Source organism: Falco punctatus (genome assembly GCF_963210335.1).
Source record: "Falco punctatus genome assembly, chromosome: 7".
NCBI lineage: Eukaryota > Metazoa > Chordata > Aves > Falconiformes > Falconidae > Falco > Falco punctatus.
In genome coordinates, this window is record NC_137587.1 from 38,608,600 (window position 1) to 38,680,688 (window position 72,089).

The window sequence follows — 72,089 nt, forward strand, 5'->3', positions numbered from 1 at the left end:
AAACCCATAAGAAACTGAGACATATTAATCCCATCACTGGTGAAACAGCTCAGACTGCCTTTCCATTTCTGTTTTTGTTTGCTTGCTTGCTTACTTGTTTGTACATTTGCTAGAACAAACAACTCACTCTAGTGGAGCACTACAAACTTCACAGATCCAGTCCAAACACAGTTCTGGCTACAAACACTCAGGAATTTGGGAGTCTTCCATCCAGTCCTACATCCAGTCCCTCCATCCCAGCTGAGACCCGTGAGGAGCAACACGGACAAGGAACAACTGTCTGAGTCTGCTCTGACTTTTGGTGTCCTTCTCTGCAGAGGGCCTAGATACAACTCAGTCCTGCTTTTCTGGTAGGTCCCACAGATCTGGTAGTGCAGCACAGATACCTGGGATATCATGTTCAGTTTTGGGCATCCCCTCAGCACATGAGGGATGTTGAGAAGCTAGGAGGGCTACCAACGTGGCTTTAGCAAGGCCTCTTCTCAGACACTGTAACAAGGGCTTGAAGTCCAAGGAGTTCAGACTCAACACTAAGAGAAATGCCTTCATTAGAAGGTTGTGCAGCACTGGGACAGGTCACTCAGGAGGTTATGGAAATCTCCATCCCTGGAGGTTTTCAAGGCTCAGTTAAAGTTATCACTGATTGGACCCCATTCCAAGCAGAATCTACGGACCTCCACAGATCCCTTCCCACCAATATTTCTGTCATCCTGGGAACATAAGTTGTTTTCTTTTTTTTTGTTGTTGTTGTTTTCTTTTTTGTCACACTTTGTCTTCAGAGAGGGGTAAATATGTTTGGCTGGACTGGCTCAGTAAAACCCCCTCCTCTATCTGCAAGTGCTCTTATTCTGTGACTGATTTTTCAGTTTATAAAATACCTATTCCTTGGATAAAGAAGACACCGGACAGCAACCTTGTGCCTGCCCTTTCTTGGCATGATAGCTGAGAATATCACTGGTTTTTGTTGTTCTTCACCCCATCTTCCTTCTGTGTTTTCACAGCTTCATTTGGAAGTGTACAGTCAGAGTTCACAGCATTCCAACTTGCAGCAATCAAGAGCTGAGTGCGTCATCCATGTTAACTCTCGAGATTAATTAGTTCAAGAGAAAAGACAGGACTGATGGAGTTCCTGCTACTTGCTCTGTCACAGGCTGGTCCTTAGCACTGAATTTAAAGTGGAGGGAAAGGGCCAAAATCATCTCTCAGCTCAAAACAGCATTTTCAGCTCATTAATCTAACTTTTCACAAACAAACTCCCATCCCATTTCTGAGGCATGAGACCATGTGTAACAGAAATCTTTATGCATAATAGCAATGAAACCTTGAAAAGTGTGAACAGACATAGACAGCATACCCAAAAGTGCCCATGAAGACTGAGTTTCCCTGTCTTTTTACTATGACACCAAAGCTATCTAGGAGCATGGAAACTGTGGATACCCCACTGAGCACATCTGTGTCCATCAGTGCCCAGTCTCGGACAGCTTGTCCCTAACTCCATTTTGGAAAAGTCACCCCACATCAACAAGTCAAGGCAATAGTACAGATGTTGCATTTTCAAGGAGCTGTCTTAGAGAGAACAGAAACAGCTAACGTAAACCCAGATTTTTGCTCATTACGTGGGCACAGAGGCCTTCAGTTCTGATGAATAATCAGTATATTTTTCTCTTTTACCTAACAAAATAAGCAAACAGCCCCAGCATCACCTGCATATACTTGTGATTTGCGAGGGAGACAGACAAAGAATTTAAAGTTAGAAAGGACTAAATATTCTTAGATTCAGAATATACATTTCATTTAAAGTCAGTTTGTGATTGCTAAAGACTCAGATTCATTAACTAGCTTGTCTGAATATGTCAAGAAAATCTAAACTTTATTGAGTGCTAAAAGCCTTAAAAAAGATGGAAACATATGAAAATAAAAGGATAAATTCCCTGCCACCATCACCACTCCAAGTGCAAAAGAGAACCAAACCATAACAATAGGCTCATTACAAATGTTCCATCATTTTGCAATAACCAAGCACTTAAAAAGTTCTTGGTAGCTGCTCTGAGGATGCCATTTTTTTTCATTATGAGTTGTATTTGGTACATAATTTATAGCTGGCACGACAGGGATAATTCTTCAGCATGAATGCCCTGCTAGACTGCTGTAATTACACCAGTGTTGTGGTTATGGGCCTTGTGGAACTGATACTTCTTCTTAATTGTGGAGATGATAAGATCAAATCCAACACTGTATCTCAGTGGAAGGTATGTGGCTGTAACCATAGCTGCCAGCTGCCTTCCTGGTCATCTGCTGTCCCTCCAGGAGCCTGTAGACAGCGGCACATTTACAGAAATGAGGACTGTTGGCTCAAAGCCTACCTGTTACGGCCATTTGTTAGAAATGCAGCCACCTGTAGGACGTGTCTCTCGATATAAAAGGACGTTGCAGGACCTGCTATGTAAGATAACTAATTTGGTGGAAGAGATGGGCTTCTGACTTGTGTATGCAATACCAGAGCCCCTCTGTGGTAGCCACCAAGTCCACCTGCCGCCCACTTACCACATCCCATGTCCATGGTCACAGAGCGTCTCCCAGGGCACAGCAGAGTGATGACACAAATCCACTTTTCTTCCAGTCCTGCATCCCCCAAACCATCAACCAGTTAGAGCTCAGCCTCGCTGGAAACAATGATACATCACGAGCAATTTAAATGAATGGGTAGATGGGATAAAACCAAGCAAAACATCCAGATGTTTGTTTTCCGTCACTTTTGGTTTTCTTCAGTAAGTCCCTGAAATACTTTGATGTGAGAATTTTATATTGCTGATGGCTTTGTATCAGCCAAGTCACCAGACAATAATCCCTTGGTGTCAATCTTAATTGGCTTTGTCATCTTCTTAGGACAAAGGAAAAAAAAGAAAAACCAAACCTAAAACTGTTCTCTACCAAAAATAACTTTAGAAAATAAATATTTTGGCCCCATCTTGCAAAAAGTCAGTGTGACATTTAAAGGGAGCTAAGAAAAGGAGTCTCTCCTGCCTTAGGAAGAAACTTAGCTTAACTTGGGTCTTGTTAACTTCGTCATACTATTACTTGGGCACTGTTTGGTATTAGTCACTAGCTGCTCCCTCTCAGCTTTATCCAATTTAATTTCAAATATAGTGCAAACAGATGCCTTTATGTTTCATTTTTAAATCATTTATTGTTCTACATGTAGCAAAGAAGCTTAAAAAAGAATTTGAAAGAATTGCCAGAAAGGTTTTTAGGGTTTTTTTAAAGATATATATATATAATTGCAGTTGTGGTTACTGTGGTTTCTTTTGGGTGGATCAGAAAAAAATCAAGTCTTCCTTCCTCGGGGATATAAGGGGAAAAAAAAAAAGATGGAGAGGAAAACTCATTCCCATGTCTAGTGCTTTTTATCAGTAATGGAATGAAGCAATCAGGTTTAAGGGCTTGTCTAGACGGAGGACTCTGGCACTGATGTAGCTCCCGCAGTGTAGTGAGGTCTGTGCAAGACCCAAATGCTGCTCACAGCAGCAAAAGAAGCCGCAGGGATGCAAAGCCACCATGCAAAGTCAGGGGGCTCCATGCCCTGCGAAATCCCAGCTTAGGCAAGGCAATGCAGCTTGTTTGTACAGGGGACAGCAAAACAAAATTTGAGAAATTGTGGGGGTTTTTGTTATTTATCATAGCGCCCCAAAGCAGCGTTACCAGCACAAGAGAGATTTTGATCAATTAAAGTATTTTAACAACTGCTTCTTTTAGAGGGGATGGGGTTGTAAAAGAAGCAGCATGAAAAACTGCTGAGCCCAGTCAATAAGTCAGTTTTTTTAAAAAAGCTTATTTTAATGAAAAACGTAACAAACAGATGAGCAGAATATTCTTTGCAAAGTTTTCTGAGATACATAATAATAGAGTGATACCTTGGGTTTACACCACTCTGTCTGTCTGTCAACAGAATTTAAAGCACATAGCAATCCGCTCCATGTCATTATTCCCATTTTATTGGCAGGGACACTGTGTGACTTCCCAAAGGCCTCATGACAATTCATGGCAGCACCACTAAGAGCAAGCACATCTCTTGAGCTCGGTCCCACATTCAGCCTGTTCGGCGGTGCAATCTGCCATTTGCATGTCCGTGACAGGTTAAGCCTGGCTGAGTTGATTCAACAGTCCATTTTCAGAACTTCATTCATGTACCTCCAGCGTGATGTCCCCTTTGGTGGCTGTGATGAGACAGCTGGGAATGTTGGCAAGTCCTGGAGAGCCCTAAATCCTACCCCATGTATATAAATAATCCATGAGATGGGTAAAGCCTGGTTTCTCCATAAACCTGACAGACCAGGGGCGAAATCCTGCTGTCAGCATCCCGTGCATGAGTCTGACAGAGCTTCCCAGACAGCAAGCAACTGAGACAGGAGCAGGTGGGCTCTCAGGGCAAAGTGCTAAGAAAGATGCAGGAACAATTGGGATGCCGGGCTCCTGCTCCTGCACCAGGTTAGGGGAGCTGCTACAAACTTCCAGCCCTCCCTTGCAAGGCTTCAGGCTTCTTCTCAGTGGGGTGGTGATTTTAAGCAGGTATGTTCATACCACAGGAACAATCTTCATCCCCATGATGGGACACTTAGGAAAGAGCTGCATCATACCAAGACCTTTCCAAAGCCCCCTGTGGGACTGTCCCCATGGGGTAATAAATTAGAGCAGGTAAAGTCCAATAGCCCCAAAACACACTAAACTCCATCAAATATTTTCAAAGTTTATCAGTCAGGCCTGGTAGAAGTCAGGGGAGAAATCAAACACAGCTCAGATCAGCTCTCTATTTATCAGGAGAAAATACATCCCTCTTCAAAAAAAAAGCCACAAAACACATAGAGTCAGAGGGGATATCACACAAGTACAGACAGCAAAATACAGGACCATAGGAGATAGCCAGCCAGCCAACACCGTCCTGGAAAGGCTAATATTTGCGTAATACTAAAAAGCTTTTTGCCTTTCAGATCCTTCCATGAGAAAAGGCTAAAATATTTGGTGTACACATTTTTCAAAATGAGAACATACCATACATAGTTAAAGTAATGACTAGTGCTCTTAATCCCAGACACAAACTTTTCACTGAAGCTTTTTTTGGGCTGTGTCATGTGATTTATTCGGTTTTCAGTATCTATATATATAAAACTACTTTTTTTTTTTTTCTTCCTGGTTCATCCTTACTCGTATTCCAAAACCTGCACACTTCATAAGCTATTTTGGTTTACCACATAGCTTGGCACTTGGTATTTTTCCTATGATGTGAAACTTCAACTTGGCTGTTGGTGGCCATTATCTCAGATGCAAATCTTCTCGCTCAATTGCCAGGGCCCTAATGAGTGGCTTAATTACCCTTTCTGGTGGCCAGGCAGCCCTATTGCTCAGAGACCTTAAATAGGGGTATCCCAAACCCCCAGAGTGGGAGTTGTTAGTCCCTAGGGACCTCCACCTCCCACATGGACAGTCCTTTGGGTTTTGGTGCCAAGAGCCTTGGTTTCAGGAAAAAAGCCTTGGGGCCAGCCAGAGCAGAGCAGCCTGAGGCCTGTAGGCTTTTTATCTGCTCTACAGGGTTGGCCCCAAAGCTTTTATTTGCTGTGAATAAAATACTAAATACATTCTCGAGCCTCACTTGCCCAGTCACACACATGACATCACCATCAATTTTAGTTGCAGGAAAATAAAACCAGGATTACCTGCATTTTTAGCACCAGGGGCAGGGTGTGGGTGTGTGTGTGTGTGTGTGTGTAAGATGGGGCCTCCTTTGGAGCTTGGTTGTTGGGTTGATTTTTGTTTTGTTTTGTTGGTTTTTTTTTTAACTCTGACCTTCCTTCATGTTTATTTACAATTAGAGACACCTCTCAAGGTGAGGGGAGACTTTGAGTGGAGGACAGAAACATCTTTCAGACGGGAGCACACTAAATGGGGGCTCTCCAAGGCACGTCATCTGTGGCTTTCTCCCATGTGCAGACATACATGTAGAACTTGGCAAAACCTTTGCCTGGCCGTGACCTCCACTGCCTATACTGAAAGCTGGGCTTAGCCCCAAAAGCACATCTGGGATTGCTCTCCGTGGGGTCTCACCTCCACTTTCCCTCCTGCCAGCTTGGGGGCCCCTCAGAAGCATCCCACAGAGTCCCCCAGCTCTGCATGGTGGGCTGAGGATGTATTTGCTGGGACACAATTTGGTGCCCTTTGGTAGGACAGCACTTTCTGCTTGGAGAAAACAGCCCCAATATCTGTCTGACTCAGTTAAAGCAGTTTCTCAGGCTCCGGAGAGGCACGTGAGCCCAGCCACCAGCTCTCAGAGCTCGCATGTACTTTCCTGAGCTCAGTGCCTGCTGCCAGCCCCATTGTTCTGCCCCCCACCAAGTCCCTATTGTTCGTGTCCCTTGCTGGTGGCATCGTGTCTGGCTCAGCCAAACTCCTCCTGAGCGGGGGCCCAGGCTGTGGGGTTTGGTTGTTGTGTTTTTTTCCAGGAACGATTCTGAATGATCATTTTTAGGGGGACAGTTATAGGCACCGCAGATGGAGTTGATTTGCAAAAAGAGGGTGTTGGGGTGGAGGGTCAGTAAACGAGGTGCTTTAGTGACATGGCAAAATGGGAGCCTGAATAACAAGAATCCAAATTGACACATTGGCTGCAAAAACTTACAGACAAAAACCTTTTTTTTTTTTCCTTTCTCACCTCTAGCAGGTGCTGCCCCACTGATTGCAAAGTGGGGAAAAGCAGTAATCAGCCCCAGGACAGACACACTGCTGCCCAGCAAACTCTTGCATTGGCAAGACGTAAAGTTCGCCTTAGGTGCTGGGCTGTGCTGGGGCCTCATTTTAGGGCAATGTCATTCCAAGAGTAGAGGGAAACGAGCTGTCGCTCAGGACTGCCATCCCACTGACAAGCATCACAGCTTGCGGTGCATCGGAACAGCATGGGAGCACACTCGTTTCCACCGGGAACCGCACTGGATCAGTGTTCAGCATCCTGTTTATGTTAAAACATTGGCATCCTTTTTTATAGGGAAGCTGGGAGAACCGTGCAGCTGGGGGTTCTATGAAGTGTCACCAATTAAGTCACTTTTCAGCAGGATGATCAGTGCTTCAGCAGACCCAGAGGTTCCCAGATGAAGTATCTCCAGTTTCCAAGCTGATCTCCTGGCTAGCAGATGTTGGCCAAAGCAGATGTTGGCCAAAGCACGGCACCTTTTCAATGATCCTGAGATACCTGCCTTCTGCTCACACACCTTTCCCATGTCCTCACTGGCATGGCCAAGAAATAGCATGCACTTTGTGCTCTTCCCCAGTGTGTTTTAGGAAGAAAAGGACAAGGCAAGGCACAGACTTTATAATTACAGCAGCAGCACTTGAAGCCCATGGTAACACGACTGTTTGTTTCCCTGCTGCATAAATGAGAAGGGCAAAATCCTGACCCTGGAAAGCTCATGGGGAGTTGTGTTGCTCAGGCCATGGGATAGGAAAGGGTCATATGGTGGGGGCTTTGCTGTAGGTCCGGAGGAGAGATTTAGTAGCCCCACATGCAAGGTCAAACGCATGCCCTTGGCATAGCCAGCTCCTGAGACCACTCCAGCACACACAGGCTGAGTCTGTGGGACAGCCTTCTGCTACTGATTCCCCTTGGGGAGTGGTTTCCACAGCCGTGGAGTTGATGTGGCTATCTCCAGCCCTGGTTTCTGCAGAAGAAGCTCTCCAGGATTACTTTGCCCACTATAAGCAAATAAAAGCAAAGAAAATTGGCTCTTACCCACCAGCATCAGCCCCAAGGTGTTTTGTTGACCTGGGACTCCGTCCTTGCTTGCAAGCAGAGCACAAAGGAGGAGCAGAGAGTGGCCCTGCTCTTGATCCCCAGGATACAGCTTAAAACACTGCTATGGGACAAAAAACAAAGAGCCACAAGGCTTATCGCTGCAGCAGCAGACTGAGGTCAGCCTCCATCCACAGGGTCTGATGGGGTCAGAATCAGTCCCTTAGATCTGGAGGTCTGAGCCAGCAGAGAGGGGTCTGGGTTTTAAGGCCACCTTTCAGAAAAGCACCTATTCTCCCATGGCTGGAGAGACGCCTTTGAAATAACAGCCCTGCTAAACGCTGCAGGCCCATCCTAGCAGAGGAGAAGTTTTACCTTTTTACTAATGTTTGCCTACAGCCACAGAGCTCCAAAACCACGGCCAGCTCAGTAATACTGGCTTGGCTCCTTAACCGTACATAAACCATTTAAATACACAACAAATAAACAGACATATTTCGTGTTCCTCCAGCAGGGCTTAGCACCTTTACAAAGGGATTTCTTTGATACTTAAGCAATAATAGATTGGCTTTCGTTTTGTTAAGACCTTACTTATATCAACATATCTGTTCAAGTACTACACTTCCTTTTATGAAATGCTGGAATTCTTTCATGTTGAAAATGCTTTTACAGCCAAGTCCTCAGTTGTGCTGGCATTTCTCGTGTCTTGAACTCCAAACTGGCTAACCGCAGTCTCAGAATTCCCAAAGGAAATAATGAAAATTCCTAAAATCCTTGGCAAGGAAACAGTTGAAATTTTAAATTGAGTTAATCGTTTTAGTGAAAATGCTTGTAATAAAATAAATATGGGGAGCTGGGGTGAGGAGGGGGAAAAATCTGCTTCAGAAATGAGCGTCAAAGGAAAAAAGAGAAAGGGAGGGAAGATCTTAAAAAATTAAGCCTTCCCTGCTCCCTCGCAGTATTTTGTGTAAGGGGTAGCTGCAAATTCCTGCTGAAAGGAGGGCTTTGCTGGGTTTCCTGGTGCTGTGGTGAAAGCAACGTGCTCAAGAGCCCACTTAATGCTTCAACATCACTCTGGTCCTAAAGGTTTGGCATGAATGATGCCAGGTGTCTTCAGTGGCCATTTATAGGTTTCTGAGGGCAGAAACCCGGTCTCTGGGATTGCATTTCTGTGACACCAGGATGATTTAATTAAAATTCTAACTCAACTGAGGTCCTTGATGGGCTATTTTTTTTTCTTATTTAATTAGAGCTTAAGGGCTCTAATTATAGCTGTTCAAATATGCAGGAGAACCTAAAACACCATGATTTTTGCCTCTTCCTTTCTTTTTAAGCAAATGTAATAAATGGCTACAAGAACACTCAGTTACCAGATCTCAGCAAATAATTTCCAGATGACAGATTGTTCGTGGAGACTCTTCACCCTATCTTTTCTCCCTACCCTTTTCAGGTGAACCAGCCCAGTGCAAATGCGAAAGAACAGCAGCAACGACAACGTCCTGGTGATACACTGGCAAGAGAAGGACACAGTGACCAAGCTCCTCTGCTCTGCACCCTGAGCAGCTCCTGTTTCACAGCTTTCCCCAGACATGAGCTGAAAGCTTAGCAAGGCACTGCTTCATTATTTGGTCTTTTGTAGCCACCAGATACCTGATCAATCCATGCTATATGGGAATAGTCTTTATTTCCGGATGCATCGTTTGCTCCTTCTCCAAGCCAGACACCCATCTCCTGGGAAATCTCCTCTGGCATCCAGCTATATTCCCTCTGTTGTGCCACATTCTGCTGTTGTTCTGATCGCCATCTCTGGCTTGGAAAACCATGACAGAGCAGCACACAGATGTCCACAATTTCCAAGGGGTTTGTCAGTCCCTACTGCACCTGTCACCATCTTCCATTTGCAGTGAGGTCTAGGAGGTCAGCAAATTATGGGATAGTCATGTCCCAGCAGAAGTGATGACCTGAGGGCAGGTTACAGCCCCTTTCTTGCCTGTGCAGTGCTGCCTTGCCCTGCCGGAGAGATCATAACAGACCATGCCGCAGGAACACAATATTGACAGCACTTGGTCCAACCAAAGGCTCATCTGGACTGCAACTGTGACTCCAGCCATGAACAGTACTAGTGATGGGGTGCAGGAAAGGACTGAAATAATTACACATGGAAATAGCAACAGAGCAACAGTTCTGGAGTTCTGCTCTGCAATGGATCTCAACACTTCTCCAGAGAAGCATCCCTGTCCTTTTCCAATAAGGCTGCTAAAACATGTTGGCACCAATTTTATTTTTTCTCTCTGGGCCATTGTGAGCAATTGGTATCACAGAAGCCTCTGAGCATTCCCAATGGTGGCAACTGCGCGCAGCTGGCTTTGGCACAGGACTTGCTGCCCTGGGCACTGAAATACAATTTGGTGTGATATTGCAGATTCCAGCTGCCCACTTCACCCATGTGTTTGCTCTCCCCATCTTGCGTAGGAGGAGAAAGCATTTCTCTACCTGCCTGAGCCATGTTCCTGCCAGCCTTTAGTACCTACCAGGCCAATAACTTAACTTCCTTCAGGCCTCCATCATCAGAGGTCAGACTCCTGAAGCAAATTGTATCTCTGTTTTTTGGCAAAATTATGGAATTCTAGGGTTTTATGTCTCCAGAACACAAAAGGTTCAAGGTATTTGTCAAGAAGATCCTGCCTAGCACATACAGAGCCTACAGAGATCAAATGGCTGCTAACCAAAAGGTGCCTGTCCCAAATGGCAGCATTAAGGATGTTTTGCCTGATGATACCAAGTTTCTGTTTCCACCAAGAACACAGAGCAAGAAGAGGACACTAGAAATGAAGGGTTCCTCACTGGCCCATCTATTTATTTCCAGTGCAAAGCAATGTATCATCTATAGGGTTCCTGAAAAAACATTCCCAAATTTCCATGTCTCTACCTCTTCTGGAGATACTAGCCTCAAAAGCTGGGGAGGCCAGAATGTCCTGACAGCAGCAGGTCCAAGCTGTGCAAGGCTGACACCTCGCTCTGGAGGGCTTCCCTCTTAGCTGCTGAAAGACTTTTTTATACTGAGTGAGATATCTTCACATGGCCATGCCAGCTTAGTGAAAACTCAGCTGGGGAAACTAGTCTCAAACCACTGACTTCCACAAAAGTGAGACTTCTGTTGGGGTGCTTGGCCCAAGTGCTGCAACGGGTGGAGCTGCCTTCTCCTGTAAGGTCTGTCTTGTATCCACCAAGAGTCACGGAGCAGGAGAGAGGCTGCTACCCTGCACTCATCGTGGGACCACATAAATAATTCTTTAGGAAAATATCTTTATTTCCCTCACAGAGGGAGCTCACCAATTGTCCGTAGGAAAGAAGTAATACCTGAAGAAAGAGTTTGGATGCTTTCAACAACAAGCAACCCTTTTTAAATTGAGAGAGAGAGAGAGAGAGAGAACTGAAAGAAATGGCTCTAAAACATGTGATGCTAAGGGGAGGTCAGGAAAACATAGCCAGCAGGGATAACAGGTCAGATAAGATCATGCCATCAGTGAAAGCACTTGCAAAAGGAAATGGATATTGTTCTAAACCTCAATTAATTTAATCTAGTGTATGAGTGAAAACAAATTATGATCTCAGATAAAACACAACTCCAGTGAAACAAAGAACAAAGCTATTGCAGTCATGATTTACAGTTCAAAGTTATTTTGTTTATTTCCTCTTCATCAGAGATCTTCGTTTCCCCTAGGGAGCATATGAATAATTAAAGGTAGTTTATTATGATGTGTTTGCTATTGCTCAGTGTTGCCAGCTCAAGGACTGATATGGGAACAATGGTGAGCTATTCGACTTGCTGGTTGCATGTTGTCTTCTGTAAATAAACCACAACAATAAATGACTTCCCTGCAGTAATAGCAATCATACTGCTTTGTTTAAGTCAGGAGTCCAAATCATGGGCATATGTGGTTAGTAAGCTTGGGCTGTGTTTGAGGAGCAAGTGATGAGGGCCAAGCTGTCAAAGCAGGTTTGACTTCTGAGGAAACACCTGTAAGGCTGGGGGGAGCCCGTCCCCTCCCACCAGAAAGGTCCAGCTCAGCTCTGTAGGCAAAGCTTGGAGAAGGGCAGCAAGGCAGATCTGTCCTGCCCCAAAAAGAAGCATAGGTCATCAGCTACTCACAAAGCCAAACCTACATGAAACAGAGATCATGCAAGCCCAGCTCCTTCATCCAGGCCACCTGGACCCAAAGGAAAGCATGGGCTTTGCAAGCCATGCAGGCATCTTCCATGAACAGTGGAAAGGGAGGAAGCAATTGTGAGACCAGCTCATCAAGCTTAAACATGCACTTAAGACTGGAATGAGTTGTACTTCAGAGGTGCCAGTCTCTCCCCTCTAACTCTAAAGGAAGGATCATTACCTTAGGCTTGATACCTGCTTTGTGGCCTTCGGTGAAGGGAGGTGAGTCCGGTTGAGGTCAGGGTACGCCTGGCAGTGCTAATAGAAGGCATGCATGGTCAAGCTACATATAAAATTTTGAGATCCCTTTGACATACAGACTATAGAGCCAGGAGTTACCTGGCCAAAAAAACACTATCCTGGAAACGACCTGCTCTGCATGGCCTGGGGAAGGGCAGATGAATACTGATGTATACTCTTTTTTCTTTTTTTTTTTTTTCCCTGTGTGAGTACAGAGGGAACAAGAGAAATTCCCAACTGCAAGTCATCCCCCTGCACAAAACAGGCTGCCTTGATGAACAGTTTAATCATAGGAATGAAGGAGAGCAAGAAGGTTGCCCCTTTATCTGTGCAAGGAGATAAAATGTGGTAACCAAGGAGGCAAACTGGATTGCCGAGGAGCGCTAGCTGGTGCTGGATACTGGCAGGGACTGTCAGGCTGACGGCATGCAGGGACTGCAGTAAACACATAGCAGAGATGAGCCAGAAGCAGCATCCCCAGGGATCAGGGAAGGAAAGTGTCTTCATTGCACCATTCTTAAGATATGCTGCGCACCTCACAAAACATGTGGTCAACATCCTGGATGCAGCAAATCCCAAGTGCTAGTGAGGTCCAGCTGAAAAGCACATGGACTGCTGCTGACAGTACAGGACAGCTGTTGCTGGAGGCCAGAGCAGGACAATGGCCTCACACTGAGCATCTCAGGGCTGCCAGTCCGCAGAGGAAGGGCCTGCCTTTGGGTTGTTGGTTTGCAGTGTGCCTGGTGTAAAAGGACCCGGCTCCTGGAATGGGGTAGCCAAGGAATGACCACAATTGAAGGGAGCATAATGAAAGCTCTGGTCTTAAGGCAAGTCACCCATTCTACCAACAAGGCTCTGTTCCAGGACCTCCAGTTTAACCCAAATTGACACCAACTTGGCGAAAGCCCCCAGCTGCACATTCCTTCCATACAGTTTTACAAGCTGCAAATGCAAAACCACAAACCAAACCAGGGGCAAAAAAACCCCAACCAACACCACTGTACCATGCAGGGTTCCCCCATCTTCTCTCCTGCCTCAGCTTCTGATCATCATACCCCTGTTGCCTACCTCCTTTCCTCAGTAGCTTCTTAGCTTTTAAAACCCCCAGCCTCTCACTAGCATTGACTTAGCTCCTTGCTGAGTGTTAATATGTCCTGTCTCTGCATCAAGGGCAGAAATAAGCTCCCAAGCTCCAGATCATTCCTGGTCAGGTCAGGCCATCTTCCTGGGGAGGGACTCAGGGTGAGAAGCTGAGATGCCTCTGAGCCTCCTGGCAATAGTCATAACTGCTTTTAAAAATCCCCCAAACTACTACTAAAATCTCAGCAACAAAGGCAAAGTTCTTCTTAGAAAACCCTTGCTCTCTACAGCTACCTGAAAGGAGGTTTAGCAAGGTGGGCTCAGTCTCTTCTCCCCAGTAACAAGCAACAGGACAAGAGGAAAAGACCTCAAGTTGCACCAGGGCAGGCTCAGAGTGAGTATTAGGAAAAATGCCTTCACTGAAAGGGTTGTCGAACACTGGAACAGGCTGCCCAGGGAGGTGGTGGAGACACCATCCCTGGAGGTATTTAAAAGATGTGTAGATGTGGCACTCAGGGACACAGTTTAGTGGTGGGCTCGGCAGTGCTGGGTTAACAGTTGGACTTGATGGTCTTAACGGTCTTTTCCAGCCTAAACAATTCTATGATGCTATGAGCACTTCCCCGGACCAGTGCCATCTGTGCATTTTTGCTCCAAGAGGCAACTCTCATGTCATCTAGTTCAACCACACTTTGGAAATGGAATGTTGAATTTCACTCAGTTCCCTCTGCACTGAACTGAGTGAAAAACAAACTTGATTAATCCTCTTCTCTCCCACTTCTCCATCCAGACTTGATCTCCATGGGAAGATCACCAGGGCTGTGTCTGTCAGCTCTACTCCTTGCTCAGCTGGGCGCTGGCTGGAGAACTGCCCACATTTACTGGCATCTCCCCGTCACAGTGAGGTGTGTGTCATACAGCCAGGGCTGTCATAATGAGGTGAGCCATACAAATAGGCACGTGCATATCTGCAGTTCCTGAACTGATCTGAGTCACTCCGTCACGTTCCCACTCAACATCCTCTGCCCTGGCTTTAAATTTAGTCCTAGGGATGAAGGTGATTCCTCCTCTCCCTTTTTAGATGAAAGTCACAAGACCAGCCGAGAAATCACAGGGAAGAGGAAGTCAGCACTGGTGTCAAGGGCTGAGAGCAGGTGGTTTTGGTTTGTTTTCATTTCCCTTCTTCTCATCCTGCTTCCAAAGTGACTTTTTTTGGTGTCTTCTGCTGTCAGTTTTATTTGGATACTGCCCCATCACACAGCAAACTCTGTAAATATCTAAGGACACTGTGGTACATTCAGCAGCAGCTAAAAGAGAGCAGAAAGTTAATGCTGTAGAAGAACTGGGCTAACCACTGCCCAGGAAAGTGGTCTGGTTTATTAATACCAGGGAGCTCACAATGGAAAGTGTTGTCCACCTACTGGGTCCTCTCATGCTACTTCTGGAAGGATTAAACCACACTAGGATAGCAACTGCTCTCTGAAGATATGTTTGCATGCGAGCAGTGCTAATGCATAGAATAAACTGGATTTTTCCAATAGCTAATGATTTTAATCTTTTCCTTCTGTTTCTGAAGTCAAAGGGTTGAGAGAAAACAGAGTTGGCTCATGGTGTTTCCTTCCCCTTTTCAGTGGATTTTATGTCACATTGATCACACACAAAGACAGAGATCACCTTCCACCTAAGGATGGCCATCATTGCACCGTGATGGATGCTGCTTCCCACAGGCTGTGACCCATTGCCACACTGAAGGAAAAATGTTCTCAGCACCTTGCTCTGCAGTTTTCTTGCATGCATCACTCTATCCCTTGGCATATTTTTCCTTCACCAGCTTTTGCTTGGGAGCTGTTCCTGGCATTTGTCAGGCTGAAACATGGGACAAACGTTGCTTTCCAGCTGCTCCACAAAGGCATGGAGCTGTCTGTCTGCCCTTTGGTAAAGCCGACCTTGAAAGCCACAGTGCAGCCCATGCACCGGGCAGCCTTTCATAATTACCTGCATTGAATGAGCTGGGGTTCATCTCTTTCTTAAAGGCCAAACCTGAAGACTTTGCAACTGAGGCAAAGCACTTGTATCGTATGAATATTTTCATTACAGGCACCTCCTGTTGGGTTGGCTGCATGTCTCTTACCGGTATGAACAGTCCTGCAACAAGGACCCTTTTACTTTTCAAGGAATGCTATTTCATCCTGAGTTTTCCCCACGGAATACATCATTTTCTCTGTCTTCAACACACAAGTGACAAACTTGGTCACCTTCGTACCATGGCAGTGAGGGAGCAGGAGGCAGGAACCCAGTACAGGTTCCCCAAAGGATGGATACAGCTCAGCCAGCCAGCCAGGACACCAGCAACGAGGTCACGGACAGATTCTTCTGAATGAAGACCACCACTTTCCCTGTCTCAGCTCATGGGAGCCTGTGCACATGCAAGCAATTACACAGCCTGGTCCAAGACGGATTCATGGGAGTAATAGGACAAAAGATGTGCAGGACCTGTTGGCTTTACTCACTGCAGCAGGTAGCCCCTGATATTTCTTCACATCCTGAACACATCTGGGTCCAGCAGCTCGAGGACACTGAGTTCACATGTGCTCAACATAAATGACTCAAATCACAAGGCTGTAGCTCAACTCACCCTTCTTTCTCTTCTTTCCTGCTCCCACCCCCACCCCCGGTCAGTTTTCAGAGCACAAATCTTCCTTTTTTTTCTTCAAAGTGAAACATTCTGTATCTTATTTATTTTGAAAACAATTTATAAGGGCAATAATAACATCCTTTGGCTTCTTGCCTCCATAGCCCCAGGCGTTATATATGGCTCATTATGGGAACAGTACACACCCTGCCATGTACTACTTATATAGGCAACTCACTCTACGCTCATTAAAATTCTGTAGGTATTGGCTGATACAAACAAAGCGGAAAGCGCACAGTACTAGCAAGTCTTCGTATTACTGCCGAGCATAGAAAATGACTGCATAATAGGTCGTGTGGTTCAGCAACACGTCTCAGTATCCTGGAGATCTGAAAACTTTTTGTGGTTCCGGCATCCCACACAACCGCGTGCCGTTTCTGGACGCAGGAGGTGGCGATATGACCGGTTACACAAGGAGGCAGTCGTTTTACATGGATCCACACTAGAACCAATGCAAAAAAAAAAATTCATCTTTTGTGGAAGGAGATAAATAACACAAAATAATCAAAGCAGCTATGACAGAAAACTTTAGAGAAAAAAAGCTGAGTCTTAGAAACCTCCAGCTCTTAGCAGAAGAGTTAATGCACCTCAAAATGGCCAAAAAGAAAAATGTGCAGAATGTCCTTGCATTGTGTAAAGAGTAATTACCCTGGAAAGGAGCTATAAAGTAAGCAAACATGACTTCCAGTTTGATCCATATTAAGATTTATTGACCCTGAAAGTCAATGTTCTCCGCATCAGGGCCAAGGTTAACATTGACTTTGAGGCCAATGGGAAAGCTGCAATGAAGTGCTGGTTAAAAGGCCCTACAGAACTATCTGGTTTTGCAGAAGGGGTTGGAAGTCTCTACACATGATCAGCTCCATCTTCCTCTACATTTCAAAGGCATCTAAATCTGTTAGGTTTTCTGCAAAACCCCAGCCACATTAATACTGTGCCAAACTGGTAAACCCTTTAGATAACTTTTCCAGCAGAAGTATATACCACCTCTGTGCTACAGTCACCCTGATGCTCTGATAGTGGTCAGGACCTGTTCATCTCAATCCAGTATAAACACAGATGGAAGAAGAACTTGACCTCAGCTGACGATAAGCTAAGAACATACATGATAATGCTGTAGAAAAAGGTGGTATTAGTGAAATTCTGTCCTTTGATAACTTTTACTTCAGGGAAGAGCAAGCATACACCATCAAACCAGAGGTCTGCAAGGTTATGTAAGTAGAAAATACTTCTTTGGAGTCAATAAAGTCGTGAGAGCTCATTTACAGGAAAAGAACCCATACTGTACTGTCACACCCTGGCCTTGCCATTGCAAGTTTACAATTTCCTTTGAAATTCACTGTGAAATATTAGGTGGACAGAGAACGGAAAATCTCTGTAGATTAAAAACAAAGTTGTTGCCCAAAGTCTGTTCTGAGGCATAACACTATATTTTCAGAATATCTGTGCCTGCAGAAACCCAGATTTCCAAGGCTGGTTTGGGCACTTGCCTAAAACCTTGCTGCACCTGCAGAAAGGCTTGTGTCCCAAACATGATCTGTTTTCCCCAGTTTTGCCAATCAGGCCAGTAAATGATACCACCTCTCCCAGAGAACCTTGACTTCCTTCATACTGATCTGCCAAAGCTTCATTAGCAAAAGGTGGGGGCCGAGCCAGAGAGAAGACCACAGTTGTTATTCTCCTGGTTACACTGCAACCTAGCACAGCTCACCATGAACTGTATGAATGTTTTTGAGGACTATACAAGACCACTATACGAGCACTGACAGGGAACATGGATTGCTTCAGAGCACAGAGGGAAAGCAGCATGGCACTTACTTCAGCCCAATTCCAGAGTCACAACTTACTTTTGAAACTACTTTGAATAAAGTTGCATTGATTTCCCCTGGACTTTGTTGGTTTTGTACACTTTTTTTTATGTCTTTCCCCAGCTGCTTGCTTTCTCCTTGTGTTCATTAAGACATTTGGGTTTGTTACAAGGTCTGGGCAAAAGAAAAATAGCTGTATGTATATATAAACAGACTATTAAAATAAAGAGCACCATGTACTGGCACAGAAGAATTGTAGTGTTATTCATATGTTTCTAGGTTCAGTGAGGCTGTTGTTATGCACAGCAAACAGCATCTCGAGCCCAGCTCTTACTAGTGTTCTCATCACAGCCTTGTTCATCAGTGCTTCATTTTTCTTTTGCCAAGAAGCACCCACTTTGGGTCAGATCCTGCAAAACACAATTGTCTTCTGTAGGAGGGAGGTTTGCTCAGCTCTCATGGATCTTGGGAAAATTGGTCCCTGATGACCCTTTTTGGCACTCTATCGTGGGCTGACAGTTAAACACCTCCCTCTGACCTTCTGTAGTTGTGCTTTGCTCTGTGGCAGCATCTTCTTTAATAACCTAAAATAGGAAGTACCTCAGCAGCCTCTACTGGGTGTGTCCAGGCTGCTTCATTATGCCAGAATTAGGCATAAAACTGGAGAGACAGACAGACAGACAGATGGGCAGCATGTCCTCAGATGAGAGCCTAACCCCTTTCCAGTAACACAAGGGTGCAAGCCACACTCCCAGACCACCGGGCAAGCAAGGTCTCAGGGAAAGGAGAAGGCTTACTGCTTGTAATTCAATGACAGCAAGACCTGCGTTGTAGCCCTTCCTCTAAACACAATCAGTAAAAACTCAGCTTTCAACCTAAACCTTTATTTAGCTGTGTTTTACAATTACTGCATAACTTGGCATCACGGGCATGGGCCTACATGGACTAGGAAAGCGCACAGCGAATGAGGAGGCAATCTGGCAATGCAATTTTCCCACACTTTCTTAGAGAATCAATTTTCTTCTCCCAAATGACAAACAGAAAAAAAGAAGAAGAAGAAGAAAGCTGTTGCCATTCACTAGCTCCAGGAGCGCATTAAAGACCACATGGCCGCAGCAACTCTGTTCTAGCAATGCGAGATACAGCCTTTTGCATTTCTTCACAAAAAAGTATTTTGTCCCTAAAATACACCACTATTTATTTTGTGCAAGGTGCTCACTCACTGCCACACGTACCTTTCATTAGGACTCAGGCATTTGAGCCCCCTAAACAGTGCAAAGAAATAAACTGTGCAAAGAGAAAATATTTTGGGGTCCATTATTGATGAATATCATAATTAGTGAATATCACCACCTTCGGGGCAGGGAAACAGCACAGGCAGCAGGAGTGAGGTTCGAGGTGAGGCTCCAGCTTTCCTCACAGAGAGTTTATACCTTTAAGAGGCACAAAACAAAAAAGAAACCCAGTCCTTGAGATGAGTCATTCTAAAATGTGCCCATTTTTCTCCTCGCAGGCCTGAGCAGCCTCACACAATGCCCCCGGGGCACAGGCTCCTCATTTGGCAGGGCTCAGCAAAGAAGCAAGAAGCCGGGGCCGGGGAATACCTTTACGCTGGAGAATTTGGCTTGTAACAAGGCTTTTCAGGAACATGGCAATTGCCCACGTGAACGCATGGCTTCCTGCATTAATATGCTAAAGAGACAAGACAAGCATCTTTAGCTACAGCTGAGGACTAATTAAGACTGCTCTTTTACAAGTATTGCATGGTTCATTCCATTCTTCCCCGATTAAGAACAAAAGAAGAAAGAAGTCATTTATTGTCATGAGTCACTTCAGATACAATGGAAGGAATTCCAACAGATGACTGAGACAAAACAAAAGCTGACATTATGAAAGCCATGTCTAAACACTAATTTAAACTGTCAACTTGCTAGTGAGGAAGGTTCATGACAGAGGGAGAATTAAAACTTAAAAGAGCACATAAATCATTGAAGAGATTAGCAGCGTGTGATGGGGCCAAAGTACGCCGTGCTGGAAGCTCACTGAATGGTAGCAAGCTCCCTCGCAGTTTGGGGGTGAATGCCGTGTTTTGCCAACAGTCGTGTACTAAAATGAGTAATTTGGGCCGCGTTCCCAGAAGTGGGAGCTGTGTGAGTCAGTGGTGTTACTCCCGTTTCCATCAGGTGAGGATCAGACCCTTCGTGTCCTGCACAGCATCTGAGCAGTAGATAAAATCTAGCCCAAGCTTTCCTCTGACTTGTCGGAAGTGTTTAATCTTGGAGAGGAGCCAAAAAATGGCTTTGGGTCACATCCGGAGCTGCTGTAAAGTGTCAGGACTGACTCCCACGATCTGGCTATGCTGCTCAGGGAACCGACTCTTCCCTTTCTATAGCACCACAGTATCTCACACTCTGATTTACAGGGGACGTCTTTGGGTAGCATCTCTTTCCACCAGCAGAAAACCAGTTCATCTCCACTGCAATGAAGAAACATGGCATGCAAAAATGCACTGTGTGCTACAGGGTTTTACCTATGGATTTTTTTTGCTACATATCCGAACTACTTCTTATAGAGAAAGATTTTCAAGTAAGCATGTACTTTTCAAACCATCTGGCTTTTCAAACTGGTACACAGCCTCCAGCCATCACTCATCAGCCCATGTGGTTTTGTACAAGTCTTGCAGAGGCCTTGAGCCACAGTTCTGCAAAGTGAATGAATACTGGGACTCTAGATCATCTAAAACCTGTGTCTTTATCTGCTTACTCCCATTGTCACTAATACTCCCAAAACAGAGAAACCATTCTAGATGGTGTGTAGACTCTGCACTGGGAAGGTCCAGGCCTTCACATCCTGGAAGTGCTGCTGGAATTAGGTCACTCTCGTCTTTGGCTCTGATTCAGGCAGAAGTTCAAAAAGTCAATTATAAAATAAATAAAAAGATGGAAAGTAAATGAGATGCAGAGCCCTTTAAAGTCGAGGGATGAAATCACTGTGAAAGCTGGGAAGAGATTTGCTGTGAGTTTAGGAGCAATCAGGATCCTTTCCAGTATCTTCGCATTTTGCTGTTTGCTGCAGATCACTAGATACTTTTTCCCCATCCTTGCCATGAAAATAAAAACAGATTTTACTATATTGCCTACTTGTGTTATGATAGTCATCGGGCCTGTTGTGTTAGGCACTGTATAAAGGCTGAAAAAGAGAACCTACCTTGTTCAGTCAAGAGGCAACAGAAGAAGACAGGTAAACAGTAGGACAATACTGGCCAGAACCACAAAGGGAGACATTTAAAGAGAATTAGAAAATAAGATTTCTAAGCTATGGAGAGCTCTTCACAAGTGGAAAAAAGAAGAGCAATTGGGTTGCACCAGGAGGCTCATTATCTCTCCATCTGACCTCCAGTGCTGAAAAGGGGTTAGACTGAAAGGGGCTGTGTTACCTCCTGGTCTTTGCTTCTTTTTGTTGCTGGGATGAAGCAAGAGGAGCTATTGGAGAGTTGCTAAGACAGGAGCCATAACCAAAACAGGGTCAAGCAAAGGGCTTGGGAGAATTACTTTTGCAGCAGTGTACCAGATGATTTTGTTGAAGCAAGGCTGCATGTGAAGACCAGAGGAAAGGTTATTGCAGAAACCAAGACAAGAAATGAGATCCTGAATGACAGGCTTAGCTGTGAGGATGGGAGAATCCCACTGTAGCTGTTTGAGATGTTCTGCAGAAAGTCTACAAGAATTGACCATGTCCTGGAAGACAGGGCACAGAGATGACCAGGATAAAGATGATGCACTTTATGGACAAGAGTAAAGGCAGTACTGGCTATGCTGTCCTTGGCATTCAACAAAGAAAGAAGCAGAAAAACATGGAAAGAAAGCTGAAGACATGCTGGTCAGCTCAAGAGTGAGATCTCTGAGCCATTCTTGGAGTAGAGAGCAAGTCTGGGAAGTCAGCAGCAGAGACCTGCCAGCTGAATTATGGTAGACTGGTAGAACTAAGTGGAAAAGGAGGAAGTCCCACGTAAAATCTGGAATCGGACAAACTGAGGGTAAACTTGCAGGATTAAGAGAACAATTAGGAGCAGAGAGAAGCATGAAATCTGAGGAAAGACAAGATTTCATGATGGAGAACATCACTTTACTCCAAAAAGGTGCCCGTCTGGTCAAGGTAGAAGAGAATGGGAGTACTGGGCTTGTTCCAAAAATGCCCCCTGCATCTATATATAAGGATCTTCTTCAGGTCCACTGAGTGCTGGGTCTGGCTAGTGCTTTCGAGGCAATGGGCTTCTCTGTCTGCTCAGACACAAGCTGGGCAAAGGTATAGCATCCACCAAGGGTCATGTTTTGGGCACTTTGGTTACTTTTACAAATGAAAAAGATGAAGCTCAAAACAAGTCCACTGACACTGGTGGAATCACGCACTGGGCTGACGTCTCATGCTGAACTGAACTTTAACGCCACTGCAACTTTCCCAAAAGCCTTAGCTTAAAATTGCTGCAGTGAAGGGGTGAATCAGGCCTTTTCACATTGACGTCAGTAAAGTTACACCCAGAGTAAAATTAGCCCCAGGACAGTTGTTCTGACACTTTCACAATAGCATTTTTGGGGGTTTTGGCTTTGTTTTGCTCTCTTCCCCACCCCCCCACTCCCCGCCCCCCCCACCCCCACCCCCCGCCCCCTCAACCCTTTATTTTAGTAATTCTCCACTAAACCTTCTAATTCTCTACTTCCACAGCATGGAGAGGGAGATAAATGTTCCTGGCTGCTTCACGTGAGAGGACCATGAGGCAAGATTCGATGTAAGCATGCTGACAAACAGATCCCACTTTGGAGATCCAAGCCTGAGCGTTACCTTATGTTTCAGCAGCTTGATTGGCTCCCACGCCTGGGACTGTCTGAATTTCCCACCAGCTCAGTGCAGCCCTTTTCCACATATTTTAGGTGTTGAATTAATTGCAAGTTCAAAGGAACATTTCCAGGCTCTTGATGAAGAGTATGTCTATCGGTTGAGAGCAAGAAAAATTGCCAAGCTTTTTGAAGGTTGCTCGCCTACATCCAAAGTGTGGGTGGGCAGCTTGGCCCTGCGGGGTTATTTCAGGACCCGCTGCTATGCACTGTGATATGAAATCAACATAAGCACCCTTATGTGTATGTGCATTGATCAAATAGAGGTTCATAAATACATGTGCAGTTGGCTGCATTTTTTGCTCAGCTCCCATCCATGTTTGTAAACACTGGAGAAAGAGACCCAAATCTGTGTCCAACACCAAGCAGTTACAGAACATACTGTAATTCTGTAATGCGAAACAGAGTGGCTCGCTAACCGTGCAGATCTGGAGAGAATTCCTGACATGATCCTTTTACGTATTTTATGTTAATCACTTCCATCTCAGGAACACACACAAACAATACCCTATTAGACGTTCCCTTTGGCACTCGGACAACAGTGCAAGCTGCCGCATGTACCAGAGCGGCGGCTGGAGCAGCCGCAGTAGGGATGGGAGGCCATCGGTGGATGCTTCAAATGGGAAGCAACCAAAGGGCAACGGGCACTGAGTAGAGCTGCGCCTGCTAACTCCTAGTTTGGTTTTCTTCACTGGCTTTGATGATTTTCCTGAGGGTTTTTCTAGGAGAAAAGTCTCCAGCTGCTCATCTAAGAGGCTGATGGATATCAGGGCACTGCCAAGATCCCAGAGATCCTAAAGATCTTCTGCATGGGGGTAGGAAGGAAATTTTCTCAGCATCACTGTCTTGAGCAGATCTCCCCTTGGGCAGAACAGAAAGGACAGGGCTTGAGATTAGCTGGCACCTCCATGGTCAGGGACATTCCCTGTCCCTTAGGCTTGCCTGTTTGCAGAGTGTTACTAGGGGCATGTGAAGATTTAACCATTTCAATAAGCCTTGAGATTGTCTGGAAAATATTTTCTCAGTAGAAAGAGGCTGGATTACCCGAGAGCAGGGGTGTGCACGGAACTACAGCAGGGCTTTGCTGCAGCTTGTGACAGAAATGTCACTTACAGAGGGGAGGTGGGACAAGTCTGAGCATTAAGAGTACAAATCTTGCTGTTGTGCCAAATAGGCAGGAGCCCATGGGGACCTCAGCACTGGTCTCAAAGAGCCTGGGGAGCAGGAGGAGAGAGAGAGAGCAGAGGAGGCAAAGAGCCTGGGGAGCAGGAGGAGAGAGAGACAGCAGAGGAGGCATCCATCACATTTGCAGAAGCAACTGGAAGACGACACGTAAAACAAGCCCACTGCCTTGACAAGGGTGATTCTTTATCATTAATAAAATACACCCCACTCCCCGTGGTGAAGGCAGAAGGCTTTGTGCCTCAGCAAGTCAGCTCACCACAGGGGCAATTACAGCAAGCACAGTGCCCCATTGCCAGCAGGGTGGGATCCACAGATCTACCCGACATGCTTCAGCAGGCAGGCATCAGCCAACATCGCCCCACACCAGGCCAGTGGGCAACCCCCAGGAAAAGCAGAAAGTAGAAGACCTTCAAATATACAGTGGTTATACAAGATTTTGAAAGGCTCTGAGACCTCAGATATAATATCTTCCTTCTACAACAGATATTTTATTACTAAAATGAAAATTTCAGGGGCTTACATCATGCAGCTTTTTGGTTGCAGTAAAGCAAGACATATTTGCACTGGTGCCACTGAGAGGCAGCGCCTGGGTCTGGACATTTCTGCTCAGGATGTACTTTTAAAGCAGTTAAAATGCAGCTCTGACTTTGAATAGTAACACTGAAACAGAATTCACTCCAACATTCACTAGCCCAAATGTCTTCACTGAAATCATGCTGTTTCCCTATTGTTATTTAACAATAAATCCTGCCCCCGGGGAAATGCGTATAAATATGAATTTAAGAGTTCCCAGATACAAAGAATCTCCCTTTTTTACCCTCCCAGGAGACAAACAGCTTAGAAATCTTTCTACAAATATGTGCTTTTCTTGATGCCTTTCCCCTTAATGCCGTAAAATGCTTCTTCATGACAGGGAGAGCATCCAGATGCTGCAAGAACTCAGCATGATGAAGAAAAGCGTCTTAATAAATAAATGAAAATAATTCCATTATTCTAGTGCTCAGGGGTTAAACACCTCCGCATGCATGCGCATTTGTGGCTCTGGAGCCCAGCTGAGTTGTTTTGTGCTAGAGCTGACCAGCAAGGGTAACGTGGATCGTTGCACCAACTGCTTCCTCTCTCAATTTTCTGGAGTCCAAGAGGCAGTTTGGGAGCTGCCTGCAGGGCTCCCGCTGGCTTCTCCATCTGGGGATGTGCTATGCAGAATCTTTTTTTAGAAGCTTCATTTTATGGCCCATGGGAGGGAAATGCCACACCTCCAAACCTGGATTTCTTGTCCTTCATGGTCCTATGGGTCTCAAAGTGGTGGCAGCCTGTGGTCTGCAGGTTGTGGGGATCAATGGACCAGAACAGTGGCTTAAGAGACAACTTGAAACAACTGAATTTGGTCCCAGCTCTGCATCACAACCAGGGAGACTTCTTGGTCCCCATTGAGTGCAGAGGGATACATGAAGAGCAGTTTCCTGTGGTTCAAAACATTTTGGTGAAGAGCTTCATGGCCATCTACTGAGTATATCTCAGCCAGATCTTACAGTCTAGCCCATTTGCGTTTGCGAGTTAAATACACTAGACTAGACTAGACTAGGAGTTGCTCAGGTGCACGTGATATCCACAAGCAGGTATGTACGGAAATGCTTCAGATGATGGAGCAAACTCACCAAACGTGGCAGAGTGCAGAATTTATCTCCTTATGTTTTGTTTAACACTTCATCTCTAATAATAATATCTTCTAAAAGAAACCCTAAAAGTGATTTATCCAGAGTGAAGTGGGGAGCAGCACGTGGCTAGTCAGCAAATAAAAAGGCACATGCACCTCGGCAAGGCGCAAGATGTGTGGTGCGATGGATGCTGAGCACAGCCAGAGCATCTGAACTCCTCGTCTGCTGGCGGAAAGACACTGCACGTTTTCCATGAAGGCTGGACACAGTCCCTGGGAGTAACTTGGTAATGCCCCAGGCACTCAGAGAAATGTTGAAAGTAATCCAGCTAAAGCTCCACCTGGAAAGCGATGGGAAATTTAAGAGCTCAGTGATTGGCATGCCAAAAAAGCAGAGGCGAGATAGCTGTAAGGAAGGATCCGTAAAAGCTGGTGCTGTACTCTGCTGCTGCACAGGAAAACACTTGCTTTTTCACCACCCAATTTCTACATGTTTGTCCATCCTAAATTTCATTCAATCCTCTATATAACCTAACAAAGAACTTCTATCCTGCACAACATCCACAGTTACTAATTTCTCCTTAGTCCTTCTTCCTCTATCAACATTTCTTTCACTCTGGCTTTGCGCTGAGGGTATTTTATCAACGCATTGAACTTTTGGGGGAGAACAGCTCAGCTTCTGTGATTTTTTTCAAGGTGCTGGCAGTACCAAGGGAGAGCTAGCCATCTTTGTGATTTGTGCTGTGAAACACTCGCTCTGCTCCCCTCCCTTCCACACAAAAAGTCAGAAATGCCACTTAAATCACTATTGTTCCCTACGATTTAATTTCATACCACTGCTTAACAGCTACAGCTATTTACAGCAATCCCCTGTTAAGTGATCATGGCTTACCCTGGATATTTAGAAATTTTTAATGGAGCAAGCTCTTTCCCACATTCAGCATCTCTCCTTGCAGCTGGGGTGTAGATAGGACACGTCTACTTAATGTGCTGGAAGCTCAAATACTTAACTTGTGCTTCCAATGACTGAGCAATCTGCACTGTGCTTGAGGGCTACATATGCATCTCGGAGACTGCAGAGGGAGAACGGGTCTGCAACTGGAGGTGCAAACGTGTTTGTCAATATGCCGGAGCCCCCCGCCACCGCTTCTCGCCTCCCATAACACAATGTTTAAGAGGGCATGAATTAATATAAACAGCCTGCTGATGTCCGTTTGACAGAATATGTGGGAAATTGAGTTTACCTTGAATTTACGAACTGGGAAGGCTATTTCTCATCCTGATTAATGGTGAGTCACGGAGCAAACCCGAGGCCATTTGCAAACCCGTGTGCTATACGTCAGGTGTCATGGGAGTGAGAACAGTGGGAGAGCAAAGAAAGGTCTCATGACAGTCTGTTAACTAATTTTCATGTGCCAAGTGAAGACGTGTCCTGGAATTTTGCAAAACTATATTTAGCAATGTCGAGCGTCTCCAAAGAGAGCTTTGTAAGAATCTGGAACAGGAAGAAAAATACACACAGGTATAAAAGCACTCTAAGAAAGCAATAACTTACACAACTTTAGCGGGATATCCGACAATACATTTACTGCCAGCTGGGGACTGAGATGAATATCCAGAAGGCTGATGAACAGCAGGCTGCCCAGCCCTGTGCTACTGCTGGAATACAAGTGCAATAACAGTCCTTGCATGGCCTTATTCTCCATGGATTTCCAGAGTTTTTACCCTGGGGAGCTGGTGCTTCTCTGCAGCATTCCCACATAGCAGATCTCCTTCCAGCATAGCTTTATCCTCATGCTGAGAAACCTCAGCAGAATCCCAGAGATGTATTTTTTTAAGTTGGTCTATATACTTTTTGGCTTAGTGGTTCGTGGTGATGGTAACACTGATATCAGAGGAAGAAGGCAACTCCTCAGCTACATACAGAGGAAGGCAGGGAAAGGCCCTGGCATGCTGCTTGATGGAGCATCAAGCTGACTCAAGACACAGTGGAGCTTGGGATGAAGCTTGACTACCTGCCAATAAATACAGCTATTCATAGCTTAAGGCCCAGGTAGGGTAGCCCACAGGTATGTTAAATCCACTGTGATCATAGGGGACAAAGCTTCAAGAAGTGTCACTGAAGGCTTTGTGCACCAAGGAATATGATATTTCCTTTAAAGGGACTTACTTTACCTGCCAGCATAAGCTTTTTGGGAGAGGACCCTTGCTTTTATGTACATGAGCGCTCTCCAGTGCCACAGGCCTGCCCTTTAGGAGCTCAACATAGGCTTCAAATTCAATTTTCAATAGTGTGGTAATACAGGAACAACGTTATTTCACCCCATGACCATCCATGGCTTGGTCCTACAGTTGAGTAGCCTGGGGAAGATTTCCTGCATCTTCATGGTGCATTTCACCATCCTGTGCTTATTTCATTTGGACACCACACAAAAGGAAGGGGAATTTCACCCCAAATGACCCTACAAAATACTCTCCTGTTGAACAGTAGTACAATAAAACGCACCATCGCCAGGCAGCATTATTATCAAATATCTGCAGGGAAAACAACCAGGAATTAACCTGCTGCAATACACACAGGTTTCTTTCATGATGGAGGGGGAAAAAAAAAAAAAAAAAAGGAGAAAGAAAGAAAAAGGAAAAATACAGAATAATGCTACAGGGTCTCCCCAGTAGCACATGGGGCACAATCTAGTACTGTATACACAGCCATGCAGCAGAGGCCCAGAGGACATGTTGTCCTACTGTAAGGGCTGCCAGCATCCTGACAGATTTAGGAAGTCCTCTCCCGCAGTTGCCCTGTAGACATGACATTACACAAAGAAAGACTTCATTAGGATCCCGAACTAAATATAGTCAAGTGAGGAGAGTGGAACATTCAACTTTCACTCTTGGCAAGCAGCACAGCTTTGCAACCTTTAGGATATTGTTTTAACTAAGCTGGAATTCTGCACAGCTGTGATTCTGACAGCTCAGCACCTACCAGGGGGAAAGAATTATGAAAATACAACCTTTACCTGAGAAAACCTTGAAAAACGTACGTGCCCTCATGGCAAAGCTCTTGCCCAGACAAAACAGCTGCTGTCACTGGGAATGAATGGCTGGAAAACTATTGGTGTCAATGAGAGTTTTGTATGAGCAAAGATCATGGATTCAGAGCCAAACAGATAACTTGCAGCTCCAGAAGTCTTAGAAGATGGTGGATAAGACAGGAAAAAGAGCACTGAGACTGTAACAAGCCTTTCTGAAGCTTTCTGAAGGCCTTGACTGTTCATCAAGGTCCGCTGGCACCTTCACTAGGGCTCATCCCTGATGCAAGAGTTCTGTCCTGCCTAATGTGCTGCTTCCCGACTGGCAGTGTCTCAGCATCCCTGCTCCCTCAGCACAGGGGTGGAATTACCTCCCTGCCGAGGCCTTTGAATGCAAACCCAGCAGCTTCAGCAGCTCAGCAAAAATACAGACATGTCAGGACCCAGATCTCTTTTGTAAAACAGTGTGGACAGTTAGGTGCTCCTGAGGGAAGTAAGAGCACCAGTGTCCAAGCTGGCATCACCTGGGGCTTGGGTCTTGCTTTGTCTTCATGGGGGAGTGCCTTGGCATCAGATGAGACATGGTTTGATGAGAGGACACATACTCGTGTCAGGCACTCCCAGACCCTTCCCTCAGCAAGAATTGGAGCACCAAGAACCCAGCTCTGCAGTCCAGCCCTAAGCATATTTTTGGGGTGCCAGAAACAGGAGCCAGATCCTGGTCCTGGCTTTCATCACTGCTCAGGTGTTTTATTCAAAGCTCTGGTGGTGTCAGATGTCTACCAGCCCCTGGAGCAGAGGCAGACCTGGGCCTATCCAGTTCATCTGCTGCTCATGGTCAGCTTCAAGCCTGGTAACCCTCTCACAAGAAAGATCCTGCTGTTCCCCAGTACGTGTAGGTACCATCGAGTCAAAGTCAGGTTTGGGATCAAGCAGCTTGGGCAATTATGGGGAAGGGAAGGGAAGGGAAGGGAAGGGAAGGGAAGGGAAGGGAAGGGAAGGGAAGGGAAGGGAAGGGAAGGGAAGGGAAGGGAAGGGAAGGGAAGGGAAGGGAAGGGAAGGGAAGGGAAGGGAAGGGAAGGGAAAAGGTCATGAGAAGACAAGCAAGGCTGAAGGCAAAGCTCATGGGGGATGAAAAGCCCTGGGCTTTAGATCAGCAGTTCTCAAAGTTAACTTGGAGGCCTTTGCCCAGGTCTTGCACAAATCCAGAGCTCATGCTGCCAGTGACCAGTCCTGACATCTTTCTAGGGCTGCCATGCTCTGTATCTGCCTGCTCTGCATAGGGGAATAGCACAAAAACCCACAAGACAGCAGAGGATTGGTCTTCCTTGCAAGAAAGCCAAAGGCATGAGGGTGTTCATTTCAAGCACATAAGCTCCCAACAACTCACACAGCATTAGGGGTTAGGCACATAAGAGGCTTTTATGAATCTATCCTTTGGACTAGTCCTTCTGTTTGTCCTGGATCCCCAATATCAACAGTTCCTAATGAAGAGTCAGAAATCACACACTCATCTGTCATCCTAATGGCATCCATTAAAGTGAATAAAACGCTCATGAATCTAGCTCATGAAGAGGGGCCAGGAAACCCCACGAACCAAAAGGACACATTAAGAGATGGAGCAGGATGCAGAAGGAAAAACATCCAACCTAAAAATGATATCTCCTGTTTCCCCCCAGCTACATCAATAGGGGTGAGGCCTTGGATGGAAATCACTCTGCTGTGGGAGCAGTGTGCGATGCAAAACCTTCCCAGGGACATCCCTCCTCACATGCTGTACATCTTGCCTGTCATGGAAAACCTGAAATAGGTTTTTGAAGACATCGCCCATTAAGTGTGCTGCCTCCAGCAGATGGTCAGGGAATGGGGGGAATGACCAAGCACAGCTGAAATGCGGGTTTCCAACCCGGCGGGAATATTCACAGATAGGAGAGGAAAAGGTGTACAACCCTGGGAGTGTTTGCAGAGGGTCAGTTAAATAAGCCAGGTGGAATAAAGGCCAGTCAGTTTATTCTGACTAACTAACTGACATGCCTCAGGCATGTCTCTGCACCACCCCAAACTTGCAGTCTCCTGGCTAAAGCCAGAGTACCAGCATGGCACGGAGCTGCCCTTCCCCTCTCCCAGCTCGGGCTGTGCTGCTGGACCTCAGCCCCGGGATCGGAGGCTCCCCGGACAGAGCAGCTGGCAGCCAAGACCAGCAAGGGCTGCAGCTTTCGAGAGACACTCCACAAACATCACTGTTTTAGGAAAAACATCAGCAAAGAGCAGTCACATGTTTCACTCCAGGAGCTGAAGGCGTGAGAAGGGCTTAAAAAAAAAAATCTATTCATTGAAGAAAAGCAATCCAGAAAAGAAACCAAAAAAGGAAGCAGCCCTGATGCAGACCCCCCCAGAGAGCTGAGGGGCATCCTGAAGAGAAGAGCAGTTTTGGACAACAGCATCAGCCTGGGCCAAGCTTCCCTGGCCCACACATGCCCTCCTGTCTGGATGGCTGCAAGGGGCTGACCTGTGCCTTGAGCCCAGGGGTTCACAGGACAGCCTTGCTGCACCTATTGCTGGCCCTGTGTTGGAGCCGTGCCCTACGCTGCCAGCTCAGGTAGCCCCACTGAAGAACCCCTGCCTTCAGCTTTTACAAACACAATTATTTCCTATGAAGTCACTGGTTTTCCTGCTGGCAGAACGGAGCTTACCTGCAACAAGTCCGATCATTTTCACCATAATGCTGCCTAAGGCAGTTCCCTGCTGTCTCTAGCTTCCTGCATTTTTATTTTTCTACCTTAAAACTGACCCTAGCCTTCCTTAGCCCTGCAAAAGGCAGCCTCCCCAGCAAGATGGTAGGTGTGGATCTGCATGGGTTCATGCTCAGAGCAAATCCAGGGACATGGAAATACTGGTCTCTGGGACCAGAGATGCCCAGCACTGGAGTGGAGGCAGCACCATGCCCCCACATCCCAGTCAGCCACGGTATTTGCCCCTCTGGTATCTGTCAGGGTGGCACAGGCTGGAGCAGAGCAGGGAGCTTCCAGGCCACCTCCGTTCCCACCTTTTGCTGCTCTGTGGCTCCTATCAGAGAGGAATGGGTGGCAGCAGGACCCTCTCCAATGGCACTCTGCTGCAAGAGTGGTACCAGAAGGGACAAAATGATGCCTGGCCTCGACATCTTCCATCTGTGCCAGCTATGCAAGCCCAGCATTTATCACCACCTTTAATTGTACGGCCCGTTGTGCTTCCCCCTGCCCCCAGACCCACTTCTCATGAGCAGAAGCCTAGGCCAAAGCCTTTACCAGTGAAGTCCTCTGGAACTGAGAAAAGAGGTAGAAGGGTCCAAAAGAAACACCAGATGTACCGAGCAGTGAAAATGAACTCTGCCACTGTGCAAGAAGGCACAGGCGTGTATAATATAATATATACTGTACATACCAAAAGAAAGAATATACTTTTCACTGTAAAGTGTTATATATGCTAACCATCAGGCATACACCAAGTCAATGGATGCTGGCACTTTACATAAATATATGATGATGCAGTGCTATATGTAATAAAAATCTGGAGCACAAAATATGGAAGCAATTCAAGAAAACAAATCTCACATTTTTGCCTTTGTTACAGTTAGATTCTGACATGCTCTGATTAAAATTCAACATCTGCATGCATTTAAAATTAAAATATATAGGTATTCATGTTTTCCTCCTTCCACAATGTTTTACTGCTGCCTTTTTCTTCTTAAATATTAAAAACATTACATTATTTTATTTCAGATGTCTCAATATATTACACATCACCCTTTCACCTCAGAGCTTTGGTTCAAATCCAGCTCTTTGCTGAGGAAATAGAAAACATCTGAAAATATTTAGTAGTCTCATCTCAGTGTCTAATCACAGTCTGCTCTGACATGACAAAACACAACAAACAAACTGGCTTGCCACAGATGAAAAATGTTTACATAAAAATACTCAGGAGTGTAAGAATGAATAAAGGCATCTCTAACTGCATTAAACCCATGTTGTTAAGTAATAAAATAGTTTGCAGATAATCTCAACTGCACCTGCCCCTCTGGAAAAAAAAACAGGTGATTTAAAGTCCTCGCAGCCTAGCAGGTCCCGGCTGCATGTTTTTCTGTTATTCTAAAGCAGAAAGATGTGTCAAGCTACAGTGCAAATACTGTCCGTGGGTATCATGGTCTGGAGAGCGTAAGTACCTCGTGATTTAGGAATCTCAGAAGAAAACTTTATTGCCAGTAAATCCGCCAGGACTAAAATATATGTACTTTAAGAAGGACGAGCATAAATAAGTCTTTGTTTTTGCTAGGGAATTCAGCCATTTGGTGGGTGGTTGGGAGAGCAGCTGTCCCAATAGACTTCATGTTGGGCATTGGTATGGGGCACAGCACGGTTCCTCCGCCAAAGCTGTGACGATTTTAACAGGCAAGAGAAAGCATAGGAGGACATCAGCCACAGGGAGGTGCAGGATCTTCCCTAAAGCTAGTGGCAGAATCAGCTGTGATAGTCCCAGGCCTGCACTCCCTGCTGCTCCACCCACCACCCCCCCCCCCCCCCGCCGCTGCCTCATTTTGCAGCAAGTGTCCAGTTTTCCCTGGCCCACAGGCAGGCATCAAGCGTGAGCAAGTAATGGCTGTGGGAAGCACCATCCTTTGCTCTTCAGCAGGCTCAGCTTGACTTCCTACCTCCGTTTTGACAGGAACAAGACTGGAGAGCACTGCAATGGGTGCAGTGCTCATGGGTTGGGTTGGAGTCATCATGGACTTGCCACCCCCTTATCCTGCTTGGGTTCAAGCCAACATCTATTGAAGTTGATGGAAGAGACCACACCAGGGCAAAACATGTTCTCCCTGACTCTGGTTGCCTGCCGCCAGGGCTGTGCCCCTCCCTCTGGGGTTTTAGCAACCCCCCACCAGCTTGGATCACACATGGCTGGAACCAGTGGGGTTCCCAAGTGGCTCATTCATCCCCAGGCTGAATCAAGCAAATTATACCTTACATTAAGGGTTATCAGAACTCCAGCATAAGAAAAAAATAATGAGCATAAAAATGAAGCAAGGCTTCCTCTGTATTTCCATCCTGTGTCTAGACAATTCCCACCTATCCTGCCTGCAGCATTTACCTCCTTCCTAGACTTGATCACAACTGGCTGTTAGCAAGTTATGCTCCACAGACCTTTGGGAGATGTGGCTCCATAAACTATTTCTAAGCCAGTTTTCTGGCCTGCAGAAGGTGACATGGGCCTACATGGGAAAAAAAGAATAAAATCCCTTGCCCTGTCCATGAGTGCCTTTACAATACCTTTTATCAGGAAGATATTGTAGTATTTCCTGCTGCAATAGCCAAATTAAATATGAATAAATTAACATGCTAACATTTCACCTTATCCCCTTTAATGCAAAAGAATATGTCTCCCTTAATTCAATGAATTAGAAAGTATATTTTTAAGGGAAAATACCAGAGTAGCTAAATCTTTGCAGATCTTGGCATGTCTACAATACGCAAAGGACAGGCCAAGGAGACATCCAAACAATGACCATGCTGCCTGTAGAAGTCAGGGCTCAGCTAATAAACCATACTGGGAGGAAGGCTTACACACCAGCACTGGGTTTCTTGCCTGAATAATAATTTCCTTTGCACATGACTTAGACAATACCCAGAGCATTTTCCATTATGGCTTTCTCCACAGCACCCCTTGATCTGGGTTTACATTTTATTGTCTGCGCTTCATTTTCATGTGCTTTCCTTCTGCTGTCATGTTTTCCTTGAGCCCCTTGATGAAAGATCTCTCTTTGCTAACCATATTTAAATTCAGCAATGACAACACAAGTTTGTTCACACAATCTTTACGTCTTCACACTTCTTTGCCCCCAGTACAAACCTACTCCAAATTAATTCCTATTTCAAGATGTGAACATTGTTCCAGTCAGCCATGTTGGCCTGCTAGGCAGTATATTAGTAAATTCTTTCTCCAGGCTCTTGATTGACATTGTTGAAAAGATACTTTTCATGCGTGTCAGTCTTTGTGGGGTGAAAATGCCTTTAACATGCTTCTAGGATTTACATGGGCTTCCCTGGTCTACTGCTGCCAAGTTCAGATGAGGTTGGAACATGTGACATTCTTTGTCCTACTCTTATTACATTTTCCTTTTTCTCCAGCCCTGCTACACATTTCATATTTTTCATATTTCTGCCCTGTGATGTAAAGAACAGCCAGCTGCTAAATGTGCCCTTGTCATGCCTGTCCACTCCAGTACAAACCTTTCAGACTGAGCCACAATCACTGTGATTTCTTCCCTTTTTTCTTTTTTGTTGGACTTTTTGTTTGGTTGGTGGGTTTTCTTTTTGTTGTTGTTGTTTCTTTTAATTATTTATCTCCTTTTCTTATACTTTAGGACTCAGACTTTGAAACAGCTGAGCAAGACGCTGCGTGTCTGCTCAGCTATGGTAAGAGACCACACGCATGCTCATCAACAGGGACAAACCCAAAGCACCATATGATTGCTTCCATCTCAGTGAGCAGAGATCAGGTCTCATTTCTGGCTCTGCATGCAGCAGTCAAGCCCCAGAGCCAGATCTGAGCTGTTTCCAAGCTTTTTTACCTTTTTTGCAGACACAGCCCTTACTGCTCAAGCTCTTCCAGAGCTCCACACCACCCAAGCCATCGCCACGCCAGCAACATCTCTGCAACCTCATTAAAGAAGCCTGTGGCTGAGGGTCGGAAGCCTCAGACCCAAGCATGGGCTGGGGGAGCAGAGAGGGAAAACATCATTTCACTTATGAGTGCATTTAGAACAGAAAATACTGGAAAAATTGCTGTTTCTCAGAAAAGCTATCGCATGCCCAAATGTTGGTGTTACGAGTCCAAACCCCAGCTGAAATCAGGTAACACACGACTGGTCCCTAACAGCTGTGTCCAGGAATGGCATTTTATGGAGGGACTGTATCATCCAGCATTTGCTGTTTATACACTTCACCTGAGAACTTTTTCCTTAAATGAAAATGTGATCTTCATACTGGATGAACATCTGTCTTTAAACCATGGCACTGCTCCTTCATTCCTAAGAAAAGGTTGACCAACAGTGCAGCACCTCAACTTCTGTGCTCAACACCCTTCCTGGTGACTGGTCTGATATGGTGTCACCTGTTTTCCTGGAGCACACCAGGAAGTTACCAATATCAATACAGACAGAGACCACGTTTAAGACCCAGAGCACTAAAAAAACCCTGCAAATCATAGACCAGGAAGGAAAGTCATCAACAGAAGTTTTAAGACACAAGCATTTGAGTTGCAGTTGATTACCATCATCACTTGCCAATGTCCAAAGAAAAATAAAAATAATCACCTGTTTCTTTGGCAAGCAGCAAATGGAGAGCTTTCTTCAATTTGTAGCAGTAGAGCCCACACTCAAATCGTTCTGCTGATGGTAATCCAGCAATCTTCTCCGTCACTATTGCGGGTAGAGAACAGGCCACCGTTGGGAACAGTTTCACAATTCTTTTATTGGAAGCATCTGTAGAAACCATAAAACAACAACTACAACAACAGCAACACAAAGCCATGTTTTCTCACTTCTTTCCGAGCAAGGAGGGTGCCAGAGCAATTCTGCACCCTACTCCCCCCCAGCATGGTGGTTTCCTTTGTTCACATTTCACTGCCTGGATCCAGCAGAGAGATTTATGGTCTGGTGCTGAGCTCGGGATCCACACAGTGCTGGCCTCCCGGGGCCTGGTCTTGACCATGCAGAATGGGGGTGTAGAAAGGCTCCTGCAGCTTCAGGGAGGAAGAAATTGGAGGGAGGAAGGTTATTCCGGGCCAGATTCCAGCGTCTTCCACTGAGTAGCAGCTCACCAAAACTCAAGCCCTGGTAGCTGATGAGACTCCTCATGGAGAAATGTTGTCACTCCATGCCTGCGGGGTATCACACCCAAGGACACAATGCCTGGATCCGGACCGATGTCCCCTACACTCCCTTCCGATCTTGGTCACCATCCCAGTAATGAGGAGTCCATTTACTTCAACGTCAGATGACTTCCCTATGACAAAGAATGCCAAGAGCACTTGCCAGCCTGGCTGAGAGCAGCATTTTAGTGCCTTGAGCTCTGCTGGGACCTGAGTTGGGATGGGCAGAGCGGAGCCTGGTGGGGAGAGGGCTCAGCATGTTGGGGGGGTGGTTGTGTAAGAGCAGGATGTGAGATCCCGGGTGGACGTCTTGGCTCAGACACACTTTCCCGGTGTGATTTTCAGTAAGTTGCTACATCAGTCCTGAGTCACCCTACCCCGGCAAAGGGGGGATGCTGTGTTTCCTGACTCTTCAGGCTTTCATAAGGAAGAAAGTCTCCTGATTTGTCAAGTGTGGGAGGAGGAGGAGATCAGGAAAACAAAGCAGAGAAGACAACGAGCCAGCAGTAGAGCCGCTTCACTCAGCAAAAGCAGCAATGTTGTGAGCACACAAGGTTGTGCCCATAAATATTCAGGGTCTGTCCAATACCCAGCTGGGCCCAAACCCTCAGTGATGGCCAAAAACGTGTAGGAACAGAGCTTCAACACTTCTGGGCAATGGGAAAATGGGGTCCTGTGTGTGCAAAACATGAGACCAATAAAACAAACCCAAGTGAAATACAGACTGGGAAAAATGTAACCTATTAAAGCCACACAGAAACTTTTTTTCCCCTATTCTTGCTCTTTTTCAGTTTGTCTAAATATACCTCCAGGCTTTTTCTCTTGGTTTAAGCATGCTCTTTCATGGATAGTTTTCAATGTATGTTAAAGTCGCTGGCTCCTGCCAGCTCAGATTTTTGCACTGCGCGTTTCGACTTTCTCTTCTATTAAGACAAAGTGCTGGCACTGCTCTTTGACCAAGTACATTGTGCATGGTACTGAGCAGCAATTTTCCATATCTGACTGTCTCTGGGTTCACCCCAGGAGGAAGGGTGAGCCTGGTTTATTAAGCTCTTGTTTCTCAGAGAGCAGCAACATCTGGAGCACGGGGTGGGCTGCTGGCACGCCTCAGCGGAAAGGAATTCGGCACGGGGTGAGGTCTGCCCAGCTCCAGAGGTGTCACTGCAATCGGTTCTGGTGACAGAGAAATAACGAAGCCGTACATAAAACAGCATGAGGAGCACATTTTGATCTATGCTGGGCTGCTTGGGGAATTTGTTTCTTCTGACAGGGAGTCAGGAGTCCTAGGAACCACATCGGTCTTCATTTCCATCATCCACAGCTACATTTTCCTCTCCTGCTATGCAAGGCTTTTCCACCAGCAAAAGCTTGTGTTTCCCTTGGTGCTTAACTCAATGGGTTAACAAAAATCAAGGCAGGTGTAGAGGGTGAACTCTGGTACTTGACTTCAGTGCCACATTTATAGCTCCCTCTGAGGCACTCCTGAAAACTCGTTCGAAATGCAGCTGTCCCCTGCAAGTACAGAAACCACCTCTGGCTGAAAATGGGTAGTGTGTGCCATGGCCAGCAAAATGGGCATTGTCTGTGCCTCTGCTGGGTATCATTTTGGTCAAGCTGAGATAAGATGTCCCGAAACAAGCTGTTCTATTGCTCTGGGACACAGACCCACAGGTTCTATACATGAGACTCCTGTATGTCACTTCTCCACATATTTTCCACAAATACCTTCCTTTTCCTCATGCTCTTACATCCTCAGCTCTCAATCCTTTCCTCAAGCTGAAACCCTTTCCCTCTCAATACTACTGGAGAGCCATGTGTAAAAGAAACGCCACTGAATGGGCCTTTCCAGCGCAATCCCAAAAGAAGGTAACTGAACACTATCCCACTACAATGTTTATGTCTTCAGTCTCCCAGTGCATTTGTAATTCCACTTGCTGGAAAGCCAGCCCACCACCATAGTGGAGATAAAAGCTATCCAGCACGCAAAGCCTAGTTTATTTTGGCTGCCAAGCCAAATGTGGAGATAGTCTTTAATTAGAAGTGTTGCCTCTGCAACCGTGCAGAGCAACAACAACAGCGGAATTTGTCTGAAGCATGCACTCCCCTCAAATGGCTATGGTGAATTAAGCAAAAATGTCAAACTCAGTCTGCAACCAGCAGACAAAGACCATCACATTAAACGTTTACACCATATGGTAGCCTGACTACAGAGCGTTGGTGAGAGCACACTTCTTGACAGGCATTGGTGATGTTCATGCTAATTTGGGTTTAGACCCACAACAGCCTGAGATGTTCCCCTCTCCACCTTTTCAGATTACTGTGATGACGATTAAGAAAAGACAGTTTGTGTTTAACGCCTGTCATCACTTGGTTTTGGGAAGATCTGTAATACATTTCATCCAGTGAACCCCAACAGCTGGAGTACACCCAGTCATGGTGTTCCTTGTTTGCTGCAACATTTATTTATTTAGAGATGACTTTTTCAGAGACATTCATCCTTACAGAAATATTTGCAAACATCAGCATACCCATGTAAAAGCCTTCTGCCAAAATAATACCTCTGCCTGATTTTATTAGAAAAGTTATAGACCTTCCTGTGATGTATACAGAAATGGTACCTATCGACAGATGTCCAGGAACTACAAAGACCGTGTGATGGAATGCATGATAGCCAGCAACACATTGTCCCATCACAAATATGCTGCATTTCTTACAGGAAGAATATTATTTTAATGATTTATGAAGTTCCTGTTGGGTCTATTATTGTACATGGATATAAGTCTCACCTGAAAGCCCTTTTTCCCAAGCTTGTTTGTTTGTTTGTTTATTCTTTGTTGGTTTATGTTTGGTTTGTGGTTGGTTGGTTGGTTGGTTGGTTTTTTGGAGGGGAAGTTGTAGCAGAAGCCTAGCATACCCCAACATCAAAAGAGTAAAAAAAATTTAAACCACAACCTTCCAGGAACTCTTTAAAAAACTTTTTCTTCTATAGTGACAAATGTGACTTTAAGGTAAAATGTTCTTAAGGCCTAACCAAACTTAGAAATAATTCCTCCATCAAATGCAGGTGTCTGGCTTGAAGGCTGGGGAACCAGACCTGCTCTCAAGAAGTGTAAAGCTATCGGTGTCCTGTGTGCCAAACACTCAGTACCCCCAGCCCCTTGCCAGAGCACATTGCTACACACCAGGCAGAAAAGAAAACTAAGAGTGAAAAAAAAAATGGTCGGACCCCTCCAGGCTGGAGCCCCACAGGGTCAACAGAGGCCAAGACACAACTGAGAGATTAATTTCACTTCACCTGCAAGAATTAGTCTGGTTATTTAAATCACACCAAAAAAAATCTCAGTGTTCACTTTTTGCAACACTTATTGCTTATACCTTTTTAAAACTAGAGCAAGCCTAGTGCCCCCCAGGTGACCATATCCAGTTGCAAACCTAGTTTATGTCAGCTTGGTAACACCTATGGAAATGTTGAAGCATGCTGTCCTTTCCAGGAATTATCCCCATAGTAGTTTGCCCTCAGCTAACTTGAATTAAAAGGTGCATCTGAAACACCTGACTGTGAACAATTCTTCCCAGTGAAATCTTGTGCAAGCAGAACAAACAATTCTCTTCCTAATAAAAGCAAGACTTTCAAGACCAACGGAGCCAACAAGTTAATCAAGTTTCCTACTAAACAGGAAGTTGTGGGACTGCGGCAGGAGGAGCAAATCTGTTTTGGCTAGAGAAAGAGAGGAGAGGAGTAATACAAATCAACCACTGGGGTTTTTTTGTTTATTTGACAGGGAAATACCCTGCAAACGTATCGGTTTGGGCAATACCCAGTTTGATAAGGCAGGCAGTAAAATGAAAGCAAGCTGCAAGAGCTTCAGAAAAGGGAGGGGTAAAGCCACCACATGGATGAGGACCATCATAATTAAACCAGAGTCCGGCTATTAATATTTCTTATGATTATGATTGCTATCACAGTAGTTGTTATTACCACTATTTACAACTGCAGCAATACTTGCACTGCAGCACTGTTTGGCTTTTCTGCCCTGGAGCAGGATCCCGCTGTGTTGCTCAAATGTGGAACAAAATAAACAGCCCTAGCCCCAAAAGAAGGTTTGTAATACAGCATGTTCTTTCGCAGGAGATTTCAGAGGAGAATTAAGTCACTGCTTGTTCCATTCTCATACGTATAAGCCAGCTTCCACTTTCAAGGACTTGCACGTTTTCCTGTCATCTGATGGGCAATTAGTCCAGTGCATCTCACAATGGTGGAGAGAGACCAGATTGAGAAGAGGAAAAAAGTACCGACAAAAATGCAATTGTGTCATTACTGCAGAACATATGACCACATTTTGCTTCTAGCTACCAAGCAGTGCTATGGGATGTGTGTATTCATGTGAAAATAAGCCCAGCCAGTCACCGAGATATATACAAAATGGATGATTCATGATAATTGTTGCAGTGGTATTACTCGACAAAGAGACAGAAGAAAGCTGTTGATTACCAGGCACCCCAAGAAAGACCACAGATATAAAGAAATTTAATAATATGGTCGCTGTGGACGTGCAAATTTCCATCTGCAGACTAACAGGCAGGCTTGTGAAAAGAAATGAAGAAAAGCATACTCATTGGATTCAAAATAACTGGAAAAAGCTATGCATCCACCAATTCAAAAAGGGTGGAAGTCACTGAGTCACACCGGCTGAGACCACTGAATAGGTCAATAACTGGCACTCAGAGGTTCTAATGGGCAATACACCCTTTATAGCCTTAATCCTTTGAAAAAGTAAAGTCCCAAAGGCAGAAGAAGCCATAGAGAAAACACATAGATCATATGCTAGTTATGGTCCTTCTGTTCCTCGGGAGTTATCTTTACTTCAAAAAAAGCAGTCTTATTGAACCCTCAGAACACTGGGTGACTCGAAACTGTAAGTATTTGTTGGATCAAAGTATGCATTACTTCAAAAGCATAAAATGCCTAGATATTGAAAGCAATAAATCTTTCTCTGTAAAATACATGCATATATAATTTATATGATAAGCTTAATACTGAGATTTTTAGCTTGCCTTCCAACACACATGAGATGTAAGCAATTACGTTCCCTAAGAGTGAGTCTGTCTGTCCCCTCTCAGTCCCAAAGAAAATAATTTTTGAGCCTGTTAGCCAATTTCAACCAATTATGGCAGAGGGATAGAGGTCTTGAGGGTATTAAGTTCCCATATGCTTTGAGGTAGTAGGTGGCCAGGTAGGAGTGGCAGACTTGCTGCTGCATGCCTTGAAGGAATGGCATCAATATAGACACAACCCTTTCTTAGACCTCAGAGAATCCAGAAAGGCCTCATGAATGCCTGAATAAGTGTGCATGAAGCAACAGATTCAGTCAAAACTCACATCTCATCAGACATCAGCAAATCAGAGCACAAGTGCTGTTGATCTCCTGCTTGCGAAACCACCATTTCTCCTTCTCTTTTGGTCCTGATGGCAGCTATGGTGCCTTCAGAGCACCTTCACGTCACAATTCTCCACTTAATGCTTTTGTTTCTTTCCATGTAATGGGAGCCCCATTGCATTTTTATGCCTTAACTCTCGGCTCATAACTGTCAGGCTATCTCCTAACATATGGAAACAATTCATTTTCTTTGTCATCGTTTGGATCTGAAACTAGGGTACTCTGAAATGTAACTATACATGAATTTCCCTGAACTAATTACATAATATTTATCCTATTTTCTTTAAAGTAATACTCACTAGCTAAGAAATGAAGAACTGCATTGCTTATAATAAACTCTGCATGCTACATTGTAATCTAAACTGTACAGTTATATATGGTGAAGAACTAGGAGGTTTGAGTTATTCCCCTTGGCAAACATTTTTTTAAGGATTGCTTAAATAAGCAGTACAGAAACCAGATGTCATTTGGTAAGAGTATCTGAATGACCAAAAATTTGCTGTCTGGGTATTTTTTTTACTTTATAAAAACATGAGAAATTCTTTGGATTTATATCATATTTAGCAGCTGTGAAACAGTGCAAACATCTGTTTGTACCTATAGGGAGCTGACCTACGGGGTCCTCATCTCTTAATCACCAAGCAACAAGCTAGTCTTATATACATAGTTTATTGTTTTCTTTTCAGCTGCCTCCTGCACTTCAAAGTTTTTATACTCTCATGTTCTATTATCACGGCAAGAGGGACAGTCCATTCATTACAAGCTGAGATCAGTGCAATAACCGATCAAAATTGCCATAAAGCACTGTGGACACAGAAGTGCCCTCAAACACATCCATGAGCAGCTTACAATATGTCATAAGAAATTGTTGCTTCTCTTTTTCCCCCAGCATTATTAGTTATTGGTTGGTTGCTGTGTTGTTTGGTTGTTGTTTTTTTTAAATTAAAGGCTGGAAGAACAGAAGATGAAAAGGAACAGAAGTCTCTTTTTATAGCCAGTCCTACTGTGGGAAGAGGCGTTGGCAAGACAGCTCCATGAGGTCTCATCTACCCTATTTTTCTAGGTTTCTGCAATTCTCAGTTATTACAGGAAAAGACTATCTCCTACATCCCTACAGCATCCCAGTGACTAGAAAAGAAGAAAATCAACCTAACTTTAGTGGATATCCCCTTCTAAAGAGGTTCTCCTGCTGTACCTATGCACAACACAAAGCCCGAGTAAGACCCCATCCTTTGTCAGGACTACAGGGCATGGAGGAGAAAAGAAATTTACTGGAGAAGCTTTTTGCCCCGGTCTTTACCCATTACCTACACACATACATGTACGCACCATCCTTTAGTGATATAGCCAGGGCAAAATTTTTCAGCCACTGTGATAATCTCTCCCCTTTTTTCCCTAATGTCATATTTACTGTGGGACCTTGATTTTTATGCAGTGAGAGAAAGGTGCAAACAGTGTGAAAGAAAAGATTTGTGGGCCTTGGACATGACAGTGGAATCAGTGCTTACAGATATACTATGAGAGCTTAAACTATACTCTGAACTAAGTCTGAAAACAAATGGGAAACACTGTATGATACCATCCCATTACAGTACAAATAAATCATTTCTGGAAATCTAAAACAAATGGCCCGAGCTCAGCTCTATGGACGATCCAAATGCAAAAAAGCTGCTAATTCTAAAAGGCAGATGCAAGTAACCAATTAAAATGCAGCAACAAAACAAGGACTGTAACTTGTTTAGCAGGAAGATGTTAAGGCCATAGAAGTGGGTCTTCCAATCACCTTTTTTGGTATTCCTGAGCAAACATTCTTTTTTGCTTACGTTAATATGGAATGTATTATGACAATGTTCTTATGGATATCCATGCCTTTTGTCTATCAGTACTTGCAGATACATTTAAAACAGCTGCAAATATTTTTTAAATTATGTAAAAGTCCCAAACACTTTGAAAAGAATATTAATATCCCTTTAAAACAGCAGTGTATTATATTAAATTAAGGATAGGAATTTAGAGAACAAAAAAAATATGTTGTTAGCATTAACATTTTCACTGCTTTCAAATGCAGTCGCCTGAGATAAGGCTTAGAATTATTTTGGTTAAATTTAAAAGCGTTACGGTGTTTTCACATTTAGACGACAAAGCAGATAATCACACATACAGATTACAAGGAACGGTTTGTGTTCACAAAGCTCAACTGATTTTTTCCCAACTATTTGATGATATATATATTTATATACATATCACCTCTTCCTACACTCTTGCCTTTTTTCTATCTGCAGATCATCATAGTGACAATACCATTTGTAGTGCAGATGGAGATGCTGTTTCTGTTACTGCTGCTTCCGCAGTCTTTGTGCAGCCATAAAAAAATCAAAAAAATTACCTTGAAGGGATTTTCAGAAGTTATCTGGCAAGGGGAGGTATCAGTGCTTGCAACGAACCTCTCAACCATCTTCCTGCGACGGCCTTTTCACATCCATAACAGGGAGGCTGGTAGCAGGCAGGGAAGCTATGGGGCATGAGTGGCTCTATCTGTCCCCTGTACCAGATTCTCAGAGGAAAGAAAAATACTAATTAGTTCTTTTCCCTGGCACATGGGAGCAATGCCATAGCAACAGGAGTATTGACACTACCAAAGGATCCCTACAAAAGTACTACAGGAAAGTGCTGAAGTGTAATGGGTCTCCAGGCCCAGGTGCAAGTGTTTGCAGGTCCTGGCCAAGAAGCAGAATGGGAAATTTCTGCAGTCATCACACCCTGCCATACCTGCCAGTATTTTCGGGGAACATCTGCTCTGCAAAAGCAGGAGGACTAATGTCTTGAGTGAGAGTCCAAAAGAAAAGAGAAGGGGACAGTGAGAAAGAATCCAGGAGAGCTGAAACACCACGCTCTGAAATGGTCGTACAAAAACATGCATATGCAAAAGTGACTGCAACTTGGAAATGCATTTCCTGGCTCTCCAGTCAACCATTGGTTTTAGTTGTAAGAGACGCCCAACATGTAACTTGGACGTAGCATAGGCCCCTTGAGCAAGTGCTTTGCTACCTTTCTTCTGGCTGTTTCTTTTGTTGTGGACTGTAATGTCATGTCTTTTGGTCAGGTGTATACAGCTCCCCTTTCTTCCTCCTAGCATGGACTAAACCCATGAAAAATAACAGGGAGGATGGGCAAAAGAGGAAAGGATAAAGCTGATTCCATGTGCTAATTCCATTGCTTGGGACTCGTGGGCTGTTACTACTTTTCATATTTTTCTAGGAATAAACAGCTAATAAATACAGACTTCATGTCCAATAAATAATATTCTGTTTGTCAGCTCAGTCAAAGAATAATCAATAGTTAGTGCATGAGAGTTTCTAGTATAACAAAATAAGCTCTGCGTTTACTTTTCCCAGAGATGCCTATGAATTCTCCACTTCATTCGTCCCTACCTAAAATACCATTTATACTGTCCCAAAAACCAACCACTTAGTGCGACTTAGTTGCAGGCAGCTGGATGCCTTCAAAACTTTTGGAAACAAGACCTAGACCTAAATAATTCCCACATATGCGAAGGCTCCCTTACCACTTGGTCAATCATGATGCAAGCCCCGGTCAGAAGCCGCCTGCAGTCCTTGGCTGTCTCCTAGTGCTAAGTCCTTGCTAGGACTTCATCTTGTTGGAGCAGCTTTTGGATATAACTGCCTTGGTGGTGTGTCAGCCCCTCCTGACACCAGCATTACTTCTCTGCCAGGCCCATGGGGTTACAAATATTGGAGGTCTGAAATCACTCCCAAAACACTGCGAGCTGCAAAATGCAGAGCCCAGTGTCCACGCGAAGGATAAAGCATTGCATCAACTCTCACTGAGAGTTGGTTTGTATCAGCCTCTGAAATTAACCTCTGATTTATCTGAGATTGGAAAAATGTTAACCTGGAAAAAAATATCATTATCAAACTATCAGATAACTCTTCAGTGTTCACAGTGACCAAATGTCACGGGCATTACTCCGTAAAAGGTTGATGAGAGGGGGTCTGTTATTGCCCAGTATCTCACCCTGAGAGGACAGAGCCTCTTCGCTATCGATCAACTGCTTCAGATCTACCTACCATCTCTGAACACCCCATTTTGGAGTGGCTCAGGGTGTCTCCATGTACTACAAGCATTTTGGCATGCCTCTCCTCACCATTTTGCTCCACCCAAAGCCTGGCAGGAACAATGCTCAGGTTGAACAGTCCCCATAAGGCCCTTTCTTGGCTCAAATCTCTCTCCTGATTGACCCACCAGTGGATCTGCCTCACCTCTGCTGCTCAGTGGTGGAAGATGGCCTGCAGACAACAGTCTTTACAGGGCTCAGCTTTCAGTCCTTACAGCAGCACCTTCACCACTGGGCAGGGAGTCTCCTATTCAGCCCTACAGACCAACTGAGGAAGATTTATTTTTATCTGTAACTTTTTAACTACTCAAGTGTTTCACTACTTCTGCTCTGCTTGTTTGGAAAGAGGCAAAGCAACATATTCAGTGCATCAATTTTTTGCTTTTCACCTCTATCTTCCACCTCATGGGTGGCACTTATCAAATCTGCTTTTGCACCTGTACCTAATTTAAAGGTTATAGTCCATCCATTAACCTGGGAAACACCACCCAAGAGGCAGAGCAGGAATATTAACATAGTTCATTAACTGTGCTCTAAAACATCAATTAAAAAAAAAAAAAACCCACAAAACTTATAAACAATGCATCTCATTACATATCTCGGCACAGGGGCACCGTTTCTGGCACCACAAACTCCTGCCCTGGGTTTCCCTTGAGCCCATCTCCTTCATGTGTGCAAAAACACCGTGATTCAGCATTAGGATGCTTTTTGTGTGACATTCCCAGAAACCCCAATAATCTCCACTCTGGCCTTCCTCATTCAACCGAATTATTTGCCCTTCTTTGGGCATCTAGTCTAGTGTTTCTCCCCTCTTTTGTCCACAGTACCCCTATGTTCTTCCCTCTCCACCCCTTGCATGCCACAAGGGCGCCTTCCCACTGCAGAGGGAAAGCTCTCCTTGCCCCTCAAGCTTCCCCCTCCAAGGCTCTGGAGCAGTAGCAGAAAGCTCTGCACAGGAGGCACCCAACTCCTTCCCAAATTCCCCCAGGTCTGAGCAGATGCTCTGTTGCCCCTCAGCTCAGTGCACAGCTCCTGGGCTCACTGTGCAATGCTGATCAGCTCTCCCTCTCTCACCCATTGCAACCAGTCTACAGGGTTTCACACCCCACAAGAAGCGGCACAGAGGAAACCACCAAATACACCCAACACATGACCCACCAGAGCAATGAGCTGGTCTCACAGGAGGAGCTGAAATTTGCTGCGTCTGCTTGTGGAAACAGCCCTGCTATCTGTACATGTGGTTACCTGGCAATTCCAATGGACAATTTTTGGATTATAATTCCATTAGCTGCTCAGCTACCAATTCTTACAACCTATCCCTGCCAAGAAAACTCCAAGAGAAATAAAATCCCCTGAAACCCCTGCTCACAATGCTCCAGCTCAGGGCTTGGCAGCTTCCTTCCAAAATTAAGTGATTAAAGCAGTGCTAATGAGACATTCATCACCTGCACCTTTTCCCTTTAAAATAAATATGCAGGGCTGTGCATTACAGGTGCATGCAAAATTGCTTAAATAGACATCTTTGAAGCACAGGAAAAAAAAATAAAGGACATTCTGGCAAAAAGTTCCCAAAATACTTGAAAATATAACTGAATAAATAACTCTTCTTTTGGACTGAAATCTGCAGACCTTAGCAGATGTGTTCAAGCTAAACCAAATATCCAGGGAACTGGATCTCCTTTCTGATGAGAAATAATGAAGAGCACTGCACTGGCAAAGAGACAGGCTGGAGGAACCTACTGGTCTTTTCCAGCTCTGACTTCCGTGATAGCTTGGAGTTATCCTTAGGCATTGGCTTGATCCATCAATGAAGTTATTTATTGCGAACCCGGGCCCCCAGGCTGCCAAGCCTACATCCATATTGAAATGGAAGCATTCAAACATTCACCGAGTGAATAGGATTATTGGGTAGTTACAGTCAAGCACGTGCCCGTGTCTTTGCAGGAGTGGAAGCACTGTAAAGATGACTGTATATAAAGGGGGGTGGGTGGTAAAAATCCTCTTAGGAAGAGGTGGTTTTGGAAAAATATGGGGGCCATTTTTTAAAACTTTTTTCTAATGTTTTAAAAATGCCACCGTGGAGGTGTTGGCTTAAATTATTAGGGAAAATACTAAGGCAAATAAAGAAATCACATTCCACAGACCTGCATGGAGGTGTAAAGGGGATATTTTCAGTGGGGCTTTTTTTTAGGCCATGCTATAACAGTACCTGCCATTGTATTTGCAGGGCAGGGTGTAAAATCTGCTTACGGGATTTTTAGCTGCACTGCTATACTTTGCAATCCTTTCTGTTGCAGGGTTCTGCTCCTCTGAAGGTGAAGTCCACGGCTAAACCCTTTTGATCAACAGCAATGGAAGCAGGAGCAGGCCCTGAGTTTGTAAATATTAACTTATTTCAAATGTCAGATTATTTACTCTCCGCTCTTATAACGACCCAGGCCAAATGGACATGTTCCAAGTTTGTTAACAATAGCTGCTGGCCGGGACAAGCCGTAGCAAAGGTTAAATCCTGTTTGCCTTACTGGAGCATGGAGCCCCATTGACTCCAGCAGCACCGGCAGCTTTGGGAGAGTGACAGGCTTTGACACCGGGACCTGCCCCCAGTTTTGTGGGATGCGGAGAGCCCCAGGAGACCCTCAGGCACCACACCAGGGTCTGAATGGTGCCTCCAGGCACAGAAGCAAGACGTGCTACGACAAACCAGCCTGGGTTTGTCACCACCAAGGACAGCATTTGCTGGCACAGCCTCGTGCAGGCAGTGGGTCCTTTGCTACGACTCCTGCAGCTGATTGCACGGGGCAAACACAGCTCCCTCCCTGCCACACCACCCGGGCACAACCACCCAAGGCTTCGCTACAGGGCTGCGTCTCCCTTGCTGGAGGCAGTGGTGGCCACAGTGGGGATCTCAGTGGGGGAGACAGAGATTTGTGTCTTCATGTGCACATCGACGGGTAATGCAATGGAGGTGATAATGCACAATATCCTTTGTAACAGCACTCTTTGTAGTCAAGATAATGCAAGTAGATGTATTTGGCGTGCACCTGAAAACTGAAAAGGTGTCCGTTACCTTGTACAGGACCTCTCTGCATGATGTCCCCTTTTGTTCTCTGGGTTGTCACATGCCTGCCTCTGCAGGCTGGAGATGGCCCACAGCATCCCCACAGAGGGTTGGTTATTACACTCACACACAAATGCACAAGGGCCCTGCCACAAGTCTAAGCATGAATAAAAAAACCACAACACACACACACATTTTATGTTACACTTCTTATTTTTATATGCATATAAATTATATATATGTAAAATATATACGTACATACCCAAGGAATCTTCTTCTGTGCTGTCATTACACAGCTCCTATCTTGCTCCATGGTACCTCCATTGCATTATACCGCTGTTGCATGGCCCTGTGAAGGCAGAAAGCCAAAGAAAGACTTGGGGACCTGTAAAGCTCTGGGAGGGATGGACCCCACTGTCCCCAAGGCACAAGACACCCCTGTCTGTGAGATCAGGTCTTCCCTCCGTATTGGTCAATCACGAAATAGCAAGCAGAGGAGATCAGTTGCCATTTGACCACAAATCTCCAAATTCACACAAGAAACAAGCACTGGGTGGCAAGGCTGTGGTGGACCACTCCAAAACACCCTTGGCGGGGAAGGGGGAGTTGCTTGCACCGGAAGAAGCGCATCTCTGCGCAGCAAAGTAGGAACAGCAGTGGTACTGACTCACCTTGCAGGCCTTCCTCAGTCTGTGCATTGTCCTCCTCTTCCTCCCCAGTCTTCTTCCTCCCTGCCGTTGCTGCTGCAACAAAACATGCTGATCTGTCAGGGCACACAGCGTGCTTTGCCCAGGGTGACCCACACAGATGGCTTGCAAAGGAAGCACTCGCAGAGGAAAGCCAAGTGGCCCACAGTGCAGTTTAGTCAGAACCACTCATGTCTAGAGACATTCCTCCCTTGATTAGGAAGGTTGAGTGGGAGCCAGGGGTGGGTCAGCGATCTCCTTCCTGCGGCTGCAGCCATTCCTGCTACAACTTGAATCACACCTCTCGGAGACACTCTCGGGTCGGGCACAGGAAGTTCACGGCTGCAAACGCGCAGGCGGGGAAGGGGGAAGAGTGTGGGGATGGAGGGAAGTTCACCAGGGTTCAGCCAGAGCTGAGTCCGGAAGAACAGAGGTCTGATAAAAAGGAGAGAGGAATTGCAATGGATGTGACCCCCTGGGACTCATCTCTTCTCCAGCCGGTGCAAGGTGCCAGGTACATTGAGAATGAAGAGACAAGCTCCAGCAAGCTCACAGCTTACAGTGGCTTGAAGAAAAAAATGGTAAAGACCCACTGTTACACCTCACCTTGATGAAAAGCGAAGTCTCCAGGTCAGAGCATGATAGTTCTCATCTCCTTTGGTACCCCCTTGCAAACCGCCCTACTGAACTTGGACAAGTTTGCTGCGATCCACATACCGTGCACTCTGCAATATAGGAAAGACTAAACAAACTTCTCCAGGCAGCCAGGGTCAAGCCATACCATTTTCATCACCAAAGCCAAGAAGGAGAAGATTGCACTTCCTAGCAGGGAGAAAAACCAAGGCAGCAGAACAAAAAAAGCACAAGGGAAGTGTTACTCAAATTATCTCCACAGCAAGTGGAGGGATCAGAGTCCAGAGAACAAAGAGATCAGATGACCAGATGGGACAGATCAAGCTGACCACAAAGCCTCTGTTCAACATTTTTTTGACAACTGCCAGAGCCATATGTTCATGAGGATTGTGGAGTAACCAGGAAGGGCATGTGGACTTGGAGAGATCCCAGCCACGCTTGGAGCTTCATAGATGCAGGGTATGAGCCAGGGCACCTTCAGGGTGTGACCCAAATCATAGCCCTGCACCCTGTGAAGGGAAAGAAGCTGGTAGATCATTTAGCTCACCTTCTTGACGGGCTCCAACCAGCCCTTCTGATTTTCCTGGTGTTTGGTCCATCACTAATGAGCCATGTTCTGGGGGGAATTCTTAGGTCATTTATTTTGCATCGTGTCTTCTAAGAGAGGTAGCAGGACTATGGTGAATTAGGAAAGCAGACAGACAGCATCAAACAAAGCCAAGGACAGAGGGACCATGTCTGTGTGCACAAAGGATGGGAGGGACTCTTTCTGCCAGCTGCCCCATGAACGTGAACATTCATGAAAGGCAGAAGTGGCACATCCCAAATAGCCAGTCTTGCCCTTTGTGCAATGTCCCTATAAAAAACACACTTTCCTCATTTATTTTGTCAGCTGCGCTCTTGATTATTTAGCACATTCCAAGGAGTGCGAGGAAATACGACGGATGACGTTCTGCAAAAGTGAAGGTGACAGCTTTCAGGAGTGACGAGTAGTAGCGGGTACCCCACTAGAGATATACACAGACACTCAGCCCTGCCCTGGAAACATGCAGTTTGTCACCCACTAATGAGTGGTCCCTTTAGGGTGTCTACTATATGTGGCAAACTCAAGACCCTCCTCAGCAGGATGCAGGACCAACCTGCCACAACTACAGGCAGTAGGTTTTGCCCCTTAACAATGGAGTGAGAGAATTTAGCCCCATAATATTGCTTAATTTTTGCCCTGACATGAGTGACCAAGGGACCATTTCACACTGTGAGTTTTCAAATTGGCCATGGGCTTTGACAGAGCCTTGGAGCCTTCCTGCAACTGAAATAGCATGTATTTCTAAAAGCATAGCTCCCTCCCATGTAGGTTTGCTTTCCCTTGCTCTCTCTCACACACACACAGAGCATGTGATGGAAAAACTCTGTTTTCCTTAAGGAAACAGTCTAAAAAGCTGTTGAAGGTCATTGCCCTGCATACCCACTGCACACGAACTGCAGACAGACACAAAAGTGTCACTCAGGGAAGCCACAACCAAAGCAGGGATTATAAAGTGCATATTCCCTTTGCAGCAGGCAGAAAACGGGGAGCAGCAAGACAACTACATGAGTGCCATCTTCTCCAAGGCCAAAGCACTGCAGCAACAGCAGTGAGGATCACAGCCTCACTGCCCCCATGTCTCTTCCCCATGAAAAACCGTTGCCACCTTCAAAAAATTTCTGTGACAGGGTCGGCATTGCCCACAGCATTGCCTGGGCATTGCCCACATCACAGCAGGACCTCTTCATACAAAGGAGCACCACACTCATGGCAATAGGATGTCCACAAGGTGTCCACTGGTACCAAGATGGGCCAGTTCCTGCCCATGTTGTTGTCTGGAAACAACTGCCTGCTGTTAAATACTCCTTGCGTCCTTGACAGCAGGGTGAGGGTCCCTCCTCTGATGTTGGGTTGTTTGACACATCAACATTGCATTGGGAACAGTAGATACATCTTCTGACAAGCGACCCTGAATGAGAGCCGCTCACACTCCTGGCCAGCACAGAGGTAGGAAGCTGCACAAGTGAAGCACAAAACATAAATTAGCAACCGCTGTCTCCTGGCAGAGTTTTCTCCCCTGGGTTCAGACCCACTATTACTTCCAGAAAAAGAAGTAAAAGCTGCCAAAAAGCACCAACTATGGACAGAGGTGTGCTCCTGTCTGCCTGCAAAACACTTGGTGGACACTCTTAGGCTGCTCCCAAGAGGTCCCTCTCACACCTCTTCTCCCACAACCACAAAGCCCCACACAAATCCCACACCAACCCCTGGCTCCCTGCATGACCCATATTTTTCTTTTACTTCAAGAGACCAGATTTCACCTCCATCAGCAGAACCAGCCTGTGTTCTGCACCTTGCTGTAACTTGTTGCAGAATGGATGAAAGAGAACGGCCACGGTACTATGGAAGGACAGAGCAGAGAACACTGCAGCTTATTTCTCGTCCTAAGCCTGTGCAGGTTTTGTGGGGTAGTGCTGCCTGAATTTACATCCCGCAGCCTGCTGTTAGCCTGTGGTGGCCCAAGAGCTCAGGGAATGCACATGGACTGAACCCCCGGTGCCACCATCACTCAAACCTCTTGTACGTGGTGCAGAAGAAAAGGGGACCCCCCCTGTGAACAGGAGTATTCTGGTTGTGAATTCACCACCCACCTGATCTGAAGGGGTCAGGGACAACAAAACAGCCACAAACCCAACAGGGAGGGTGTTCCCTATCACCACGACAGGAGCATTCCCCTTTGCCGGGGCAGCACATCCGTTCCGCACAGTGGCCACCACACCACGGGGCTGAGCAGCTGAAACGGCCCCACGTAAGAAGCCCATTCCCCTGCTCCATCCAGAAGTGGTGGGAAGGGGCTGTCTTCCCTTCCCCATCCTCCCCCACTCCTCGGAGGCAGCGATACTTCCCGGGCAGATGGAACCAGCAACCAGGTTAGCAAACGCCGTGCGAGCCCGTTCCCCGCCGGCTAATGTAAACAGGGCTGTCGGGCGCAGGCTGCACTGCCGGGCTTTGATCAAAGCCAGCTGTGAGGCCGGCCTCGCCGCACGGCCATCGTCCTGCTCCCCATGCCCCGTCCCATGGCGGGGGCCCAAAGCGGGCTCGCCCTTCTGCTGGGAGGGGAAGGAAGCTCTCACGGCTTTGCATCTCGTACCAGCAAGTTTGAGACGTGGACGGAATCGTTCAGGTTATGCCAGGAGCTGCCTACCAGTAGCTGGGGAAAAATCGCTTCCGACTTTTGCTCCTGAGACAGTTCCCAAGGGAAAAAAGGTGCCTGAGATTTAGGGACTTTTAGGCGTTTTGAGCAAAAAATGTAGCTCACTTACAGTCTTTTTCTACCAGCAAAGCTAGGGAGCTGGGGTAGCATGTTCCCGTCTGCTGAGCTGCTCACAGCAGACCCCCTACCCCCAGTGAAATGATCCAGGTTAACAAAATACTAATTAGGTGAGTGAAGAGCTTTTTACAGGTCCGGATCACCCCAGGGATGTGGTTCACAACCCAGCCGGTGATGGTTTTGCTGCCTAGCAAGGGTTGAGGGGGGACATCTCACATCTCACCTTACATCCCACCCAGCTGCTTCTCACCCGCAGGTGCAGCCACCACCAGGGACTGTGTTCCTCAGCCATCCCTCGGGATCGGCACGGGTGGGACTGATCCTGCCACAGCACCCAGCTCCTGAGATGCGAGTACTGGGGACAACTCCCACCTACATGTTAACAAAGTCTTACAAATTTTCACATCAAGTTTCCCAGGATCCCCACCTTTTCCTCCCTACTATCTTATGAAGACCTTTTTTACCCTGCTATATTTTTCTATTTATTACTTAAACTATTTGTCTTTCACCTGTTATAAGGCAACTGTAGCCTTAGGAGAGACATATTGGCTTCTTTTGGTACATTTTTATCTTTTTCTTTTCTTTTTTTTTTTTTTTTTTTATACACTATCTACACTGTGTGATTCCTGTGGGCTTGTAGGGGAAAGAGTGTCTGAGGCTGGAAAACACCAGCATTTTCTGCAGCAGCCTTTTTGAAAGTGGCAATAAGTCAATGAAGTGGTTAGGAGTTTACAAGGGCTCGGAAAAAATTACCTCCTTTTAGTAAGTGTTAATTATATGACTAATTAAATAGAGAGGAGGTTGAAACACTCTCCTAGTCATAACCTGTGTGCTCCCAGCCTGGTCCTTGCGTGACAGAGAAAACAGGGAATGAATCCTGTTTGGCCTTCATGGCAGGAAGTGGCTACTAAACCAGCTCTAACTTCTAATTTATTTATCTGGGAAGCTGTGAGGAACTGTTTTAAAATTGACTAACATTTCTGCTACTTTAAAAAAAAACAACAAAACACCAGCCATTCAGTAAAAACACATTTGGAACTGCCCAAGTTTTAAGAAAGAGATATAAAAGGCCACTTTGTTTATGTTTTTCAGCAATGGTATGTTGGCTTCTTTTTTTCTAAATGATGGCAAAGAAAAAAACCATTATGTTACATCTCTTATCTTCATGCAAAGTGGTTGCAGCTATCATAAAACACACACATTGTGTCATTTCAAAACACAAACGGGCTCGCAGTCAAACATTCTTCAGATTACCTCCTCTTTTTTTTCCCCCCTTTATAATTTTGTAAGCATTAATAAAGTTTAGCATATTCAAGTGAGGTGCTTTGTTCCCCTGGTCAGGACTTAATCACATCCTTCTGGAGAAGCACAAAGAAACCAGGGGATCGAGACTGGACTGCAATGCCTGCAAAGCCCTCCCTGTGCCCAGTGCTGCAGCACCGACCCGTCACTGCTCCCATGGACCTTTACCAGGGCAAAAACAGAGCTCAGAAGTGATTGGAACAGGGCTGCAATACAGAAATCTGCAGTTGAGAGCAAGATGCCTGGTTCAGAGCCTCTGCTTGACTGTGGGCAGCTCATTTAACCTCCCCATGCCTTGGGACAGTAAAATAAGCTAACAAGCCTCTTTCCGTGGGATATATCTTTTCCATCCAATGGGACTACATCTCAAACACTTCAGGCCTAGACCTTCAGGGTGAAACAGGTGTTTCTACAGTGCTGGGATACTCTGAGCTCACCGAGCTGCCGCAGGGGAGCTGGCGTGAAGGACAGGCACTTCCACTCACTGCCCTCTCCCTCCCCACTGCCAAAATCACACAGCTGGCCAGCTTCCATCCACCTGGGCAGGACCTGTCCTTCGAGGGCAGGGCGTAAAACCCTGAGCCAACTCCAACTAGAGAGCATTAGCCAGCCCTGACACTGGGGAAGCCCAGCCAAAAATAAGCTCTAAATATAACAAAAACACGGGAGGTGGAAAGCAAACAGTGACTGTTAAGGTGTGCTGTGCCTCAGTAGGTTGCTTGGGAGAGGTGGGAGCACAGCTGCAGGCTGTCTTGATACATTGCACATGCTGTGAGTCAAGAATAAAGTGCTGCCAGCACAGCCGAAAGGATCTTTTGGCAAAGCTCAGCACTACTGATACTTCTGGGGCCATCAGATACCTGCTGGCCATCGGACACCTGGTGCCCTATCTTCCCAGAGCATCTGTTGCCACTCCAGCACATGTCCCTCAGAGAGGTTATGTGCCCCAAACTCCCTCCCCGCGCTGCCAGAGATCTGTTTGACACAGAGGTTTCCATGATCTCCACAGGTTTTTGTTCCCACATCCTGCCCCATTGCAAGATGACACAGACAGTGATGTCTGAGTCATATTTGAAGATGTTCAACCTGAAGGATCATGCCGCAATGGCCCAAAAGTACAGGTGGCTTTTTCAGCCCTCCCTCATAGAGATTTTCACCTCCTCTCCTTTCCCTCTCCTTTTTCTTGCTTTTCAGGCGAATTCAGGTAATTTCTATTTGGCTGACGGAAGCAGCTGTAAGGTGCTCCAGCCTGTGAGGAGGTAAGGAAGAGCCTTCTCCTCCCATACAGCCACTCCTGGAGCTTCTTCACTCCACGTTGACTCTTCAGACTCTGCCATTTCCAAGCAATGCAGTTAACGATGCTTCCAAATCAGCAACAAACCAGGGAAGAAGCAGGAGGACTGACAGAAACGTAGACATGGAAGAGGCACAAGATTTCTGAAAATGAGGAACCGGGGACACAGAGGTGGTCGACTGTGTCCTGACCTCTGGTGCCTGGCCAGTGCACGTGGCCAGCCACCCGACCAGCACATGCATGGCCAGTCAAACAGTTTCTCTAGAGCACCATGGCAGAAGCAGCCTGGGGTTGTTGTGATCCCGGGCATTAAGGACCCGAATCCACTGGAAAGCAAGATATGCTTTTACAGTTTATTTGTAACACACCAGTCCCCTGCATCCTCAGGGCTTTGCTTTAATAGCTGTGGTGAGCTTGGAGGTCTGTTACTACTGCAGGGACACCTTAGAGTCAAACGAAGACTACCAAACCACAGTTTGCTTGGGGAGAGTTCCTCTTCCTGCAGCAACTGGAACTTAGAGGAGATGAACTGTGCAGGCTCCTGCCCACCAGCAGTTGATTGGGATGCTGCCAGCCCCCATCAGCAGGAACCAGGAGGGAGGTCCCAAAGACTGGTGAATGGCCATCCTCACCAGGTGGTTCTGCCCAAAATCCACAGTGGTGGGAATGCAGGACATGGCAACACCCAGGAGACACATACAGAAGTCACCATTGCTTTGCAAAAGCCATGCCCCTTCCCTCCACCCTTCCACCATGTGGCACAACACCCAACCTGCCACAAACCCTGCGAGCTTCTCACGCTGGGCCACCTACCCCAGAGAGATAGCCAGGGGGTGCAGGAGGTAAATGAACGATAGATGCTTGAATATTCAAAATACAAAAAATTAAAAGTAGCACAGATTCTAAAAACAAAGGCTTAAACTTCAAAACAGCCCGAACGCACAATTTCAGGGAAATTTCTGAAAGCATTTATTACCGCCAGTGCCATGAAGGCGATGGATTTAATGAGCTTGTACAACCGATGTGTTGAAAACAGCCTTTGCTGGAGTGAGCCGGCCATGAGTCACCCGCTCCAAGCAGGCACCAGCCCACGGCCGCCGGCAAACAAACACCCAAAGCACAACACAAACACTGATAACACTTGCGCAAGGCAACAACCAAAGGACCTTTCAGCAGCTATAACTAATCTATTTCCACTGCTACGCTGCATTACTTCAGAGACAAAGTGGGGAATTTTTTTTTTTCCTGCTAATTAACATTTGTTCGCACACAAAATGCAGAAGCTGGTGCCAACCGGACATACCTAGATAGAGCCTAATATTAGATTTCACAAAAGCATTCATCCTGTCTAAACAAACATCCTCCATACAATATTAACCTTAAAATCTTTGCCCAAACAGATGTTCACACTGCGGGCACGGCTCGGCATCATTTCCCAGGACGAAGCGAACCCTTCACATCCATGACCGTCCCCACACTCCAATTAACCCAGGCATCAACAAGAAAACATGCTGTTATTTTAGGAAACTTTACATAAAACTCAGTTTCAAAGTTAAAACCCTATCGGTCGTTATTTGTCTCTAGCAGAAGCTTTGTGTAAGGTTTCTTCCTCCAGCTTTATTGCAGTGCAAAGTTACCCACTTTTTGTTACAGCCAGAGACAAGGTCTTGCTTTTAACAGCTGAGAAAATTTGCTGGCAAATGATATACGACGTTGATTAACCAATAATATGGTTCAGGTCTGGTCAAACAGGCAAGCAGCTGAAATGGGAAAGCAAGTTTTTTAACAATTTGTTATACACAGTAGCAAGAAAAACAGGAAGTAGGTGTTTATTAGCAGTTTCCAAATATACCAGCCAAAATAAAACTCCCCATGCAATCTGAGGTATTCAAAATACAGCAACGACCAGAATTCCTCAGATTATAAGAGGGTAATTAATCACAAACAGTGTTCACAGACCAGTGATTTGGAAACTTCCTTTTTATTGAAGATCTGGATCAAGAGCAAACTTCAAAGCAAAACTAATTGATCTGAGATTCATTGCGTCTGGTCGATAAAGCAAAAAAATAAAATATTATTCTGATGAAGCCAGGTCTACGGTTTACATTCATTATGCCCTGACAGCCCATAAAGCACATTAAAAAGCCATTTTTCAACGAATGCTATAGCACTGACCTATTTCAACATAAAAGCTATTCATACACGGGAGACTGTTGCTTCCTCATAATCAGCGTATTGCACCCAAAAGCCAGCCGTGTTATTCCAGGCTTGTTTCTCAGGAATGTGAGCATATCTTGGAGACTGATTCATAAAAGGAAGAGAGCAGCCCACTTCTGCAGCCAGGCTCACATGCTTTATTCAGAAGTGAAATTTCCAAATTTTGTTTAGATTCAGCCAACCTCTTAACTCTGCTAGAGCCGAGCGAGCAACTCGCAATGAATGGCTCAGTCACTAAATGAACACCTTTTTTCTCCTCCTTCTTCTTCTGAAATTGCCTGAAAAATAGTGGACTTTACCAATCCTTTTTTGTAAAGGTTGCATACACATCCCAGCCAGCATTCATTGCAAGATCTGCAATTTAACCTATGTAATTTATCACCTAAACCATCTGGGGGTTTTTTTGGTTGGTTTTTTTTTTTTGGCTTGTCCTCCACTGGAGGATTCAACGTGCCCCAATTATACGTTCCTCGTGAAAACACAATTCACAGCCCCATTCTGAATCCATAAGTGCTTGGTTTTCGAAGGTATTTTCCCCACATCTGCTGTCCCCGCATGTTCTGTGGATGCTCCTTGGTGCAGAGTGGGACCACCCTCTGGCCAGTTCCAGGCGGGATCCTGCTATCTGATTTCAGGGTTGATACCAGGGCTGGTCGAGGCAGGGTAGGAGGCACAGCTATGGGGCAAGGAAAGCAACTGGCTTTTTGCAGGTTAATTTTCATGACAGACTGGAATGGTACGGATGGATATGGAATTTGGAAGAAGCAGAGAATTATTTTCTTTTTTGACTGTCACAAACTCCCAGGCTGAATGCAGAAAGGTCACTTGCACTGAACGAGCTTTTTAATATGTGCCTCTGCTTTGTTTTTCTGGGTAGCCTGAGGACTTCCTGACAAAAAGGTACTGGAGTGATACCTGCTTCAGCCCTAGACCCTGCTGGAGAGTTTCACATCACCAAAATGTGTGTAAACCACCCATTGCTCAGAGAAGAAACTCTCATTTCAGCCACTGCTGTGCAAGAGGTGAACCCTGGCTCTTTCCTCCCAGCAGAGCTCAGGGGGGGCGTGAAATCCAGGGAAAGGTCTCCATCCTGCTCTGAAGGCAGAAGTCCCAGCTGGACCGTGGGACGGGGAGCGCTTGGATCACACGGCAAACCCTTCCAAAGCCAAAATTTCCCACTTGAAACCCTGTCAAAACACAGACGGTGTGGACGTATCCAATTTATTCTCAATAGATTTTGCAGACTTTCATTTTGCTGTGCTGCTTTCCTGGAATCAAAGCAGAAGTCTCTAAGCTGCCAGATCACCAAAAGCTCTGATGAAGATTTGATCCTAAATGCAAGCTGTGATTATTTGGGGTTTTTTGCCTATTGTCCGCTGATGTCTTCACCTGTGTCATCCGCTCTCAGCCAGGCAGCCTATTGCTGTGAACAGGAAAGATCACCGCAAACAAAACCTTTTACAAGGGATTAAATTTCATCTAAAAGCATGTAATTCCACATAGCCAGAAGCAGTTTCTAATCTTCATATATAGGAACTTACAAGGCAAGGAATTCAAAGCCACCGGATTAAATGAAAAATGTGAATGAAAAGCTACATGCTGATACTCAGCTGACCTAGGCAAGTTACTGTACATTTTTCAAAGTTTTAAATTACCACTAATGGAAAATGTGGGGAGTAAGTCTGAAGTGTCTCTCTACATCATTACTTTAAAAAAAGAAGTCCAAAACAATGAATGAATATTTGCAGAGAAGCCCCCAATGCTTTCCAACACGGTTGGCCGCACTTTGCTCTTACTGTATAGATCAGCAGGTATCATCAGATTAGATTAAGACCAGCTGTTCATTTCCTAGTAAAGGAATTTCCCGAAGAGGTAAAATATAATTCGAGCTTAGCGACCTAGATACTTTGGAAGAATAAAACCTCTACTCATGACTGTAAAAAGCAGAGAAAAAGTCATTATAAAGTATTTAAGAGCTTTGGTTTCAATTATTTTATATTAAAGGATAGGTAAGCTTAAATTGCTCAGACTCTTTAAAAAAATAAAAGGGATTGTAAATAAAATTGGAAACAGATATACAACAACTGAGTTCCCACAGGTGCATTTTCTTACTGTGGAATACCCGTGTGAATTTCCAGTTTCCCATCATGTAAGGGGAGACAATAAATTCTGAAGTTACCCTGTTTGCCTTCGGACTTCAGCACAGAAGAAGTAACCTCTTGTCTGTTTAGACTGTCTGAGTACCCCAGTGTCCCTCTGTGTGTCTCGCACCAAAGCAAAGGTTTGTGCTGCCTGCCGGAGCTCACTGTGAGATCAAAGCTTTGGGCCACTCACAATAAAACAAGAGGGTAAAGCCCAAAGAGTCAAAGAAACAAAGGAAAGGTTTAAGAGATAAGAATCAGCCTCAGATATGATATTTCATCCAGATCAGATCTGGTGCAGAAGTTCAATTCAAAGTTCATAAGACAAAAATACAAAGAGATCAGCTTTAAGGTTTTGTTGTTCTGTATCTCTCCACGTTCTCAGCGATATTCCCATCTTCCAGGCAACAAAAATCTCTCCTGTATTATGCCAAACCATATAACTTATCTTCTCCTTCAGGCTATGCATCTACTCAAATGCGTATTTCAAGCATTTCTAATAGCCTCACCCAGCCCTAAACCAAACACCTCCAGCTGCATCTCACCAACAAGGTGTGAAGTTGTGGGGTAACCAGCAAAACCAGAAACCTGCTCCCTTCCTCAGAGAAAGGCACTTCTCCACTCACCAAAGTTCCTTATGAATACCGAGTAAAGACAAAACCCAAGCCAACATGCTGAAATGTCTGTAGTTAAATCCTTTAAAGACCAGGGGAAAAGAAAGGAGAACTATCCTGCAGGTCTAGATTTCTCAGAAGTGCCCAACCTGGTGCATGCTAGGTTAGTATTTATAGATATAATTGTCTTGGCTTTCAGGGAAGTGTTTGGAAACTAGTTGATTGAAAAAGCCTGTTTATCAAGAATTTGGGAACAGGAGGGTGATGACTGGGGCGGTATGCAGGTGTTTGGAGGTAGAGAAGGCAACTGGGAACTGAAGTGTCATTGCCCTCTAGCAAGGTGTACATCTGGCACTGCCTCCCCTGGGAACAGCTCATCTAAATGATGCACAAGTCTCAGCCGCCAGTGAGATTACAGACTGCCAAGTGCTGTGCTTTGAAAAATCCTATAGCCCCTTTTCACACTTATAAAAATACATCAAACACAGCATATTCCTCACGATGTTACTGACCTTTATCTCTTTCCAGCTCTGCTTTTGCTTCATCCAGGTCCTTATTACAGTGGCAGATTCACCAAACTGCAACCAGAACCACCTTATGTTCCATAGATGGATGGATGCGTGGATGGATGGGTGGGTGGATGGATGGATGGATGGATGGATGGATGGATGGATGGGTGGATGGATGGATGGATGGATGCTTCAGGGGTGCAACTCCTACCAGCAGATCCCCAGGGCAGACCCAGCTGCTGCCCGACCCACACAAACCTGTGCAGCCCTTTGGGATGAGCAGGTCACAATGCACCTAACAAAGGCTGGACAACAGTCATCCACAACCACGCAGGAGAACGGCAATGAGCGATGGAGAGATGCTTCATGCCTGCAAACAGAGAGCTCTCTGAGATGTAAAGCCTTGGGAAAGGGTTCAGTGTGGGTATTTACTGTGGGTTTTTGAAACAGCTATTGCCTAAATCCATATGCAAATACCTGACTTGCCAGTCTCATGCAATGGTCTCCAGACACTCAAGTTATTTCAGGCGGGGGTGAGCAGAGCACTGAGCTGCCTTGCAGGAGGTGAGGTTTCCACCTGAACATACACTTAGCAGAGCCTGCTTTTGCAGCTTCACACCCTTTTGCTCACTTTCCTCACCCCACTGCTCAGAGTCGCTCTCTGTGTCACAAGTATTTACTGGAATACCTACAAGCCATTGTGTTCACCTCATTGCAAAAGAGAAGAACTCTCTCACCTTGTGAAGTACAAAAGCAAAGACAGCAGTTGGGTGCGGTAGAAGAGGACCCAGCAGGATCAAGGGAAGGTCTGTGAGGAGCGATGAGGACCCCTCTGCAAGGTGTGAGGTGGATGCCATTGCCTCTGTTGGCTCATAGGTAGAGCTGCAGGGAAGAAAAGCTTAAAAAAAAGGCTTTAGAAAAGTGCAAAGGAGAAAATAATTAGAAGATACAGCTCTTAAATTTGGTGAGTGCTGTAGGCTTGTGATCAAGCCAGCTGGGCTGCAGTTAGAGCAAAGGGGTCAGGGCACAGAACAGCATCCATTCTCTTACAGGGATGCTTTTGGCATTACAACGTTTGAGTATACTGTCAGGCCTTGATGGGGTGGTAGGATAAATGCATCCAATGATGATGTGGTTGCAGCTGAGCTATGGCACTCATGCAAAGCAGGCTACAGCCTCGCAGTAAAGTCACCCTGGTGGCACCAGAGCAAAGATGCACTTTCCAGACCAGCTGGATCCCATGATGCTTTCCCAGGCACTAGTGTGGCTCTGGATTATCCCACTGTGTTTCCACCGGGGAGGAATCTGGTCCTCGAACACCAGTCCCTCCCAAAGGAGCCAGGTTGTGCTCATGGGGAGAATGTGTTGAATGAAAAAATCCACGTGGCTGTTCCAATACTTTCCTCCTTGAAAGAGGCTTATAAATAACTCACACAGTCCCCTGGCACATGAGAGCCCTGGATAATTAGAGGCAGCCTGAGAAATGAGCACTAAGCCTACCGCTGTTTATCTGATGTAGCACAAGAACATCAGCTCCAGCGGTTTTATTTGGGCCATGGGGGATGATGGCTCCCTGTCAACACCACATACAAATCGACCTACTGTGGGGTGGTTTTTCGTTTTGCCTCCAGAGATCACACACCTTCTGAAATTTCCTTACATGTTGTCTCATAAGGTGCTTTCACAACATCCACGCCACAGATACATTAGCCAGCAACAGCCAAGCATAATTCCAGTCTCATAAATCTTCCGGCAATTACGAGGCCTCATTCAACCTCCCCGTGAGATAAAACAACCACTGCATCATGGCGTCATGATGGGATTTTTTTTTCCTTTTTCTTTTATTTCCAACAAATCAAGCCTCTGAAATGACAACTGCAACATGCAGTCAACAGTGCTTCTCCCATGAAGCTGTGCCCAGGGCACTCCAGGATTTCAGTCCTTGCTCATGACAAGGTGGTCCTTGAACATATGAAATGGGCAGGGTGCAGGGAGGGTCAGTACCCAGCACTTGTGGGGCATATTTTTTCTCGTCATTTGCCCAGAGCCAAGGCAGGAGATCTGTGCAAGCCTGGGGAGAGGCTCTCCCTGAGCTCACTGGGTTTGGATGCAGCACCAGGCTCTGGCTCAAGCTGTGAACATTTCCCAGCAGAAATTGCTCATCATGTTGCTGGTTGCACATCTGCTGGGTCCTCGTCACAGGCGGCTCCATGTGCACAAGCAAGCTGCAGGGAAAGGGAAGCTGCTGAATCATAGAATCATTTAGGCTGGAAAAGACCCTTAAGATCATCAAGTCCAAAAATGCACATGAGATTTAGGCTTTCCAAAGTGCCCAGGTCCAGCATGCTGGGAGCACAGCATCAGCTCTGCCAGCCATCATGGGGGCAAAAAAAGCTGGTGTAAGACCACACTCAGCACAGAAAGGGGGTGCACAGCATCTCACCTCTGCTGTTCAAAGCGCCCTGTACCTGAGCAGATAATGCTGAGCCTGAGAGCGCTTCACCCCATCCAGAAGTAAGGGGGCTTGTCCAGGATGACCCTCCAGAAGAGCCTGACAACCCCACAGTGGCTGGGAATCTGCTCCACTGCTGGGACTCAGTGCACCATGCTTACATGGCTGATATTAGGTAAAACACCCCACCATTATAAAACCGAATAAAATACTTCAGACGAGACCTATACCAGAAGTAAAACTAATTGGTTCTTCAATGCACTGGTTGTTTTTATTATCATTATTATTATTATTATTACTATCATCATCATCATCATTACCATTAAGGTCCCTTCCAACACAAACCACTCAATGAATCTATTACTATTATTATTATTATTAATACAATTATCGTTGATGTTGTTATTGTCATTATTATTACTATTTACTATAATTAATCACAGCAATTCATATGAGGTAGATCATGTTGCAAGACAAAAGAGAGAAAAAATGAAGATTAAAAAAAAAGCCATGCTTGCATTTGCTTGTGTATTAAGTAGTCTTGAAGCTTTGATGTGAAGAAAACGCCAAAAGGAGCAACTGATGTTTCTGTTTTTACCTGAAGTCTTGTCATGGCAGTATCACACTTGCTGAGGTTTTAGAAAGGCTCAAAGCATCAGGTGGGGTTGAACAGAAGTCAGAATTGCAGTCCACTGGACAACTCCAATATCATGCCACCTGTTTAGATACTTGGTTAAAATTTTAAAAAACTTTAAAAATATCACCAAAATTGTAGAATAAAAAGGTTGGGGAAACCTATATGAGAATCCACACTTCTAAATGAAACTAAAGTTTTAATTTTGCACACTCAGGCTTTCTGATATTTCAGAAAATAAAGCAATATTTTTTTATGCTTTTTCTTTGACTAAATCCCATCTTTTGCTGGAGAAAATGCCAGCTACAAAAACTGCAACTGATTCTGTTAAACTGTGATTTGGGCCCCACATGAGCAAAGGTGAAACAATATCCTTGTCCACGGCCCCATGGAGCTCACAGCAATTACACGCAACTGAAGCAGCATTTGTAGTTACATATTTTTAGATCCTAAAGGATTTCACCCTTCCCAGCCCCAGGATACCAAGCCAGCCCATCTATTCCTTATTTCCTCAAACAAACCATAGAATCAGAGGATGGTTTGGGTGGGAAGGGACCTTTACAGGCCATCTAGCCAAACCGCCCTGCAATGAGCAGGGACATCCACAACTCCATCAGGTCACTCAGAGCCCCGTCCAGGTGGCCTGGAATGTTTCCAGGGATGGGGCACCTACCACCTCTCTGGGCAACCTGTGCCAGTGTCCCACCACCCTCAGCACAAAAAAATTCTCCCTTACATCTAGTCTGAACCTCCCCTCTTTTAGTTTAAAACCATTACGTCTTGTTCTATCAAGTGTCACTATTTGTGATCCACCAGGGAGAGATGAGGGAATCCATTGAGCCCTGAGAAAGGGAAAAAATCCCATATATTGGGAGCCCAGCCCCGTCGGCATCACTGGGTGGCAGCCAGGTAAACACAGCCACGGGGCAGACTCTTCATGAGCCATCTTACCGCAAGTGCACCTTGACTCACCACAGGTTCCCACCACTGGTTGCCCCATAGCTGAGAAACATGGGGAAGAGCCAAATGTAACCAGATTTTGCTGCCTGATGCACGCTTCCCTTGCCAAGTGCTATTGGAATGAAGTCATGGGTACCCTGGACTCACTGCATGAGGTGTTCAGACTTTCCTCTCTCCCCAACAGCAATGGAAAGTTGTTTGGGTTAGATGGGCAAACAGCTTCCTTTTGAAAGCTCTTCCTTCTCCAAACACATTACTGCGCTACTGGAAACCGTTCAATTTAGCTAAGTCATTAAGTTAAGTCATCTGAGCGCATTTTTGCAGCAAGAGGAGGCTGCGTGGTGGGCTGGTTTGGGAGAACAGTTGGATTTAAACCTCCCCAGGGGGAACAGATGCTGATGACATGTTGCTATCTAGTCGGTTTTCATTCAGCACCATCCACTCCAGCTTCCAAGCTTTACTACCGCCCTTTCACACCAGTGAAATGCAGCCCACAGGGTGGTATAAAGCCAGTTCTACATCTGCCTTCCACCACAGCTCACCCCAGAGCCCAGTGTAGGGGCCTCTCTGCTACCCGGCCCAGAGCAGAGCAGCTTTGGGGCTGCTCTATGTTACACTAGAGCAACAACATTATTATTATTGGTACTGTTCAGCACAGCTGAGGCATCTTCCTAGCCAGATGTTTGCAGGATGTGTTTGTGCTCGCTTCGCTGATGCGTGAAAATAGTCACAAGACGAGATGTTCAGCACAGCCAATATGCCATAGCCTAGCCTAAATAGCAGCCTTTATTTCCACCTCACCTGTCCTCAAAACAAGGCATTTTTTGTGATTTCCTATGTGTGTAATACAGCGGTGATCATTGAATAAATAAACAGGAAACCTTAGGTCTGATGATGTTGCTCAAGAAAGGCACAAAAGCAAAAATTCCACTTATCTGAGCATCTTTCCCAAATTTGCTTCCCACACAACCTTTTGGGAGATCACGTTTGCATCAGTTTCCTCAATTACCACTTCTATCACTGGTATGATTCTTCAAGTGATATCCCAAGGGTACCCCAGAGATGAGCTGGGGGTGGGAGGAAGGGGGGTGTAGCAACTTAGCTCTTGTTTTCCCAAGCACGCTCGAGGCTGCAAGCCGTGAGTTTTCAGCTCGTCATTTAATCAGGTTTCCTGAAGACAATTCTCAGATTTTTCATCCTACACCTTCCTCCCAGCCGTGTCCGCACCAGCTGCCCCAACCCACTGTATGGCAAACCCGTGTGCTTGCCGCGCCAAGCCTGCTGCACACGCAGCCAGGGGCTGCCGGCCCCCTCCCTGGCAGAGAGGGTTTCCCCTGCCCATCTTATGGGCTCCTGACCCCCGGGGCTTGCCACGGTGCTGGAGGCAGCTGAGACGAGCAGGGACAGAGCACAAGGGGCACTGAGGCTGAGCAGAGACCTGGTGCATGGAAAGGGACCTGCACTCTTGCACAGGGACCGAGAGATCCAAAATCCTCGAGCACGCTGCGCAGCCGAAAGAAATCAGAGCATAAGGTTGAAAGACCACTTGGAAAACATTAACAGCTCATTACTGATTGTCTGTTTGAAAACCCCCATTAATGTATACACATCCGTCCCTGGACAGCACGTTTACCCCCAGCTAATGGCACTGAGTGGAAGCTGGAACGATCTGTGCGTAACGACTTCAGCAAACTCCCAGCCCTCCCTCATTTACAGTTTTCCTGCACAGGCTCCTTCTGACCTCTTCAAATCCCATCCCAATTACAGCCTCCCACTTACCCTTCAATGTAAATAAATCCTGCATGGTGGGGATCGCTGCTACCAGCGCAGATAAAAGCGATGATGTTGATGGAGAAAAAGCACAACCTGCAGCTGGTTCTTGAGAAGGGCAAGAAAACAAAGCACAAGCGGGCCGGTGGGGCTGAGGCGTGGGATGGGAGGTGATACCCATCAGGATGCTCAGAGCTTGGGCACTGCTCAGTCCTCTGGAGAGATCACAGAATCATTTAGGTTGGAAAAGATGTTTAAGATCATTGAGTCCAACTGCTAACCCAGCATGCCAAGCCCACCACTAAACCTTGTCTCCAAGTGCCACATCTACACAGCTTTTAAATACCTCCAGGGATGGTGCCCCCACCACCTCGCTGGGCAGCCTGTGCCAGTGCTCAACAACCCTTTTGGTGAAGAAATATTTCCTCACATCCAATCTAAACATCCCCTGGTGCAACTTGAGGCCATTTCCTCTTGTCCTATAACTTGTTACTTGGAAAAGGAGAACACACCCACCTCACTACGCCCTCCTTTCAGACAGCTGTAGAGAGAAATAAGGTCTCCCCTCAGCCTCCTTTTCTCCAGGCTCAACAGCCCCAGTTCCCTCAGCCGCTTCTCATCAGACTTGTTCTCTAGATCCTTTACCAGCTTCATTGCCCTGCTTCGGATGCGCTTCAGCACCTTAATGCCTGTCTTGTAGTGAGGGGCCCAAAGCTGAACACAGATCTCGCAAGGAGAAGCTCAAAAATATTGTAAAGCCATCCACAGCAAATGGATGAATAGCCATGAAATCCCTGCAGGACATCCATGCACCTGGGACTTCTTGTTTGGGCGCATAGGAAATTTGCTTAGGAAAGCACTGATTTCTCTGCTAAGATGCAAGAGGGCTGCAATGTCCCCATCCACCACATGTTGGAGGATGGAAACCTATAGAGGAATGAAGCTGGGTTAATTAGCATTGATAATATACAGCTGTGGGCTGGCTTCAGGGGCGGTGGGTTGGCTGTTGTAGATAAGGTGCAGCTGTGGCTGGTGCTGTTAAGTGGTTGAGAGCCAATGAAGAGGGAGCAGCCGAGGAAGAAGCAAGAGCAGAGAGAACACACACCCTGGATGAGGCAAGATGAGATGAGGAGAAGGCAGCAGGGGGACTGGTATACTCTTGTATGCTGGTATGAGGTGGTAAAAGACCTTGTTGCAGCTTGATAGTCTGGAGAGTGCTGCAACAGAAACCCAAGGAGGATCTGCTTGAGATAGAGAGTTTTCACCTATATTGTAACAAGGTGTTGATTCAAAGGAAGGATTTTGAACCATTTCCTCAGCAGATGTAAATAACTGCAGTGCCATTGGCTTCAGTGGTCTTCCACCTGTTTTCCACCACTGAAGCACTGGATCCCTTGAGGAAAAATGCTGTGTCCTTGGATGTATTCAAGAGAGTTCAGAGAGAAAAAGCTGGATCTCTATTGGCTTCCTGGGGCATGCCTAGGCTGCTGCTAGGTTAACAATATTTTCTCTGGATTTGTGAACACTTAAGAGCACTTTTGGACACGGGAACAGCATAAATGCCATATGGATATTCCTCTCAGCACAGGGCGAATGGAGGGAACGAGCCAGCTACATCCATCTTTGGTCCTCCTAAATCTCACCTCTAAATGCATCTTCCCTAACACTCACCCAACCTCATCGCAGACCGCGCAGCCTTGGCCGCACGCTCACCCTCAGTTGGGACGATGGGACCTCACACTGCAGCTTCCCCATGAGCCATCGCTGCCTTTGCAATTTCAAGCCACTGGGTGCAACAGCAGGTGAGACAGACCCTGGGTTTTAAGCTGCTGGAGACTGGGGGTGTTGCGCACTGTTTTTCAGGGTTTTGTCTTAATTGTGGGTTTAATGCAGGGCTTGTCTACTGATCATGAAACAACTACCCTGAGGTTTGAAATTGGTTTTAGTGAGAAAGGACTAAATGATCTTATAATGTTCTGGAACTGTCAACATAATATATGGGGCTGCATTCAGCAGAAATTATAGGCAGTTTCCATGCCACAAAAGCCGCACAAGTTCATGGATCCAGCCAAAATATTCAGCAGAAAGTTCTGCCAGGCCGCAGGGCCTGTTTTGCCAAGATGTACAGGTGTACACCCTGGAGAGCAGCCCCACCGCTGGCCCGGGAGACTCCACATCACCTCCCACCCAGCCACATTCTCCTTGGGTCGCCTGAGCCAAAGTGTTATGTGATCCCAAAAGCCACAGTGGAGATTTTTCCATCTTTGAGACGACATGTCCTTTCATCTGCAGGTACAGAAGCTGTGGACAGAAGTCCCTACAGGTGTTTTTGGAGAGGTGTCCACCTCCAGGATCCAAATGGAGTGGCTTGGCTTGGTGCCTTGGACATCACTGGACTTTGTGTAATTGCAATGACACAAGGCCATCCATTTCTTTCTTGCTCATGAGGCAACATCTCCCTTGCCAGGAGGGTAGGTAGTTTGGAGGTTGAAATATCAAGGGACACATTTCACACACAGAGTCTTAGAGACAGGATGCCCAACTCACACACATGAACACAGAACATTTGAGCTAGACAGATCTTCAAAAAAGGCCAAGGCCACTGCTCTGCCATCGTACACCTTAGATTTGGGGTATCTGCAAATGAAGCTCCATCTTTGGAGGAGATGTGTGAAGACCAGGATGGCAGTGCCTCAAAATAGGTGTCTGCATGAATAACCCATCTCTGAGAAAGCAGCTAAGCCATCTGCTGCTGGGACACTGAGGCTTTGCATGAGTTCAGTGCAAGGGAAAGGTTTTTCATGCAAGTCTGGGTTTTACTGTCGAGTTTTTCCCAGGCTTCAGAGGAGCATGGGAAATACCAGAGAACACGCCAGGCACGCGTCTGTCACATTCACTCCATGGGATGGTGCTTCAAGCCCTAACTACAATCCCCAAAACACGACCACAGGCTGAGGAAATCTCATCTGCACTCTGACCACCAACTTGCTCAAGAGTTTAGGGGTTGCAAAGAGCCTGCTCTGCTCCTCCCAGAGATGGGGAGACATCCCCAAGCCTGTCAGTGTTTTAGAGGCATTTCGACAATGCCCTTAGTAACAGTCATCAGCTTTTGGTCATCTCTGTGGTCAGGCAGTGGACCAGATGGTCATTGGAGGTCCCTTCCAACTGAAATTATTCTAATCATTCTACCTCAAAGAGCATTCAGAGCAGCAATGGGGAACCACCAGTAGGTAATGCTGTCCCACCTCGGCATAAATGTTGGTACTGATTTGGGTGCACAAAGAGCACTCGGTTCTCTGCTCAGCGCAGGACCGCAGGCACAGAGCATAGTCCAGCTGAATGCTGCAAGGAGCCGTCAGCATCCTCGAAGTCCTACGCACTGGCAACTCTGTGGGACATCCTCTCCTTGGCACGCAACAGGGATGGTGGACTCCAAAACCAGGCAGAAGCCTCATCGTTTGGAGGGGTTTCTCATCATAAGCCCACAGCAGAGGGGGAAAGTGGTTGTGCCACCACCCAGCCTCAAGGAACATGGGGCATGATGGAGTCCCACCAGCCTTTCACGGCCAAGTTGTCCACCAAGTGATGGCTCCTCCAGGTGGGAATGAAAGAAGATTTGGGAGCATTTTTGTGGCATATGCCTCACTGTTTTGCCTGGCTGTGCCTTTTCTAAGGAGCAAAGGGAAGGGTCTTGTGTCACCATGCATGAACAAGGTCAGGAAATACTTACTCCATCCCTGCTCCTGGTTTTGCTGAGTCTGAAAGGAGTTGTTCAGAACAAGATAAGAAACCAACAGCAGCGGATGTGTGCAGGAGGCCATGGGCTCTGTGCAAAACATCCTGTTGGCCTCTGCATTGTAAAGCAGCAGGGGCAAACACAGCTCATCGGAGCGGGTGCTGGGCAAACTGTCCCATCTCTGAATCTACCGCATCAGGGACCTCTTTTAGGTTGTAAAAACTCTACCCTGCAATCTCATTTGGGTAGCCTTAATTGCTGGATGGGCTGAGTCTGGTATCAAGGGTCCTTCGGAAAAATGAACCCTGCAGCAGAGACAACCTTCCTGCCGTGGCATCAGAGCGGGGCCGTGAGAGCGGGGAGGGGAGGAATGGGTCCCCAGAGTCCAGGTACACAGTTGGCTCTTCTAGATGTCGCAATTTGCTCTGCAAATGACACTTTCCTACAGAAAACACTTCCCTTCAGCACTGCTAATCATCACTCTCTTGGCCTCTGGATCAGGCCCAAACCAATCACATCTGTGCCCAAAAAAAGAAAACGTCCGCTTGTGTTTCACTTACTTTTATGGGAGCGTTAACACATTTCAGTCACATAAAACCTTCACCTTCAAAAGGGAAAGGGGAAAGACAGAAAGGAAAGCCTGCCACATAAAGTAAGCGGCTTAGCCCCAATTACACGCTGAACG